The sequence below is a fragment of the Hyperolius riggenbachi genome, chromosome 10 (genome assembly GCF_040937935.1).
Source record: "Hyperolius riggenbachi isolate aHypRig1 chromosome 10, aHypRig1.pri, whole genome shotgun sequence".
NCBI lineage: Eukaryota > Metazoa > Chordata > Amphibia > Anura > Hyperoliidae > Hyperolius > Hyperolius riggenbachi.
The window spans coordinates 289104639-289176727 of NC_090655.1; the positions used below are offsets into that span (position 1 = coordinate 289104639).

Here is a 72089-nt window from a genome sequence, read left to right on the forward strand (position 1 = left end):
CATACCATCAGAGACACTGTTATTGCCTGTTTCTGAGCCCCGCCCCCAGTGGTAGCTCTTCCAGCACAGCATAGCCCATACCATCAGAGACTGACATTGTCTGCTTCTGAGCCCCGTCCCCAGTGACACAGAAGTACCTCCTCCAGCACAGCTTGGCGCATACCATCAGAGACACTGTTATTGCCTGCTTCTGAGCCCCGCCCCCAGTGACACAGAGGTACCTCCTCCAGCACAGCTTGGCGCATACCATCAGAGACACTGTTATTGCCTGCTTCTGAGCCCCGCCCCCAGTGACACAGAGGTACCTCCTCCAGCACAGCTTGGCGCATACCATCAGAGACTGACATTGTCTGCTTCTGAGCCCCGCCCCCAGTGACACAGAGGTACCTCCTCCAGCACAGCTTGGCGCATACCATCAGAGACACTGTTATTGCCTGCTTCTGAGCCCCGCCCCCAGTGACACAGAGGTACCTCCTCCAGCACAGCTTGGCGCATACCATCAGAGACACTGTTATTGCCTGCTTCTGAGCCCCGCCCCCAGTGACACAGAGGTACCTCCTCCAGCACAGCTTGGCGCATACCATCAGAGACACTGTTATTGCCTGCTTCTGAGCCCCGCCCCCAGTGACACAGAGGAACCTCCTCCAGCACAGCTTGGCGCATACCATCAGAGACACTGTTATTGCCTGCTTCTGAGCCCCGCCCCCAGTGACACAGAGGTACCTCCTCCAGCACAGCTTGGCGCATACCATCAGAGACACTGTTATTGCCTGCTTCTGAGCCCCGCCCCCAGTGACACAGAGGTACCTCCTCCAGCACAGCTTGGCGCATACCATCAGAGACTGACATTGTCTGCTTCTGAGCCCCGCCCCCAGTGACACAGAGGTACCTCCTCCAGCACAGCTTGGCGCATACCATCAGAGACACTGTTATTGCCTGCTTCTGAGCCCCGCCCCCAGTGACACAGAGGAACCTCCTCCAGCACAGCTTGGCGCATACCATCAGAGACACTGTTATTGCCTGCTTCTGAGCCCCGCCACTAGTGACACAGAGGTACCTCCTCCAGCACAGCTTGGCGCATACCATCAGAGACTGACATTGTCTGCTTCTGAGCCCCACCCCCAGTAAAAAAAACATTTTTGAATTTGCTGCTGGCCGCCCCCCATTGGTCCTTTGATTGGACCTATGAGAATCCTCCTCGAGGCAGCTTCCCATTGGTCCAATCACAAGACCAGTAGAGAGGAGAACATATATAAAAAGCTGTTATTTGCAGGAAACACAAAAAACAGCTAGTTGGGACTTTGTACACTTTGGAAAGTGGGGTGGGGGCTACGTCGTAAAGTATATCCCAGGAATAGGAGGCTGTTCACTTCCATAAGCTAGTATCAATATCATTATTCTCATTTCATGCAGACTACAGGAAAAGATGCAGGAAAAGACACAGCAGTCATACTCGCCAACATTTACAAAGTTTATTATTTATTAGTTGAAAAGTTTAAAGGGTGTCAAAAAAGTAGAAAAAAAGAAGTTATGGTAAAAGTTATAAGTAGCTATTAACAATTCCCAACAACCCTCTTCCAATCTTTGTTGTCGTATTGTAGCAGCTGCCATTGTTGTCACACACACACCCGGCACAGCATGACGCCGTGGGCTCAATTCACAAAGACTGTTCTGTAAAAATAACAGGATGGTAAAATAACACTTTCTGCATTTCAGAATTCATTAAGATTTTCACACATGCGGGAATAGTTCATGGGAATAGTTTGGTCATTTTCCGCAAAACTTTATGATGCTTCACTAAGATGTGTTCAGTAAGGAGTGGAAGTCTAACCAGCTGTGGAGGAGGACTCAAGCTGTGTTCTGCTATGTGATGTCCTCCGACTTCTGGCCAGAGCTGTGATGAGTTCTCAGGTGCTCTGCCTATAACATGAGCTGTGCCCTTTCTAGTTTTCTGCTTCTGTCCTGTGACAGCGCATACAAGAGTAAAAAATTCCTGGCATCCCTTTAGACTGCGTGCCTTCCCTAGTCTCTCTGAATATCAGCTTTTCCCCTGCGCCCCTAAAGGGATTCGAGGAAAAGTTTTTGAATGTGTTCTGCTCCTGCCTCTGTATTTTGTTACTTTCTGATGTCCCGCCCGTCAGTGCATCGGGTCAGATGGAGTGAGTGCTACAACATGGTGGCTCTTTCAAATCCAAAGAAGCTTTATTGGCAGGACAAAATACATTTAGCATTGCCAAAGAATATTAGCATAGGAGGGGTGGTTGTGGGAAAAAGGGAAGGGTATGGGGGTTGGGGTATACAGTCCCTAAGTGTAAGGAGGATATAGGGAGCTGGGGTATATAGGGGTCCTATTGGCTGTATCCTTTGTCTGTCAGTGGCTGTTCATTACTGACATCTCCAGGCTGGTCTTAAAATACCGAACATCTCACTTCTGTTACCGCATGCTCTAATCTTTGTGAATTTACATGTATTGAGGTATTTGCCACACACGTTGGTAAGTTACCTCATGAGCAGGCCCGGGTTTGCCTCACAGGAACCTATAAGCACAGGTGTCCTGGCACCCTAGACTTCACCCTACAGACATGAACTTACAAACCCTCCGCTGAACTGCACTGCAAGTGTGCTGGCTGTCTCAGCTGTCACTTCTCCCTTACTTCCCCCGCCTGTCATAGGTAGCTACAGGTGCCCCTTAGTATTAGGCAGCCAGAAGAACCCTGAATATTACATAGCTAGAGTACTAGGTAGTCAGAGGAACCTCACTATTACGTAGCTAGGGTATTAGGTAGTCAGAGGAGCCTCAGTATTACGTAGCTAGAGTATTAGGCAGCCAGAAGAACCCTGAATATTACATAGCTAGAGTATTAGGTAGTCAGAGGAACCTCAGTATTACGTAGCTAGAGTATTAGGTAGTCAGAGGAGCCTCAGTATTACGTAGCTAGAGTATTAGGCAGCCAGAAGAACCCTCAATATTACATAGCTAGAGTATTAGGTAGTCAGAGGAACCTCAGTATTACGTAGCTAGAGTATTAGGTAGTCAGAGGAACCTCAGTATTACGTAGCTAGAGTATTAGGCAGCCAGAAGAACCCTCAATATTACATAGCTAGAGTATTAGGTAGTCAGAGGAACCTCAGTATTACGTAGCTAGAGTATTAGGCAGCCAGAGGAGCCTCACTATTACGTAGCTAGAGTATTAGGTAGTCAGAGGAGCCTCAGTATTACGTAGCTAGAGTATTAGGCAGCCAGAGGAGCCTCAGTATTACGTAGCTAGAGTATTCGGTAGTCAGAGGAACCTCAGTATTGCGTAGCTAGAGTATTAGGTAGTCAGAGGAGCCTCAGTATTACGTAGCTAGAGTATTAGGTAGTCAGAGGAACCTCAGTATTACGTAGCTAGGGTATTAGGTAGTCAGAGGAGCCTCAGTATTACGTAGCTAGAGTATTAGGCAGCCAGAAGAACCCTGAATATTACATAGCTAGAGTATTAGGTAGTCAGAGGAACCTCAGTATTACGTAGCTAGAGTATTAGGTAGTCAGAGGAGCCTCAGTATTACGTAGCTAGAGTATTAGGCAGCCAGAAGAACCCTCAATATTACATAGCTAGAGTATTAGGTAGTCAGAGGAACCTCAGTATTACGTAGCTAGAGTATTAGGCAGCCAGAAGAACCCTCAATATTACATAGCTAGAGTATTAGGTAGTCAGAGGAACCTCAGTATTACGTAGCTAGAGTATTAGGCAGCCAGAGGAGCCTCACTATTACATAGCTAGAGTATTAGGTAGTCAGAGGAGCCTCAGTATTACGTAGCTAGAGTATTAGGCAGCCAGAAGAACCCTCAATATTACATAGCTAGAGTATTAGGTAGTCAGGAGCCTCAGTATTACGTAGCTAGAGTATTAGGCAGCCAGAAGAACCCTCAATATTACATAGCTAGAGTATTAGGTAGTCAGAGGAACCTCAGTATTACGTAGCTAGAGTATTAGGCAGCCAGAGGAGCCTCACTATTACGTAGCTAGAGTATTAGGTAGTCAGAGGAGCCTCAGTATTACGTAGCTAGAGTATTAGGCAGCCAGAGGAGCCTCAGTATTACGTAGCTAGAGTATTAGGCAGCCAGAGGAGCCTCACTATTACGTAGCTAGAGTATTAGGTAGTCAGAGGAGCCTCAGTATTACGTAGCTAGAGTATTAGGCAGCCAGAGGAGCCTCAGTATTACGTAGCTAGAGTATTAGGTAGTCAGAGGAGCCTCAGTATTACGTAGCTAGAGTATTAGGTAGTCAGAGGAACCTCAGTATTACGTAGCTAGAGTATTAGGTAGTCAGAGGAACCTCAGTATTAAACAGCTGGATGAGCCCCTGACTGAAAGATCTCATCAGTGGAAAGAGCATGGTGAGTAACCTCTCATTTACACTCTCATTAAAACTCTGCATAGGGAAGGAGGGAGGGAGGCACTCCGGGAGGGAAGTAAGCCGCCTTTCCATCATCAGCCTGTAGGCAGGTGTCTGCAATGCCTTATGGTAAATCTGGCCCTGCTCATGAGTCGGTCATTTTCCTTTTTCAATACAGTACTGAAATGGCTTCTGACCAGATGTTTTGTAGAATCAGCTGTTTTCTGCATTACTGAGTGCGCTTAGTGAATTGAGCCTACTGTAACCTGCGTTTGCTCCATAAATTGCTAGCTTGTCTCTAGAAAGGTGACCTACGGCATGGTGTGACACCACATGGATGTTTGGCTGCCTCTAGAAGGGTCGTTCTTGTGACACTATGACTTGTAGTCCTGGGTGACACCGTACTTGGAGGTGGTGGCTTCTTGGAACCTCTTCCCCGGATGGTCTGTAAACATCGGATTTGGCACTTGTCATGGTGGAGGGTGGAGGTGATGGCAGGAAATTGGTGGTCAGGTTTGGTCTTCATGGAGGAAACAGAAGTCTGGTCCAGTGTTAGTCGTGGAGCAGATAAGCCCACATCCAACCAACAAACGTTGATTCTGGTGATACCTTTAATGACTATCTGTACATGGTTTATTGCAATCTTTCCAAACCTTAAAGGGAACTTAAACTGATGTAAAAAAAAAAAAGACTTGAACTTAACTTGGGCTTCTACCAGCATCCGCCCTGTGCCGTCACAAAGCGCTCCTCCAATCCCCCGCAGCGACCCTCTGTCATTTGGATGCGTGGCCCCAGTCTGCGAGCCTCTTGATTGCACTACCATGGACGGGAGCACTCTATGCATGCACAGTACCAAAAAAACCTCTACTGCACATGCGCGGGAGCGTGATCGAGAGCGCAGTGGTTATCGATTCACCAGTCAGCTGGCTGGAAGTGGGTCGCTGCGGGCACAGGGTGGCTGCATGGGGCTGCTAGAAGCCCCAGGTAAGTTTTTGCTTTTTTTTAATTCAGTTTATGTACCCTTTACGTTAAAGCCTCAAAAGATGGCAACGTTTGTTTGTTTGGTGTGGGCAGGAAACAGAAGGAGATTGTGTTGTGGTGGAAGAGTGACCTCTGCAGGTGGATCATGATCTGCAGTCCTGGGCTGTGCTCTATCATCCGTGTGACCTGCAAAATAAATACTCAGGATAAGAATTTCATTGGAGGGTTTGACCCATGCAAGTTTGGGGGGAGATGAAGCAGCAATCGATGCCTCTACATCCCAGTTCCCTCTCAGGACATGTGAGGGGCATGTGCTGTACATACCTGTGGCATGACTGTGCAATGATTAATCAGATGACTGTGCTGTGAATGGCCAGATGACCGTGTGGTGATTGCCCAGATGACCGTGTGGTGATTGGTCAGATGACAGTGCCATGATTGCCTGGATGGCTGTATAGTGATTGGTCAGATGATGTGTGGTGATGGACCTAATGACTGTGCTGAGATTGGTTGGATGGCCGTGTGGTGATTCAATTACTGTATAGTGATTGGTCAGGTGATCGTGTGGTGATGGAGCTGATGACTGTGCTGTGATTGGGCGGATGACTGTGTGGTGATTGGATGGCTGTATAGTGATTGGTCAGGTGATCGTGTAGTGATTGGATGATCATGTAGTGATTGGTCAGGTGACCGTGTGGTGATGGAGCTGATGACTGTGCTGTGATTGGTCGGATGGCCATGTGGTGATTGGATGGCTGTATAGTGATTGGTCAGGTGATCGTGTGGTGATTGGATGGCTCTATAGTGATTGGTCAGGTGATCGTGTGGTGATGGAGCTGATGACTGTGCTGTGATTGGTCGGATGGCCATGTGGTGATTGGATGGTTGTATAGTGATTGGTCAGGTGATCGTGTGGTGATTGGATGATCATGTAGTGATTGGTCAGGTGACCGTGTGGTGATGGAGCTGATGACTGTGCTGTGATTGGTCGGATGGCCATGTGGTGATTGGATGGCTGTATAGTGATTGGTCAGGTGATCGTGTGGTAATTGGATGGCTCTATAGTGATTGGTCAGGTGATCGTGTGGTGATTGGATGATCATGTAGTGATTGGTCAGGTGACCATGTGGTGATTGGATGGCTCTATAGTGATTGGTCAGGTGATAGTGTGGTGATGGAGCTGATGACTGTGCTGTGATTGGTCGGATGGCCGTGTGGTGATTGGATGGCTGTATAGTGATTGGTCAGGTGATCATGTGGTGATTGGATGGTCATGTAGTGATTGGTCAGGTGACCGTGTGGTGATGGAGCGGATGACTGTGCTGAGATTGGTCGGATGGCCGTGTGGTGATTGGATGGTTGTATAGTGATTGGTCAGGTGACCGTGTGGTGATGGAGCTGATGACTGTGCTGTGATTGGTCGATTGGCCGTGCAGTGTTGCTGGGTTACACACCTTCATTGTCTCCTCTTCTGTAGGGTTCCGTTCCTCCTCCACTACCTCCTCCTGTGCTTGTTACTCCACAACATGTGAGTCTTTATCTGCGATTGGACGGGACACGAAACACAGAAGAACGGTTTTAGTATAATTTGTAATCACATCTTAAAGCGGACCTGAACTCAGAACTTCCTCTCTTCTCTAAAAGATAAGCAACAGCATAATAACCTTTACAGAAAAACATTTCTTTCTTACAGCTGATACAAATCCTGCAATAAATTTGCAGTGTGTCTACTTCCTGCTTTCATGGAAGCAGACATTGCTAACAGCCTGTGCTTTCACATAAGTTTATCTGTCATGGTAGTCATGTGACACAGCTGAGGGATCAAATTACAACTTGTGATTAGTTACACACAAATGAGGGGGAATTAAACAGGCTAAACTCTCTAAATACATACAGGGAGCATTTCTCTGTTTTACTTCTGTCCTGTGCAAAAGTTCAGATCCACTTTAAAAATTCAAAATCAGTTGAAATTACTGAATGGAAGATCTCACTCAGAAGTGAGGAATCCGAGGAGGAACCGCACACCACTGTGGAGGTGCTGGACCTGAGTAACAGTCAATGATAAATCCAGAAGGTCCGCACACTCATATGTAGTAACCTTACCATTCTGTGTGTTTACCTTGACAAAGGGGATCCCTTGGGGCCACGAAACGAATCGTTTGTTATGGAATGGAATTGTGTCACGTTTTTTGAATAAAACAGCAGACTTGGTCTACATATGAGTGTGCGGACCTTCTGGATTTATCTCACTCAAAAGTGGGTGGGGCTGGCAGCTGTAGATCTCTGGCCTTCCATGGGGCAAAACTGGGCATTCACCCAAAGCCAACACACTCCCCCGTGTCCTTGCTGGACACTCCCAAACTCCCCTCCACACCCACATCTGGTGTCCATCCATGAGTGTACAGTACAGAGACTGAGTGTTTATCCAGTCACCAGCCCCCCCCTGCCCCGCTGCCACATCCTGGGGGGTCAGACATGCCGGACACTCCCGGACTCCCCTCCACACTGGTGTCCATCCATGAGTGTACAGTACAGAGACTGAGTGTTTATCCAGTCACCAGCCCCCCCCTGCCCCGCTGCCACATCCTGGGGGGTCAGACATGCCGGACACTCCCAGACTCCCCTCCACACCCACATCTGGAAATAGCTGGAATTTCATTCTCCACCGTGTACAGTCACACATCTCCAGCTTTATCATAGCGTTTATATAACTTGCCATTGTTCTTTACCCTTCTGCACTGCATAGCTCCCAACTGTCCCTCTTTCGGAGGGACAGTCCCTCTTTGGGAGCCCTGTCCCTCTGTTCCTCTTTCCTCCTCATTTGTCCCTCTTTCAGGACTGTGTCCCTCTTTCTATGTAAATATATATATTTCTCTACTAAAAAATGTGTTTGTTTGACTCTAAACTTTATTCCCATCCTTTAAATTGATATATTACTAATTTTAAAATGTTACTATGAAGGAAAATGAACCAGGATAGAAAGGACCAGTGTGGTTTGACTTATAAAACAACATATTTTTCTTATGAAATCTTTATGGTATGCGTGACTAGGGGTGTGAAGGGGGCATGATCAGGGGTGTGGCAGGGCGTGGCTTAAGTGTCCCTCTTTCTCACCTCAAAAAGTTGGAAAGTATGGCACTGGCCTCACATTCTCAGTTTATGGAGCCAAAGCTATAGAACAGCCAGATCAGCCATGGGAGAAAGTAACTGCCCTGCCAATAATAATGAGGAAATAATAATAACTGGATAATAGCAGGGTCATTCTGGTATCTGTGAAGTGCTGTAATGGGATGCGTGTTGGACGCATGTAAAATCCTTCTGGCATTGAGGAACTCCAGGGAAAATGAGAGCCATGATGAACCCATAATTAGGTAAATGAAGATGTTGTAAGTGGGTTTGTGTTCTGAATTCTGATTGTTTAGGTATTGCACTGAACACTGCACTGCTGGTAGGCATGGCTTCTCATAGGGTTATGAATTCTAAGTGGCTATGGGTCTTCACAAGAGCCCCCCCCCCCCCCCCGCCAGGGATGATGGGCGGTTACCACTAGTGGGCAATGGCTACTTTGCTGTCTAGTAGCCTCCGGGTCATAACCCCTGGGGTTGCCCCACCAGTGATGGCTGGATTATCCAATAATAAACTGATGGCTGGAAACAGGCACAAGCAAGCTGAGGTCAAGGGCAGGTAGCTATCAATCATAGTCACCACAGACTGAGGTCAAAGCAGGTGGAGTTCAGTCATTAGGGGGGGGGTAGGAGACAAAAGTCAGGGCAGGTCAGTCATTAGGGAGGTACAAGACAAAGGTCAGGGCAGGAGTAGTTCAGTCAATAGGTGGGTACAAGACAAAAGTCAAGGCAGGTGGGGTTCAGTCATTAGGGAGGTACGAGACAAAGATCAGGGTAGGTGGGGTTCAGTCATTAGGGAGGTACAAGACAAAGGTCAGGGCAGGTGGGGTTCAGTCATTAGGGAGGTACAAGACAAAGGTCAGGGCAGGCAGGGTTCAGTCATTAGGGAGGTACAAGACAAAGGTCAGGGCAGGTGGGGTTCAGTCATTAGGGAGGTACAAGACAAAGGTCGGGAAGGCAGAGTTCAATCATAAGGGAGGTACAAGAAAAAGGTCAGGGCAGGTGGGGTTCAGTCATTAGGGAGGTACAAGACAAAGGCCAGGGCAGGAGGAGTTCAGTCATTAGGGAGGTACAAGACAAAGGTTGGGGCAGGCAGAGTTCAGTCATTAGGTAGGTACAAGACAAAGGTCAGGGCAGGCAGGGTTCAGTCATTAGGGAGGTACAAGACAAAGGTTGGGGCAGGTGGAGTTTAGTCATTAGGGAGGTACAAGACAAAGGTCAGGGCAGGTGGGGTTCCATCATTAGGGAGGTACAAGACAAAGGTCAGGGCAGGTGGGGTTCAGTCATTAGGGAGGTACGAGACAAAGGTCAGGGCAGGTGGGGTTCAGTCATTAGGGAGGTATAAGACAAAGGTCGGGCAGGCAGAGTTCAGTCATTAGGGAGGTACAAGAAAAAGGTCAGGGTAGGTGGGGTTCAGTCATTAGGGAGGTACAAGACAAAGGTCAGGGCAGGCAGAGTTCAGTCATTAGGGAGGTACAAGACAAAGGTCAGGGCAGGCAGGGTTCAGTCATTAGGGAGGTACAAGACAAAGGTTGGGGCAGGTAGAGTTCAGTCATTAGGGAGGTACAAGACAAAGGTCAGGGCAGGTGGGGTTCCATCATTAGGGAGGTACAAGACAAAGATCAGGGCAGGTGGGGTTCAGTCATTAGGGAGGTACAAGACAAAGGTCAGGGCAGGCAGAGTTCAGTCATTAGGGAGGTACAAGACAAAGGTCAGGGCAGGCAGAGTTCAGTCATTAGGGAGGTACAAGACAAAGGTCGGGGCAGGTGGAGTTTAGTCATTAGGGAGGTACAAGACAAAGGTCGGGGCAGGCGGATAACTAGTGGGGTAGAGTACATGGCAGGTCACAGCAGGAATCTGGTTACAACATTTTGAGCTGCAGAAGTCACAGCAATTACATTTTGCTCCCAAGGTTTTCCTGATAGGGGGCCCACCTCCCACTGCTGCAGCTGTACATGCGCACTTCTGCCAGAGGCATGCATGCGCTCAGGACGGCGGGTATGACAGCTCGGCTGCTCCCCCTAGCTGAGAAATGACTATGCTGCCACCTCCTGTGTTTGGATAAAGAGGGAAAGTGGTCAGTATGGTTCTGTTTCTACTGTTGTCTCTTGATGACCAGCACAGCTACCAGCTGACCCCAACTAATCAAGATTCAGTATTGTCACCCAAAGACCCCACCCCTGTGATCCACCCAGCTCTACCGTTCACCCAACCACCTCCTGGAGTGCGAGTTACTAACAGTCACTGCTAGGGATCATGGGAGATGTAGTCCTGTGCCAGCAGCAGCCAGTACAGCAGTGAGTTTGGTGATGTGATCAGGATAATAAAAACTACTTCAAGTTATCTGCAAGCCTATTATTATTATTAATAATAATATTTTGTGAAGTGAACCCAATCAGTGGAAGGTGATGAATGTGTAAGGGGGAGGAGCTCGGAGCTCCCCTATAAGTATATCCAGCGATCTGGTCAGTGATTATAGGTAGTCTGAAGAGTAAATCAAACAAAAAAACATACCTAAGGAGAGGGAAGGGATACTCACCTAGGTCCTATAGAGCGTCCCCGTTCCTCCTACGGGCCCGCGTTCCAGCGCTGGATCCCCCGTTAGCAGTATCCGGGCCGATGGGTCAGAGACTGCTCACTTCCGCCGTAAGGCAATCTTCAGGAGCCCGCTTGCTCTTGAAGACGGGTCACTCTGTACTGCGCATGCGCAAGAATGCATGCTGGTGCATGTGCAGTACGAAGCGGCCCATCTTCAGGAACACTTGGGCTCCTGAAGACTTCCGAAGCAGCAGAAGTGAGCAGTCGGTTGGAGAGTGCCAACAGGGAATCCAGCGCTGGAGCGCGGGGAGAGTAGGAGCAGTGGTCCTCATCTGGATTCCGGATATCCGGGTAACCCGGTTATCCAAACTTTTTTCAGCTATCCGATTCGGATTCCGGATTCCTGTGCAAATCCGGATAGCAAACCTCGGATATTTGGCCGCATACCCGGATATCCGAATACCTTAACTAAGGAGATGACGTTATTGAGCCAATCAGAGGGCTCCCAGCAGAAGCCCTAGCAACCAATCACAGAGGGGAACTCTGGCCAGCCCCCCCCCCCTGTATATAAAGAGGCGGCCATGTTGAGGGAACTCGTCCTTGCTTTGTGACTGCACACTGAGAGACACTCCAGTGCTGTTTGGTTAAAGCAAGTGCTTTCTACTGTGTTAAACTCAGCGTTTTTGTACATTAGCACCTGTACTATACCACTCTTTTATTGTTGTTTAGCTAGTTTGTTGCATTGTGATTTTAGTTAGTGTGTGTGTCTGTGACAGTCTCTGCTGCAGCCTGCAGCAGCTCTGCTAGTTAGGTGTCTGTGTCTGTGTTGTTTGTGCACACAGGCCAGGCCTGTGCTATATTGCCTTAGCTACAGTATAGTTTAGGGCATAGGGATTACTGTGTTATTTTGTAGTTATTACTGCAGTGCTTAGTTGTTAGAGACTAGTACTGTGTCTGTGTTAGGTACAGATCACTGCATTCCAGCAGCTCTGCCGCACCAGTGTCCATTCTGCCGCTAGCCACTGGCCGTGGATGCACTGGGCGCCCAGCTGATAGGGGGAGTCACACTGCAGAGGCGCAGCAGCGTGAGGCGGCCATTTTTCAGCAGGGTCAGCGCCGCAAATTGGAGGAGAAAGACGCCGAGCCTGTGATGCAGCTGATGGTGGATGAGCAGGCCACCACTAGCTCTACAACAGACACCCCCACCACCACCACCACTCCTGTTCGCAGGAGCAGCAGCAGCCGCCCAGCAGTGCATGGGGACTCGTCGGTCATCATGTTGACCTCAGCGGACATCCTACCCTCAGTCAGCACGCTCGGTTGTCCAGACACCGCGAGCGCAATGAGGGCTGTTACCACGGACTTTGAGAAGGACATTCTTGGCCACACTGTGGTTTGCGGAGGAGTCAAAGATGGTGACGGTGATTGTTGGGGGGATTCCTTGCCTGAGGTGTCAGCAGAAGATGAGTTTGGGGGGTCATCAATGGAGTACGAGAGATAATGGCGCGGGAGACTTGGGCGCAGGATACAGCCGGTATATGGCTGATCCTGCTGCCGCACAAGTCCCGGCCGTATTAAATACTATTCCCCCTCCAGGCCGCCATGGATGGTGGGGAATGAAATAATTTGGCTTCCAGCAATTGCTGGAAACTGAATTATTATGTTTTAACAGTAACTTCAGCTCCATCTTCTGATGGCACTGAAGTTACTCCCTGTGCCTGCTATCTCTCGTACACAATTCCTATTTCGGCCTATGGTGGCACTGGCTGCGCCCAAATCTCCTGCACTGCGCCCAAATCTCCTGCGCTGGTTTCAGCGTGTTCGCATCAACATCCCAGCAATTGTTTGAGGAGGGGGAGTATGATGCTGATAATGATGATGAGATGAAGGACCGTGACTACCAACCACAGAAGGGGAATGTTAGCTCTGAGTCTGAGGAGGAGGATGCGTCCATGGGTTTGGCACGGAGGATCAGCATCGCTGACATTGGCAGGAGCAGCAGTGGGCGTGGAATGCGGGACCCACAACCTGCTGCTTCATCTTCTGCCGCTATTACCAGCCGCACCACTCAACCCCAGGCCCCAACCACCACAGGGGAAAAAAATAAAATGTTTCCCCAATCTGGCAGTTTTTCACTCTGCCCTCATTGGACAGCAAGTTTGTCACTTGTAACGTGTGCCAGGTGAAGAAGATGAGCAGAGGTTGCAACCCCTCCAACTACAGCACCTCCAGCTTCATCAACCACCTGGCCAATAAACACTATCATGAGCATGAGGAGTTCAATAGGCTGAAGGAAGCTGGCGCTGGCAGTGTTCCAACCAAAAGCACCACCAGAACCCCCTTTGCCAGTGCCACTCCTGCCGACACTGAGGCCCGTTCAGGCAGCCAGTCCTCCTCAGTGGTCTCCTCTGCTCCCTCCTCCTCTTCAGGTGCAAGTAAAAAAATGCCACCAGACCCTGCTGAGCGAGTCCTTCCTAGTCAGGGCTCAGCCTCCTGGCAGCCGTCGCATACGCCAGCTGAACGGCTTACTTTCACGGGATATGTCCTCCCAGCTCCTCCCGTACTCGTTTGTGCAGGAGGGGAGCCAGATGCGTGCGCTCCTGCAGTGCGCAGTGCCGGATTGGCCAATCTCCAGCCGGCACTACTTCTCACGCATGGCCATCCCAGCATTGCACCGCTTTGCGATGGCCAACGTGGAGTGTGGGCTGGATCATGCGGTGGGTGACCATGTCCTGGACAAACTCCAAGAGCAGGAGAGGAGTTGGCTGCCCCCAGAGGGCTCAGAGTCGGAGAGGTGGTGTCTGACAATGGGGCCAACCTGGTTACTGCCATCCACTGGGAAGACCTCACCCACATCCCCTGTCTGGCCCACGTCCTGAACCTGGTGGTGCAGAAATTCCTCAGCGGCCCTGAAAGCCGTGCAGCTGGAGCTGAACCTCCCATGGCACCGGCTCATTATTGATGTTGCAACACGATGGAACTCCACCCTGGCCATGTTAGAGCGTCTGGTGGAACAGAGGCAGACTGTCAACCGATACCTGGCCAGAGCCACCGCGGACGCCACCGTGTTCGGGAGCGGCACCACGCACCTCCCGAACATCATCCTGAATGCAGAGTGGGAAAAAATGCAGCTGGTGTGCTTGGTGCTGGCACCCTTCCTGGAGGCCACCAACATGGTCAGCCGGGACCGTGCGTCGCTGTGTGAGTGGGTGACCATGATGTGCATGCTGGACAAGGCCCTCGATGCTCTGCTGAAAGTGGGAGAGGCAGCCTTGATCTAGCAGGAGCAGCAGCAGCAACCTTCACAGTCCATCTCTGTGAAGCAGGAGTAGGAGGTTGAAGACTTGGAGGACTTGGAGGTCCCTGACCTTGAAGAGGAGGGGGCACAGCGGAGTGCAGCTGAGGGGGTGGAGAGAGCAGGAGGAGGATCAGGAATCAGAGGAGGAGGACAGCACTGGGGGTGATGAAAATGAGTATGTGTCAGCAGAGATGGCAGCCCTCTTTCCCATGGCAGCGCACATCCTGCAGTGCCTGCGCAGTGACCCAAGGGTCAAGCAGATGCGTGCTCGGGAGGACATCTGGATCACCCTGATGCTGGACCCACGGCTGAAGGGGAAGCTGCATCAGTTCCTGCCTGCAGGAGGAGACCCTGTGCACTGAATGAGGGACTTGCAGTGGTCCCTGGTTCGGTGCTTGGAGGAAGCCTTCCCCCAGACTTCCCACCCCCCTGCTGTCAAAGTCCAGCCAGCACAGCAGCAAGTGCCTACGTCCATCAGCAGCAGGCGCTCATCAAACCTGCTGTCTCTCTTAAAGGCTCATACAGATGCTGACTGAGGAGGTGCCTGCAGCAGCATGTGGCTATCAAAGCCAGAACCAGCACCTGACCCGGATGGTGGCAGACTACATGGGGTTCTACAGTGGGCTTGACAGAGACACCCCTGTGGACCTCTTGGATTAGTGTGTCAAGCACCTGGATATTTGGAGCGAGCTGGCACAGTACGCCCTGGAAGTCCTTGCTTGCCCCCCTTCCAGCATGCTGTCCGAAAGGTGCTTCAGTGCGGCCGGAGGCGTGGTCACTGAGAAGCGCTCTCGTCTGTCCACCCAGTCTGTGCACAGACTGACGTTTCTCAAAATAAACTAGGCTTGGGTGGTTGGTGAATTCCTGGCCCCTGTTGTTGGCAAGATAGAGGAAATGAAGTGGCTGGAAATCTCTATGCCTGCCTTACCACCCTTTACCACCACAACCTCCAGGCTCCGTCTTGAGTCATAAGCCTGTTTTTTTTACTGAGCGATGGTACCAACACACTAGGTGCCATGGTGAACTATGTAAACACAATTGCTGTGTAATTTTTTGGGAGGTGTCTGTGCTGTCCAAGTGGTGGGGAGGCCCCAACTGCGGCAGTACGACCGCTTCCTGGAACCTCTCCTAATGTTTTACTGAGCCGTGGTACCAACACACTAGGTGCCATGGTGAACTATGTAAACACAATTGCTGTGTAATTTTTTGGAGGTGTCTGGGCTGTGAAAACTGCCATGTCCTAGTTGTGCGGTTGTACTTTGGACACAATGTGGGCTGCACGACCGCTGTCTGGAACCTAGTCCTGATGTTAATTTACAGCCATTTTTTTTGTATTTTTAACTCCCCACATAATACATTAGTGTTTCCCTTTAAAAAAAACATGATGCTACATGCATCATTTACCTCAAAAAACGTTTTGGAAGCTACTTATAGGCCACTTCCGGCTTTTCTATCCGGATATCCGAATTAGCCCGGATAATGCGTTCGGATATCCGCATGTACGCGGATATCAGAGCGTTCAGATCCGGATATCTGGGTATCCGGATCAATTTGGATTTTGAAAAGGGGTATCCGAGCACCCCTGTGTAGGAGGAATGGGAAGGTTCCATAGGACCCAGAGCCCTCCCTCTCCTTAGGTAAGTATCTGTTTTTTTTTGTTTGATTTACGTTTCAGACTCACTTTAAGCTGAAGGGGAGCATTTATTTTTTTCACAATAGGTAATGAATAATCATATAACCAACCTTCATCTTCTTGTCACCTCTGCTGTGTGCCGGCTGCCGGGGCGTCTTTCTCTGGAAGATACAAAACAGATTTTTGCCTTCTTAAAACAGAAGGTATTTGCAATAATTCAGATTGGAGTGGGCTTATAAGGTCTCCCACAATGCATTGCTGCTGAATATGCAAATAATCCTCTGTTGTCCCTGCAAGCTAACCACACCTCCAGATCTGCTGGAATGCAACGATGTGTCAGCTTGTATTACATTTATATTACAGAGCCACACAAATCCAACATGCACAGAGACTGTTTCAGACTGGTAGGTCCTCATCAGTGCATGGCATGGATTAATGTGGCTCTATGTGGTAGTACTTGAAACACCCAAAGTTACAGATTACCCAGCAGGCTCATGGTGAACCAGAACTCCCAGGAGTGTGTAAGGAGCTACAATTGTCCAAAAAGCCCCCTTACTAAAATGCTATGCAAAACAAAAGTTTGCTTTCTTAAGCGCTGGTTCACACGGACGCTTGGCGGCGATTACCACCAAGTGTTCGGCACTCGTCGGCTAAACGCTCACATTCAAGTGAATGGGAGCATTTAGCATCGCGCGGTTCCTGTAGATTACTGGCAATTGCCCAAACGCGGCGTTCCGATCCCGTTTTACCGCGTCGTTTCAGCCGGGCCTAGCCATGTGGCTTCTAAGGTCACCTAGCCTCCGTGGTTTCATATCCCCTTGCGGGGACAAAAAACTGCCGACCGGGCCGGGAAGCCGACGTTCGCCGTACCGCCACCCCCCGAGCGATACGTCATAGGACGACGCGGCAGCCGTCTGCCGTCCGTGTGAACCGGCCCTAAAACAGATCACCTTCTTTGTGATTATTGAGCTTGATAGAGGGATTCCGATGAGTTCAGGTTCACCAGCAGCTTTCTGGGTAATCTGTAACTCTGGCAGATACGGAGAGGGAGACGCGTGTGTGGGAAATGGGAGCCGTGCCAGGAGCTTGCTGGGTAATCTGTAACTCTGGCAGATACGGAGAGGGAGACGCGTGTTGGGGAAGTGGGAGCTGTGCCAGGAGCTTGCTGGGTAATCTGTAACTCTGGCAGATACGGAGAAAGAGACGCGTGCTGGGGAAGTGGGAGCTGTGCCAGGAGCTTGCTGGGTAATCTGTAACTCTGGCAGATACGGAGAGGGAGACGCGTGTTGGGGAAGTGGGAGCTGTGCTAGGAGCTTGCTGGGTAATCTGTACCTTTGGCAGATACGGAGAGGGAGACGCGTGTTGGGGAAGTGGGAGCCGTGCCAGGAGCTTGCTGGGTAATCTGTAACTCTGGCAGATACGGAGAGGGAGACACGTATTGGGGAAGTGGGAGCTGTGCTAGGAGCTTGCTGGGTAATCTGTAACTCTGGCAGATACGGAGAGGGAAACGCGTGTTGGGGAAGTGGGAGCTGTGCCAGGAGCTTGCTGGGTAATCTGTAACTCTGGCAGATACGGAGAGGGAGACGCGTGTTGGGGAAGTGGGAGCTGTGCCAGGAGCTTGCTGGGTAATCTGTAACTCTGGCAGATACGGAGAGGGAGACGCGTGTTGGGGAAGTGGGAGCCGTGCCAGGAGCTTGCTGGGTAATCTGTAACTCTGGCAGATACAGAGAGGGAGACGCGTGTTGGGGAAGTGGGAGCTGTGCTAGGAGCTTGCTGGGTAATCTGTAACTCTGGCAGATACGGAGAGGGAGACGCGTGTTGGGGAAGTGGGAGCTGTGCTAGGAGCTTGCTGGGTAATCTGTAACTCTGGCAGATACGGAGAGGGAGACGCGTGTTGGGGAAGTGGGAGCTGTGCCAGGAGCTTGCTGGGTAATCTGTAACTCTGGCAGATACGGAGAGGGAGACACGTGTTGGGGAAGTGGGAGCCGTGCCAGGAGCTTGCTGGGTAATCTGTAACTCTGGCAGATACGGAGAGGGAGACGCGTGTTGGGGAAGTGGGTGTGGTGCCAGGAGCTTGCTGGGTAATCTGTAACTCTGGCAGATACGGAGAGGGAGACGCGTGTTGGGGAAGTGGGAGCTGTGCCAGGAGCTTGCTGGGTAATCTGTAACTCTGGCAGATACGGAGAGGGAGATGCGTGTTTGGGAAGTGGGAGCTGTGCCAGGGGCTGGCTGGGTAATCTGTAACTCTAGCATAAACAAACCGAATGGGAGTACAGGTAATATTTATTCACAAACTATGTCCAAACAAGGACCTAACCTATATGTACAAAATAAGTGACATGAGGAGTCACTGGTCAATCAGCTGGATTGTAGTCTTGTAAACCAGTGATCAACAGGTCTCCTGGAGACCTGTTGATCACTGGTTTACAAGACTACAATCCAGCTGATTGACCAGTGACTCCTCATGTCACTTATTTTGTACATATAGGTTAGGTCCTTGTTTGGACATAATCTGTAACTCTGGCAGATACGGAGAGGGAGACGCGTGTTGGGGAAGTTGGAGCTGTGCCAGGAGCTTGCTGGGTAATCTGTAACTCTGGCAGATACGGAGAGGGAGATGCGTGTTTGGGAAGTGGGAGCTGTGCCAGGGGCTGGCTGGGTAATCTGTAACTCTGGCAGATACGGAGAGGGGACGCGTGTTGGGGAAGTGGGAGCCGTGCCAGGAGCTTGCTGGGTAATCTGTAACTCTGGCAGATACGGAGAGGGAGACGCGTGTTGGGGAAGTGGGAGCCGTGCCAGGAGCTTGCTGGGTAATCTGTAGCTTTGGCAGATACGGAGCGGGAGACGCGTGTTGGGGAAGTGGGAGCTGTGCCAGGAGCTTGCTGGGTAATCTGTAACTCTGGCAGATACGGAGAGGGAGACGCGTGTTGGGGAAGTGGGAGCTGTGCCAGGAGCTTGCTGGGTAATCTGTAACTCTGGCAGATACGGAGAGGGAGACGCGTGTTGGGGAAGTGGGAGCTGTGCTAGGAGCTTGCTGGGTAATCTGTAACTCTGGCAGATACGGAGAGGGAGACGCGTGTTGGGGAAGTGGGAGCTGTGCTAGGAGCTTGCTGGGTAATCTGTAACTCTGGCAGATACGGAGAGGGAGACGCGTGTTGGGGAAGTGGGAGCCGTGCCAGGAGCTTGCTGGGTAATCTGTAACTCTGGCAGATACAGAGAGGGAGACGCGTGTTGGGGAAGTGGGAGCTGTGCTAGGAGCTTGCTGGGTAATCTGTAACTCTGGCAGATACGGAGAGGGAGACGCGTGTTGGGGAAGTGGGAGCTGTGCTAGGAGCTTGCTGGGTAATCTGTAACTCTGGCAGATACGGAGAGGGAGACGCGTGTTGGGGAAGTGGGAGCTGTGCCAGGAGCTTGCTGGGTAATCTGTAACTCTGGCAGATACGGAGAGGGAGACACGTGTTGGGGAAGTGGGAGCCGTGCCAGGAGCTTGCTGGGTAATCTGTAACTCTGGCAGATACGGAGAGGGAGACGCGTGTTGGGGAAGTGGGTGTGGTGCCAGGAGCTTGCTGGGTAATCTGTAACTCTGGCAGATACGGAGAGGGAGACGCGTGTTGGGGAAGTGGGAGCTGTGCCAGGAGCTTGCTGGGTAATCTGTAACTCTGGCAGATACGGAGAGGGAGATGCGTGTTTGGGAAGTGGGAGCTGTGCCAGGGGCTGGCTGGGTAATCTGTAACTCTAGCATAAACAAACCGAATGGGAGTACAGGTAATATTTATTCACAAACTATGTCCAAACAAGGACCTAACCTATATGTACAAAATAAGTGACATGAGGAGTCACTGGTCAATCAGCTGGATTGTAGTCTTGTAAACCAGTGATCAACAGGTCTCCTGGAGACCTGTTGATCACTGGTTTACAAGACTACAATCCAGCTGATTGACCAGTGACTCCTCATGTCACTTATTTTGTACATATAGGTTAGGTCCTTGTTTGGACATAATCTGTAACTCTGGCAGATACGGAGAGGGAGACGCGTGTTGGGGAAGTTGGAGCTGTGCCAGGAGCTTGCTGGGTAATCTGTAACTCTGGCAGATACGGAGAGGGAGATGCGTGTTTGGGAAGTGGGAGCTGTGCCAGGGGCTGGCTGGGTAATCTGTAACTCTGGCAGATACGGAGAGGGGACGCGTGTTGGGGAAGTGGGAGCCGTGCCAGGAGCTTGCTGGGTAATCTGTAACTCTGGCAGATACGGAGAGGGAGACGCGTGTTGGGGAAGTGGGAGCCGTGCCAGGAGCTTGCTGGGTAATCTGTAGCTTTGGCAGATACGGAGCGGGAGACGCGTGTTGGGGAAGTGGGAGCTGTGCCAGGAGCTTGCTGGGTAATCTGTAACTCTGGCAGATACGGAGAGGGAGACGCGTGTTAGGGAAGTGGGAGCCTTGCCATTGTCTCCATGATGTCATCTGACTTATTTCAGGAGTAAATTTCATAACACAGGAAGCGAGATGAATCAGCCTTGGACAATAATAACACCAGTAGTGACAGACACACGAGATCACATCCTGTGTTTTGTGTCTCCCCCCCCCCCCCTACAAGGTCTGAGTTATATTTAGTCAGCCAGAAAGAGATTGAAGGACGCGTGAAAGTCATGTGACCACAAAGGACCGCATTGCTTCATTTCATCACGTCCCAGCAAAGGGGAAGCATGCCAGACAAGCATGAAGCCATTGTCACCTCTCGTCACATGACACTGGTCACCACATGTCTGGGGGCAGCCAGGCATAGGTGCCCCTAGTATAAGTAGCTAGGCATAGGTGCCCCCAGTATAGATAGCCAGGTAATTGTGCCCCCAGTATAGATAGCCGGGTGCCTCCAGCCTAGATAGCCAGGTATAGATAGCAAGGTGCTTCCAGCATTGATAGCCAGGTATAGGTACCCCCAGTATAGGTAGCCAGGTATAGGTGCCCTAGTATAGGTGGCCAGGTATAAGTGCTCCCAGTATAAGTTAGCCAGGTATAGGTGCCCCCAGTATACATAGCCAGGTATAGGTGACCCCTGTATAGGTAGCCAGGTATAGGTGCCCCTAGTATAGATCGACAGGTATAGGTGCCCCTAGTATAGGTAGCTAGGCATAGGTGCCCCCTGTAGATAGCCAGGTATAGGTAGCTAAGCATAGGTGCCCCCAGTATAGATAGCCAGGTATAGGTACCCCTAGTATAGGTAGCTGGGCATAGGTGCCCCCAGTATAGGTAGTGATGTATAAGTGCCCCCCAGTAAAGGTAGCGAGGTATAGGTGCTCCTAGTATAGGTAGATAGTAATAAGTGCCCCCAGTATAGGGAGCCAGGTATAGGTGCCCCTAGTATAGGTAGCTAGGCATAGGTGCCCCCAGTATAGGTAGCTAGGCATAGGTGCCCCCAGTATCGATAGCCAGGTATAGGTGACCCCAGTATAGGTAGCCAGGTATAGGTGACCCCAGTATAGGTAGCTAGGCATAGGTGCACCCAGTATAGGTAGCCAGGTATAGGTGCCCCCAGTATCGATAGCCAGGTATAGGTGACCCCAGTATAGATAGCTAGGTATAGGTGACCCCAGTATAGATAGCCAGGTATAGGTGACCCCAGTATAGATATCCAGGTATAGGTGACCCCAGTATATATAGCCAGATATAGGTGACCCCAGTATAGATAGCCAGATGTAGGTGACCCCAGTATAGATAGCCAGGTATAGGTGACCCCAGTATAGATAGCCAGATATAGGTGACCCCAGTTTAGATATCCAGGTATAGGTGACCCCAGTATAGGTAGCCAGGCATAGGTGCCCCAAGTATAGGTAGCCAGGTATAGGTGCCCCCAGTATAGGTAGCTAGGCATAGGTGCCCCAAGTATAGGTAGCCAGGTATAGGTCACCCCAGTATAGATAGCCAGGTATAGGTGACCCCAGTATAGAAAGCCAGATATAGGTGCACCCAGTATATGTAGCCAGGTATAGGTGCCCCTAGTATAGGTAGCCAGATATAGGTAACCCCATTATAGATAGCCAGCTATAGGTGACCCCAGTATAGATAGCCAGATGTAGGTAACCCCAGTATAGATAGTCAGGTTTAGATGAGCCCAGTATAGATAGCCAGGTATAGGTGCCCCCAGTATACATAGCCAGGTATAGGTACCCCCAGTATAGGTAGCGAGGTATAGGTGCCCCTAGTATAGGTAGATAAGTATAGGTGACCCCAGTATAGGTAGCCACATATATGTGTCCCCAGTATATATAGCCAGGTATAGGTGACCCCAGTATAGATAGCCAGGTATAGGTGCCCGCAGTATAGCCAGGTATAGGCGACCCCAGTATAGATAGCCAGGTATAGGTGACCCCTGTATAGGTAGCCAGGTATAGGTGCCCCTAGTATAGATCGACAGGTATAGGTGCCCCTAGTATAGGTAGCTAGGCATAGGTGCCCCCTGTAGATAGCCAGGTATAGGTAGCTAAGCATAGGTGCCCCCAGTATAGATAGCCAGGTATAGGTACCCCTAGTATAGGTAGCTGGGCATAGGTGCCCCCAGTATAGGTAGTGATGTATAAGTGCCCCCCAGTAAAGGTAGCGAGGTATAGGTGCTCCTAGTATAGGTAGATAGTAATAAGTGCCCCCAGTATAGGGAGCCAGGTATAGGTGCCCCTAGTATAGGTAGCTAGGCATAGGTGCCCCCAGTATAGGTAGCTAGGCATAGGTGCCCCCAGTATCGATAGCCAGGTATAGGTGACCCCAGTATAGGTAGCCAGGTATAGGTGACCCCAGTATAGGTAGCTAGGCATAGGTGCACCCAGTATAGGTAGCCAGGTATAGGTGCCCCCAGTATCGATAGCCAGGTATAGGTGACCCCAGTATAGATAGCTAGGTATAGGTGACCCCAGTATAGATAGCCAGGTATAGGTGACCCCAGTATAGATATCCAGGTATAGGTGACCCCAGTATATATAGCCAGATATAGGTGACCCCAGTATAGATAGCCAGATGTAGGTGACCCCAGTATAGATAGCCAGGTATAGGTGACCCCAGTATAGATAGCCAGATATAGGTGACCCCAGTTTAGATATCCAGGTATAGGTGACCCCAGTATAGGTAGCCAGGCATAGGTGCCCCAAGTATAGGTAGCCAGGTATAGGTGCCCCCAGTATAGGTAGCTAGGCATAGGTGCCCCAAGTATAGGTAGCCAGGTATAGGTCACCCCAGTATAGATAGCCAGGTATAGGTGACCCCAGTATAGAAAGCCAGATATAGGTGCACCCAGTATATGTAGCCAGGTATAGGTGCCCCTAGTATAGGTAGCCAGATATAGGTAACCCCATTATAGATAGCCAGCTATAGGTGACCCCAGTATAGATAGCCAGATGTAGGTAACCCCAGTATAGATAGTCAGGTTTAGATGAGCCCAGTATAGATAGCCAGGTATAGGTGCCCCCAGTATACATAGCCAGGTATAGGTACCCCCAGTATAGGTAGCGAGGTATAGGTGCCCCTAGTATAGGTAGATAAGTATAGGTGACCCCAGTATAGGTAGCCACATATATGTGTCCCCAGTATATATAGCCAGGTATAGGTGACCCCAGTATAGATAGCCAGGTATAGGTGCCCGCAGTATAGCCAGGTATAGGCGACCCCAGTATAGATAGCCAGATATAGGTGACCCCAGTATAGATAGCCAGGTATAGGTGCCCCCAGTATAGGGAGCCAGGTATAGGTGCCCCTAGTATAGGTAGCTAGGCATAGGTGCCCCCAGTATAGGTAGCCAGGTATAGGTGCCCCCAGTATCAATAGCCAGGTATAGGTGACCCCAGTATAGGTAGCCAGGTATAGGTGACCCCAGTATAGGTAGCTAGGCATAGGTGCACCCAGTATAGGTAGCCAGGTATAGGTGCCGCCAGTATCGATAGCCAGGTATAGGTGACCCCAGTATAGATAGCTAGGTATAGGTGACCCCAGTTTAGATAGCCAGGTATAGGTGACCCCAGTATAGATAGCCAGGTATAGGTGACCCCAGTATAGATAGCCAGATATAGGTGACCCCAGTATAGATATCCAGGTATAGGTGACCCCAGTATATATAGCCAGATATAGGTGACCCCAGTATAGATAGCCAGATGTAGGTGACCCCAGTATAGATAGCCAGGTATAGGTGACCCCAGTATAGATAGCCAGATATAGGTGACCCCAGTATAGATATCCAGGTATAGGTGACCCCAGTATAGGTAGCCAGGCATAGGTGCCCCAAGTATAGGTAGCCAGGTATAGGTGCCCCCAGTATAGGTAGCTAGGCATAGGTGCCCCAAGTATAGGTAGCCAGGTATAGGTCACCCCAGTATAGATAGCCAGGTATAGGTGACCCCAGTATAGAAAGCCAGATATAGGTGCACCCAGTATATGTAGCCAGGTATAGGTGCCCCTAGTATAGGTAGCCAGATATAGGTAACCCCATTATAGATAGCCAGCTATAGGTGACCCCAGTATAGATAGCCAGATGTAGGTGACCCCAGTATAGATAGCCAGGTTTAGATGAGCCCAGTATAGATAGCCAGGTATAGGTGCCCCCAGTATACATAGCCAGGTATAGGTACCCCCAGTATAGGTAGCGAGGTATAGGTGCCCCTAGTATAGGTAGATAAGTATAGGTGACCCCAGTATAGATAGCCAGATGTAGGTGACCCCAGTATAGATAGCCAGGTTTAGATGAGCCCAGTATAGATAGCCAGATATAGGTGCCCCCAGTATACATAGCCAGGTATAGGTACCCCCAGTATAGGTAGCGAGGTATAGGTGTCCCTAGTATAGGTAGATAAGTATAGGTGACCCCAGTATAGGTAGCCACATATATGTGTCCCCAGTATATATAGCCAGGTATAGGTGACCCCAGTATAGATAGCCAGGTATAGGTGCCCGCAGTATAGCCAGGTATAGGTGACCCCAGTATAGATAGCCAGATATAGGTGACCCCAGTATAGATAGCCAGGTATAGGTGCCCGCAGTATAGCCAGGTATAGGTGACCCCAGTATAGGTAGCGAGGTATAGGTTCCCCTAGTATAGGTAGATAAGTATAGGCGACCCCAGTATAGGTAGCCACATATATGTGTCCCCAGTATATATAGCCAGGTATAGGTGACCCCAGTATAGGTAGCTAGGCATAGGTGCCCCCAGTATAGGTAGCCAGGTATAGGTGACCCCAGTATAAATAGCCAGGTATAGGTGACCCCAGTATATATAGCCAGATGTAGGTGCACCCACTATATGTAGCCTGCAATAGGTTCCTTAAATAGGTAAGGGAAAGGGGAGCAGCAGGCACACAGGGACTCAGCAGCAGGGAGGGGGCTGACTCCTCCCTCCCTCTCTTGGAATTCCCTCCTGAACCCTCTCTGTGCTCCCCCCTCCATTGGAAAGATTTCTGGCTGCCTCGTACTGCAGACTCACCTTTTGTACAGAGTGTGTGTGTGTGTGTTCAGTTTGTATAGTGTGTGTCTGTATAGTGTGTGTGTACAGTTTGTATAGGGTGTGTTTGTATAGTGTGTGTGTGTGTACAGTTTGTATAGTGTGTGTGTGTGTGCAGAGCCGGGACAAGGTCCTCCAGCACCCAAGGCTGAGACAGCAAAGTGCGCCCCTCCATCCCTCATCCCCAGCCGTCACACACTGATTGCTATTAGACTAAGAGGCGCCACAGGGCCCACAACCTCCCTAACACCTTAATATCTAGTTATCTGGCTTGCAGTCACTGCTATGTATCCCCTTTTCTTATTTCTTTATGCTTCAAACACCATTAGGAATGACAGCTGAATGAATTCTGCGTCCCCTCCTACACTGCGCCCTGAGGCTGGAGCCTCTCCAGCCTCTGCCTCGGCCCGGCCCTGTGTGTGTGTACAGTTTGTATTGTCTGTGTTTGTACAGTTTGTATAGTGTGTGTACAGTGTGTGTGTGTGTACAGTTTGTATAGTGTGTGTGTGTGTGTGTGTGTGTGTGTGTGTGTGTGTGTGTGTACAGTGTGTGTGTGTGTACAGTTTGTATAGGGTGTGTTTGTATAGTGTGTGTGTGTGTGTGTGTGTGTGTGTGTGTGTGTGTGTGTACAGTTTGTATAGTGTGTTTGTACAGTGTGCGAGTGTGTACATTTTTTATAGTGTATGTTTGTACAGTTTGTATAGTGTGTTTGTACAGTGTGTGTGTGTGTGTGTGCGTGTGTGTGTGTGTGTGTATAGTGTGTGTACAGCTTGTATAGTGTGTGTTTGTACAATGTGTGTGTGTGTGTGTTGTGTATGTGTACAGTGTGTATGTGTGTGTACAGTTTGTATAGTGTGTGTTTGTACAGTTTATATGTGTGTGTGTATAGTGTGTGTACAGTTTGTATAGTGTGTGCTTGTACTGTGTGTGTGTGTGTGTGTGTGTGTGTGTGTGTACAGTGTGTATGTATGTGTGTGTGCAGTGTGTATAGTGTGTTTGTACAGTGTGTGCATGTGTGTACAGTTTGTATAATGTGTGTTTGTACAGTGTATATGTGTGTGCATATAGTGTGTGTGTGTGTGTGTGTGTACAGTGTGTACAGTGTGTATAGTGTGTGTTTGTACAGTTTGTATAGTGTGTATAGTATGTGTTTGTACAGTGTACATGCGTATATATGTGTGTGTGTGTACAGTTTGTATAGTGTGTTTGTATAGTGTATATATGTGTGTGTGTACAGTTTGTATAATGTGTGTTTGTACAGTGTGTACAGCTTGTACAGTGTGTATGTGAGCGTGTGTACAGTTTGTACTGTGTGTGTGTGTGCACAGTTTGTATAGTGTGTGTGTGTGTATACAGTTTGTATAGTGTGTGTGTGTGTACAGTTTATATAGTGTGTGTTTGTACAGTGTGTGTGTGTGTGTATATACAGTTTGTATAGGGTGTGTTTGTATAGTGTGTGTGTGTGTGTGTATACACAGTTTGTATAGTGTGTTTGTACAGTGTGCAAGTGTGTACAGTTTGTATAGTGTATATTTGTACAGTGTGTGTGTGTGTACAGTGTGTGTGTACAGTTTGTATAGTGTGTGTTTGTACAGTGTATAATTGTGTGTGTGTGTATGTGTGTTTGTACAGTGTGTGTGTGTGTGTGTGTGTGTGTGTGTGTGTGTGTGTGTGTGTGTGTATAAAGTGTATGTGTACAGTGTGTATAGTGTGTGGTTGTGCAGTGTGTGTATGTGTACAGTGTGTATGTGTGTGTACAGTTTGTATAGTGTGTTTGTACAGTTTATATGTGTGTGTGTACAGTTTGTATAGTGTGTGTTTGTACAGTGTGTATGTGTGTGTGTGTGTGTGTACAGTGTGTATGTATGTGTGTGTGTGTGCAGTGTGTGTGTTTGTACAGTGTGTGCACAGTGTGTATGTATGTGTACAGTTTATATAATGTGTGTTTGTACAGTGTATATGTGTGTGTGCATATAGTGTGTGTGTGTGTGTGTGTGTGTGTACAGTGTGTATAGTGTGTGTTTGTACAGTTTGTATAGTGTGTGTTTGTACAGTGTACATGTGTGTATGTGTGTGTGTATACAGTTTGTATAGTGTTTGTTTGTATAGTGTATATATATATGTGTGTGTGTATAGTTTGTATAGTGTGTGTTTGTACTGCGTGTATGTGTGTACAGTTTGTATAGTGTGTATGTGTACAGCTTGTACAGTGTGTGTGTGTACAGTTTGTATAGTGTGTATGTGAGCGTGTGTACAGTTTGTACCGTGTGTGTGTGAACAGTTTATATAGTGTGTGTGTGTACAGTTTGTACAGTGTGTGTGTGTATGTGTGTGTACAGTTTGTATAGTGTGTGTGTGTGTACAGTTTGTATAGTGTGTGCTTGTACAGTGTGTATGTGTGTGTGTGTGTACAGTGTGTATGTGCGTGTGTGTACAGTGTGTATGTATGTGTGTGTGTGCAGTGTGTATAGTGTGTGTGGTGTACAGTGTGTGTGTGTAGAGTGTGTATAGTATGTGTTTGTACAGTGTATATGTGTGTGTGTATGTGTGTACAGTTTGTATAGTGTGTGTGTGTACATTTCGTATAGTGTGTGTGTGTACAGTTTGTATAGTGTGTGTGTACAGTTTGTATAGTGTGTGTGTACAGTTTGTATAGTGTGTGTGTGTGTGTGTGTGTGTGTGTGTGTGTGCGCGTGTGTGTGTGTGTACAGTTTGTATAGTGTATGTGTACAGTTTGTATAGTATGTGCGTGTGTGTACAGGTTGTACAGTGTGTGTGTACAGTTTGTATAGCAGTTTGTATAGTGTGTGTGTGTGTGTACAGTTTGTATAGTGTGTGTGTACAGTTAGTATAGTGTGTGTGTGTACAGTTTGTATAATGTGTGTGTACAGTTTGTGTGTACAGTTTGTATAGCAGTTTGTATAGTGTGTGTGTGTACAGTTTGTATAGTATGTGTGTGTGTGTGTACAGTTTGTATAGCAGTTTGTATAGTGTGTGTGTGTACAGTTTGTATAGTGTGTGTGTACAGTTAGTATAGTGTGTGTGTGTACAGTTTGTATGTGTGTGTACAGTTTGTATAGCAGTTTGTATAGTGTGTGTGTGTACAGTTTGTATAGTGTGTGTGTGTGTGTACAGTTTGTATAGTGTGTGTGTGTGTGTACAGTTTGTATAGTGTGTGTGTACAGTTAGTATAGTGTGTGTGTGTACAGTTTGTATGTGTGTGTACAGTTTGTACAGTGTGTGTGTACAGTTTGTATAGCAATTTGTATAGTGTGTGTGTGTACAGTTTGTATAGTGTGTGTGTGTGTACAGTTTGTATAGTGTGTGTGTGTGTACAGTTTGTATAGTGTGTGTGTACAGTTTGTATAGTGTGTGTGTACAGTTTGTATAGTGTGTGTGTGTGTACAGTTTGTATAGTGTGTGTGTGTGTGTACAGTTTGTATAGTGTGTGTGTGTACAGTTTGTATAGTGTGTGTGTACAGTTTGTATAGTGTGTGTGTACAGTTTGTATAGTGTGTGTGTGTGTACAGTTTGTATAGTGTGTGTGTACAGTTTGTATAGTGTGTGTGTACAGTTTGTATAGTGTGTGTGTGTGTACAGTTTGTATAGTGTGTGTGTGTATGTACAGTTTGTATAGTGTGTGTGTACAGTTTGTATAGCAGTTTGTATAGTGTGTGTGTGTACAGTTTGTATAGTGTGTGTGTGTGTGTACAGTTTGTATAGTGTGTGTGTGTGTGTACAGTTTGTATAGTGTGTGTGTACAGTTTGTATAGTGTGTGTGTACAGTTTGTATAGTGTGTGTGTGTGTGTACAGTTTGTATAGTGTGTGTGTGTGTACAGTTTGTATAGTGTGTGTGTACAGTTTGTATAGTGTGTGTGTACAGTTTGTATAGTGTGTGTGTACAGTTTTTATAGTGTGTGTGTACAGTTTGTATAGTGTGTGTGTGTGTACAGTTTGTATAGTGTGTGTGTGTGTACAGTTTGTATAGTGTGTGTGTACAGTTTGTATAGCAGTTTGTATAGTGTGTGTGTGTACAGTTTGTATAGTGTGTGTGTGTGTACAGTTTGTATAGTGTGTGTGTGTGTACAGTTTGTATAGTGTGTGTGTGTGTACAGTTTGTATAGTGTGTGTGTAAAGTTTGTATAGTGTGTGTGTGTGTACAGTTTGTATAGTGTGTGTGTGTGTGTGTACAGTTTGTATAGTGTGTGTGTACAGTTTGTATGTGTGTGTACAGTTTGTATGTGTGTGTACAGTTTGTACAGTGTGTGTGTACAGTTTGTATAGCAGTTTGTATAGTGTGTGTGTGTACAGTTTGTATAGTGTGTGTGTACAGTTTGTATAGTGTGTGTGTACAGTTTGTATAGTGTGTGTGTGTACAGTTTGTATAGTGTGTGTGTACAGTTTGTATAGTGTGTGTGTACAGCTTGTATAGTGTGTGTGTGTACAGTTAGTATAGTGTGTGTGTGTACAGTTTGTATGTGTGTGTACAGTTTGTACAGTGTGTGTGTACAGTTTGTATAGCAGTTTGTATAGTGTGTGTGTGTGTACAGTTTGTATAGTGTGTGTGTGTGTGTACAGTATGTATAGTGTGTGTGTACAGTTTGTATAGTGTGTGTGTACAGTTTGTATAGTGTGTGTTTGTACAGCTTGTATAGTGTGTGTGTGTGTACAGTTTGTATAGTGTGTGTGTGTGTACAGTTTGTATAGTGTGTGTGTGTGTACAGTTTGTATAGTGTGTGTTTGTACAGTCAGTGTATACGTGTGTTGGGGGGGGGGGTGCAGTGAGACTCCCAGTCTCAGGACTGCATGTGAGAGACAAACGTGCAGGGATTCATTCAGGCCCATATAAGGCTTTGTGTGTACAGTTTGTATAGTGTGTGTGTACAGCTTGTATAGTGTGTGTGTACAGTTTGTATAGTGTGTGTGTACAGTTTGTATAGTGTGTGTGTGTGTACAGTTTGTATAGTGTGTGTGTACAGTTTGTATAGTGTGTGTGTGTGTGTGTGTGTGTGTGTGTGTGTGTACAGTTTGTATAGTGTGTGTGTGTACAGTTTGTATAGTGTGTGTGTGTACAGTTTGTATAGTGTGTGTGTACAGTTTGTATAGTGTGTGTGTACAGTTTGTATAGTGTGTGTGTGTGTACAGTTTGTATAGTGTGTGTTTGTACAGTTTGTATAGTGTGTGTGTGTACAGTTTGTATAGTGTGTGTGTACAGTTTGTATAGTGTGTGTGTACAGTTTGTATAGTGTGTGTTTGTACAGCTTGTATAGTGTGTGTGTACAGTTTGTATAGTGTGTGTGTACAGTTTGTATAGTGTGTGTTTGTACAGCTTGTATAGTGTGTGTGTACAGTTTGTATAGTGTGTGTGTACAGTTTGTATAATGTGTGTGTGTACAGTTTGTATAGTGTGTGTGTACAGTTTGTATAGTGTGTGTGTACAGTTTGTATAGTGTGTGTTTGTACAGCTTGTATAGTGTGTGTGTACAGTTTGTATAGTGTGTGTGTACAGTTTGTATAGTGTGTGTGTACAGTTTGTATAGTGTGTGTTTGTACAGTCAGTGTATACGTGTGTTGGGGGGGGGGGGGGGTGCAGTGAGACTCCCAGTCTCAGGACTGCATGTGAGAGACAAACGTGCAGGGATTCATTCAGGCCCATATAAGGCTTTGTGTGTACAGTTTGTATAGTGTGTGTGTACAGCTTGTATAGTGTGTGTGTACAGTTTGTATAGTGTGTGTGTACAGTTTGTATAGTGTGTGTGTGTGTACAGTTTGTATAGTGTGTGTGTACAGTTTGTATAGTGTGTGTGTGTGTGTGTGTGTACAGTTTGTATAGTGTGTGTTTGTACAGTTTGTATAGTGTGTGTGTACAGTTTGTATAGTGTGTGTTTGTACAGTTTGTATAGTGTGTGTGTGTACAGTTTGTATAGTGTGTGTTTGTACAGTTTGTATAGTGTGTGTGTGTGTGTGTGTACAGTTTGTATAGTGTGTGTGTACAGTTTGTATAGTGTGTGTGTACAGTTTGTATAGTGTGTGTTTGTACAGCTTGTATAGTGTGTGTGTACAGTTTGTATAGTGTGTGTGTACAGTTTGTATAGTGTGTGTGTGTACAGTTTGTATAGTGTGTGTGTACAGTTTGTATAGTGTGTGTGTACAGTTTGTATAGTGTGTGTGTACAGTTTGTATAGTGTGTGTGTACAGTTTGTATGGTGTGTGTGTGTACAGTTTGTATAGTGTGTGTGTACAGTTTGTATAATGTGTGTGTGTGTACAGTTTGTATAGTGTGTGTGTACAGTTTGTATAGTGTGTGTGTACAGTTTGTATAGTGTGTGTGTACAGTTTGTATAGTGTGTGTTTGTACAGCTTGTATAGTGTGTGTGTGTACAGTTTGTATAGTGTGTGTTTGTACAGCTTGTATAGTGTGTGTGTACAGTTTGTATAGTGTGTGTGTACAGTTTGTATAGTGTGTGTGTGTACAGTTTGTATAGTGTGTGTGTACAGTTTGTATAGTGTGTGTGTACAGTTTGTATAATGTGTGTGTGTACAGTTTGTATAGTGTGTGTGTGTACAGTTTGTATAGTGTGTGTGTACAGTTTGTATAATGTGTGTGTGTACAGTTTGTATAGTGTGTGTGTACAGTTTGTATAGTGTGTGTTTGTACAGCTTGTATAGTGTGTGTGTACAGTTTGTATAGTGTGTGTGTGTACAGTTTGTATAGTGTGTGTGTACAGTTTGTATAGTGTGTGTGTGTACAGTTTGTATAGTGTGTGTGTACAGTTTGTATAGTGTGCGTGTGTACAGTTTGTATAGTGTGTGTGTGTACAGTTTGTATAGTGTGTGTACAGTTTGTATAGCAGTTTGTATAGTGTGTGTGTGTACAGTTTGTATAGTGTGTGTGTACAGTTTGTATAGTGTGTGTGTGTGTGTGTACACAGTTTGTATAGTGTGTGTGTGTGTACAGTTTGTATAGTGTGTGTTTGTACAGTCAGTGTATATGTGTGTTTGGGGGGGGGGGGGGGGGGCGGGTGCAGTGAGACTCCCAGCCCCAGGACTGCATTTGAGAGACAAACGTGCAGGGATTCATTCTGGCCCATATAAGGCTTTGTGTGTATCCAGCAGTGATGAGAATAATAGTTCAGTGCATTTATTTCCTGTGCTGCAGGGAGGGGAGGCAGAATTGGGATAGTGTGAGATGTGTTACAGCTGAGGGCTGGAAGAGAGGGGATGAGGGGGCAAAGGTGGAGGTGTGTGTGTGTGTACAGTTTGTATAGTGTGTGTGTGTGTGTGTGTGTGTATACAGTGTGTAGAGTTTGTATAGTGTGTGTGTGTGTATAGTGTATGGTGTAGTGTGTATAGTGTGGTGTCTACAGTGTGTGGTGTAGTGTATGTTGTGTGTGTGGTGTAGTGTGTATAGTGTATGGTGTGGTGTAGTGTGTATGGTGTGGTGTAGTGTGTATAGTGTGGTGTAGTGTGTATAGTGTATAGTGTAGTGTGTATGGTGTGTGTAGTGTATGGTGTAGTGTGTGTAGTGTATGTTGTGTGTATAATGTGTGGTGTAGTGTGTATAGTGTATGGTGTGGTGTCTATAGTGTATGGTGTAGTGTGTATAGTGTGGTGTAGTGTGTATAGTGTATGGTGTAGTGTGTATGGTGTGTGTAGTGTATGGTGTAGTGTGTGTAGTGTATGTTGTGTGTATAATGTGTGGTGTAGTGTGTATAGTGTATGGTGTGGTGTCTATAGTGTATGGTGTAGTGTGTATAGTGTATGGTGTAGTGTGTATAGTGTATGGTGTGGTGTCTAAAGTGTATGGTGTAGTGTGTATAGTGTATGGTGTGGTGTCTATAGTGTGTGGTGTAGTGTGTATAGTGTGTGTGGTGTAGTGTGTATAGTGTATGGTGTGGTGTAGTGTGTATAGTGTGGTGTAGTGTGTATAGTGTATGGTGTAGTGTGTATGGTGTGTGTAGTGTATGGTGTAGTGTGTGTAGTGTATGTTGTGTGTATAATGTGTGGTGTAGTGTGTATAGTGTATGGTGTGGTGTGTGTATAGTGTATGGTGTAGTGTGTATAGTGTATGGTGTAGTGTGTATGGTGTGGTGTGTGTAGTGTATGGTGTGGTGTGTGTAGTGTATGTTGTGTGTATAATGTGTGGTGTAGTGTGTATAGTGTATGGTGTGGTGTCTATAGTGTGTGGTGTAGTGTGTATAGTGTATGGTGTGGTGTCTATAGTGTGTGGTGTAGTGTGTATAGTGTGTGGTGTAGTGCATGTTGTGTGTGTGGTGTAGTGTGTATAGTGTATGGTGTGGTGTAGTGTGTATAGTGTATGGTGTGGTGTGTGTATAGTGTATGGTGTAGTGTGTATGGTGTGTGTAGTGTATGGTGTGGTGTGTGTAGTGTATGTAGTGTGTGTAGTGTATGGTGTAGTGTGTGTAGTGTATGGTGTGGTGTGTGTAGTGTATGTTGTGTGTATAGTGTGTGGTGTAGTGTGTATAGTGTGTGGTGTATAGTGTGTGGTGTAGTGTATGTTGTGTGTGTGGTGTAGTGTGTATAGTGTATGGTGTGGTGTGTGTATAGTGTATGGTGTAGTGTGTATGGTGTGGTGTGTGTAGTGTATGGTGTGTGTATAGTGTGTGGTGTAGTGTGTATAGTGTATGGTGTGGTGTGTGTAGTGTATGGTGTGGTGTGTGTATAGTGTATGGTGTAGTGTGTATGGTGTGGTGTGTGTAGTGTATGGTGTGGTGTGTGTAGTGTATGGTGTGGTGTGTGTAGTGTATGTTGTGTGGTGTGTGTAGTGTATGTTGTGTGTATAGTGTGTGGTGTAGTGTATATAGTGTATGGTGTGGTGTGTGTATAGTGTATGGTGTAGTGTGTATAGTGTGGTGTGTGTAGTGTATGGTGTGGTGTGTGTAGTGTATGGTGTGTGTATAGTGTGTGGTGTAGTGTGTATAGTGTATGGTGTGGTGTGTGTAGTGTATGGTGTGGTGTGTGTGTATAGTGTATGGTGTAGTGTGTATGGTGTGGTGTTTGTAGTGTATGGTGTGGTGTGTGTAGTGTATGTTGTGTGTATAGTGTGTGGTGTAGTGTGTATAGTGTATGGTGTGGTGTGTGTATAGTGTATGGTGTAGTGTGTATAGTGTATGGTGTAGTGTGTATGGTGTGGTGTGTGTAGTGTATGGTGTGGTGTGTGTAGTGTATGTTGTGTGTATAGTGTGTGGTGTAGTGTGTATAGTGTATGGTGTGGTGTGTGTATAGTGTATGGTGTAGTGTGTATAGTGTATGGTGTAGTGTGTATGGTGTGGTGTGTGTAGTGTATGGTGTGGTGTGTGTAGTGTATGTTGTGTGTATAGTGTGTGATGTAGTGTGTATGGTGTGGTGTGTGTATAGTGCATGGTGTGTGTACATGGATAGCAGGACAGCAGACAGCTGTGAAGTGCACTGGGAACTCTCTCTATATATAACTGCCAGTTAATGATTGATATAATGTGAGCGCAGTGTGTGTGACATGTGTCAGTGATACACAGGGCAGGACAACCCCCCATTACTTACCGGATTCCGGATGTTGGAGACCCTCTGCTCCGGCTCCCTCTGATAGGGCAAACACATCCCCATCACAAGTACCAATCCTCCAACACCCCTCACTGACTCCCCTCACTGACTCCCCTCACTGATTCCTAACTAACTCTCCACACTCTCCCCACTGACTCCACTCACTAACACTGTTCACTGACTCCTAACAAACCCCCCCCCCCCCCCCCACTCACTGATTCCTCACTGACTCCCCACACACACCACTCACTGACTCCCCCCCCCCCACTCCTCAGTCACAGGCTCTCTGCTGGACAAGAGGAGGGCTGGCAGTGATGGGAATAGGAGGAGACACAAATGACATTACTGCTCATCTGCTGCTGGGAGAGAATGCAGTGCAGCACGTGGGAGTGAGACTCCAGTGTGTGAATACAAGTCTGGAGACATGTCATGTGACTCCTGTAACTCCGACTCTGTGGAAGATTTACCAGAATATAAACCCACTATGGACTCTCATCAGCCGTATGATTTTTATTTAATCAGGATAATACCATTTGTTGTCCGCTTCTACATCAGCCTAATCATGAATCAGCTGAAATCATGAAGGTGACACGACCAGAGCAGGTCCCATACGAGACAACCTTACCTTACTACTACAAATGATGCTGTGGCACCCAATTTGAGTTTAAAGGCCACAGCTTTATTACAACATTATCCATACGGCAATAAACAATCATTAAGATCATGCGCTCTGCAAGTCCTTGGAGTGGACAATGCCTCAGTTTTCTTCTCTTCATAGTAGTAGAAGCAGTAGAGTTATGTAGTGACCAGATTTTTGTGGGTCCAACCTGGGATGGGGAGGGGGGGGGGGGGGGAAGTGGGGAGGACTGAGGAGCGCGCAGCGACGAAGGCTGGGGGGGGGCTGCGCAGCGCGCCGCGGCTAAAAATGGCTGTGGCCATGACATTGTATGGGCGGAGCAGTGTTTACGCCATGATGTGGACAAACGAGACTTTGCATCATGGGTGTGCAGAAACTGTGTGATGCTAATAGTATACCGTAACCACAAAGCAGCAAACATAGCCATCTATGACCATTAAATAATAAATGCAGTAACAGTTACCCCGCACACCAGAAAATAAACGCAATGGGCAGGGCAACATGTCAGCACAAAATAAATGCAATGCGGGCAACATGTCAGTATAAAATAAATGCAATGCGGGCAACATGTCAGTACAAAATAAACGCAATGCAGGCAAAAATGTCAGTACAAAATAAACGCAATGCGGGCAAAAATGTCAGTACAAAATAAATGCAATGCGGCCAACATGTCAGTACAAAATAAACGCAATGCGGGCAAACATTTCACCAGAAAATTAACGCAATGCGGGCAAACATTTCACCAGAAAATAAACGCAATGCGGGCAAACATTTTACCAGAAAAGAAACGCAATGCGGGCAAACATTTCACCAGAAAAGAAATGCAATGCGGGCAAACATTTCACCTGGAAAAGAAACGCAATGCGGGCAAACATTTCACCTGGAAAAGAAACGCAATGCGGGCAAACATTTCACCTGGAAAAAAAAACGCAATGCGGACAAACATTTCACCTGGAAAAGAAACGCAATGCGGGCAAACATTTCACCTGGAAAAAAAACGCAATGCGGGCAAACATTTCACCTGGAAAAGAAACGCATTGCGGGCAAAAATTTCACCAGAAAAGAAACGCAATGCGGGCAAACATTTCACCTGGAAAAAAAAACGCAATGCGGGCAAACATTTCACCAGAAAAGAAACGCAATGCGGGCAAACATTTCACCTGGAAAAGAAACGCAATGCGGGCAAACATTTCACCTGGAAAAAAAACCGCAATGCGGGCAAACATTTCACCTGGAAAAGAAACGCAATGCGGGCAAACATTTCACCTGAAAAAAAACCGCAATGCGGGCAAACATTTCACCTGGAAAAAAAACGCAATGCGGGCAAACATTTCACCAGAAAAGAAACGCAATGCGGGCAAAAATTTCACCTGGAAAAGAAACGCAATGCGGGCAAACATTTCACCTGGAAAAAAAACGCAATGTGGGCAAACATTTCACCTGGAAAAGAAACGCATTGCGGGCAAAAATTTCACCAGAAAAGAAACGCAATGCGGGCAAACATTTCACCTGGAAAAAAAAACCGCAATGCGGGCAAACATTTCACCAGAAAAGAAACGCAATGCGGGCAAACATTTTACCTGGAAAAGAAACGCAATGCGGGCAAACATTTCACCTGGAAAAGAAAGCATTTACTCACCTGGCAGAAGTCTCCAGCCTCTGGCGCGCTGCTCCCGGGACCATCTTGCTGCTGATCTTCTCTCCCGCGCTGATAGGGCTACGGCAAGATGGCGCCCTAAGCCCTGTACTGGAGACACAAATAGTCTCCAGTACAGGGCTCCGGCAGCCATCTTGCCGTAGCCCTGCTCGCCTGCCGGTGTCGGAACAGACACCGGAAGAAGGAGGCTGGAGCGGGGCTGCGGGCAATGAACTGGCACAGCGTCTATAGACGCCGCTGCCAGTTCATGAGTATAGAGTGGCCAGAGTCCCGAGGCCGGGACGTCCCGCTGCTGAAAGCGGGACATTTCCCGGGACCTCATGCTGCCTGGGACAGCGGACCCCGAATCCGGGACGCGTCCCGGGCAATCCGGGACGTCTGGTCACTCTAGTGTGGTCACTCTAGTGTTATACAGTGTTAGCCATCAGTACAAGCAAAGAGTTTTAGATCAGGATGATACAATTTATTGGCTAACTTAGAGATGAATAAACAGTAAGCTTTCGGCTAATAATAAGCCTTTGTCCGACTTGGTTCCTGACAAACTATGAAAAACGCAGCTTATATATATACTGACATACAGAGGAGAAACTTTCTCTAGCAAACATAAATAAATGTGGCGAGTGTGGAAGCAGTGATAAGCTCACCTATCCTCCGGCACTCTCCTCCTGTGTCTTCTCTCTCTCCCTATGTCTGGCAGACCCCCAGCTGGTCTCCCCCATGTGTAATGTGTGCCCCCTGGGCCTGTGGTGAGTGTGGAAGTGGTGCTAAGCTCATCTATCCTCCGGCACTCTCCTCCTGTGTCTTCTCTCTCTCTCCCTATGACTGGCAGACTCCTGGCTGGTCTCCCCATGTGTAATGTGTTCCCCCTGGGCCTGTGGTGAGTGTGGAAGTGGTGATAAGCTCACCTATCCTCCGGCACACTCCTCCTGTGTCTTCTCTCTCTCCCTATGACTGACAGACCCCCGGCTGGTCTCCCCCATGTGTAATGTGTATTCCCTGGGCCTGTGGTGAGTGTGGAAGTGGTGATAAGCTCACCTATCCTCTGGCACACTCCTCCTGTGTCTTCTCTCTCTCCCTATGACTGGCAGACTCCCGGCTGGTCTCCCCCATGTGTAATGTGTACCCCCTGGGCCTGTGGTGAGTGTGGAAGCAGTGATAAGCTCACCTATCCTCCGGCACTCTCCTCCTGTGTCTTCTCTCTCTCCCTATGACTGGCAGACCCCCGGCTGGTCTCCCCCATGTGTAATGTGTACCCCCTGGGCCTGTGGTGAGTGTGGAAGCAGTGATAAGCTCACCTATCCTCCGGCACACTCCTTCTGTGTCTTCTCTCTCTCCCTATGACTGGCAGACCCCCGGCTGGTCTCCCCCATGTGTAATGTGTGCCCCCTGGGCCTGTGGTGAGTGTGGAAGCAGTGATAAGCTCACCTATCCTATGGCACTCTCCTCCTGTGTCTTCTCTCTCTCCCTATGACTGGCAGACCCCCGGCTGGTCTCCCCCATGTGTAATGTGTGCCCCCTGGGCCTGTGGTGAGTGTGGAAGCAGTGATAAGCTCACCTATCCTCCGGCACACTCCTCCTGTGTCTTCTCTCTCTCCCTATGACTGGCAGACCCCCGGCTGGTCTCCCTCATGTGTAATGTGTGCCCCCTGGGCCTGTGGTGAGTGTGGAAGCAGTGATAAGCTCACCTATCCTCCGGCACTCTCCTCCTGTGTCTTCTCTCTCTCCCTATGACTGGCAGACCCCTGGCTTGTCTCCCCCATGTGTAATGTGTGCCCCCTGGGCCTGTGGTGAGTGTGGAAGCAGTGATAAGCTCACCTATCCTCCGGCACTCTCCTCCTGTGTCTTCTCACTCTCCCTGTGACTGGCAGACCCCCGGCTGGTCTCCCCCATGTGTAATGTGTCCCCCTGGACCTGTGGTGAGTGTGGAAGCAGTGATAAGCTCACCTATCCTCCGGCACTCTCCTCCTGTGTCTTCTCTCTCTCCCTATGACTGGCAGACCCCTGGCTGGTCTCCCCCATGTGTAATGTGTGCCCCCTGGGCCTGTGGTGAGTGTGGAAGCGGTGATAAGCTCACCTATCCTCCGGCACACTCCTTCTGTGTCTTCTCTCTCTCCCTATGACTGGCAGACCCCCGGCTGGTCTCCCCCATGTGTAATGTGTGCCCCCTGGGCCTGTGGTGAGTGTGGAAGCAGTGATAAGCTCACCTATCCTCCGGCACTCTCCTCCTGTGTCTTCTCTCTCTCCCTATGACTGGCAGACCCCCGGCTGGTCTCCCCCATGTGTAATGTGTACCCCCTGGGCCTGTGGTGAGTGTGGAAGCAGTGATAAGCTCACCTATCCTCCGGCACACTCCTCCTGTGTCTTCTCTCTCTCCCTATGACTGGCAGACCCCCGGCTGGTCTCCCCCATGTGTAATGTGTGCCCCCTGGGCCTGTGGTGAGTGTGGAAGCAGTGATAAGCTCACCTATCCTCCGGCACTCTCCTCCTGTGTCTTCTCTCTCTCCCTATAACTGGCAGACCCCTGGCTGGTCTCCCCCATGTGTAATGTGTGCCCCCTGGGCCTGTGGTGAGTGTGGAAGCAGTGATAAGCTCACCTATCCTCCGGCACACTCCTCCTGTGTCTTCTCTCTCTCCCTATGACTGGCAGACCCCCGGCTGGTCTCCCCCATGTGTAATGTGTGCCCCCTGGGCCTGTGGTGAGTGTGGAAGCAGTGATAAGCTCACCTATCCTCCGGCACTCTCCTCCTGTGTCTTCTCACTCTCCCTGTGACTGGCAGACCCCTGGCTGGTCTCCCCCATGTGTAATGTGTCCCCCTGGGCCCATGGTGAGTGTGGAAGCAGTGATAAGCTCACCTATCCTCCGGCACACTCCTCATGTGTCTTCTCTCTCTCCCTATGACTGGCAGACCCCCGGCTGGTCTCCCCCATGTGTAATGTGTCCCCCTGGGCCTGTGGTGAGTGTGGAAGCAGTGATAAGCTCATCTATCCTCCGGCACTCTCCTCCTGTGTCTTCTCTCTCTCCCTATGACTGGCAGACTCCCGGATGGTCTCCCCCATGTGTAATGTGTGCCACCTTGGCCAGTAGTGAGTGTGGAAGCAGTGATAAGCTCACCTATCCTCCGGCACACTCCTCCTGTGTCTTCTCTCTCTCCCTATGTCTGGCAGACCCCCGGCTGGTCTCCCCCATGTGTAATGTGTGCCCCCTGGGCCTGTTGTGAGTGTGCAAGCAGGGATAAGCTCACCTATCCTCCGGCACTCTCCTCCTCTGTCTTCTCTCTCTCTCTATGACTGGCAGACTACCGGCTGGTCTCCCCCATGTGTAATGTGTCCCCCCTGGGCCTGTGGTGAGTGTGGGAGCAGGGATAAGCTCACCTATCCTCCGGCACTCTCCTCCTGTGTCTTCTCTCTCTCTCTATGACTGGCAGACCCCCGGCTGGCCTCCCCCATGTGTAATGTGTGCCCCCATGGCCTGTGGTGAGTGTGGAAGCAGTGATAAGCTCACCTATCCTCCGGCACTCTCCTCCTGTGTCTTCTCTCTCTCCCTATGACTGGCAGACCCCCGGCTGGCCTCCCCCATGTGTAATGTGTGCCCCCTGGGCCTGTGGTGAGTGTGGAAGTGGTGATAAGCTCACCAATCCTCCAGCACACTCCTCCCGTGTCTTCTCTCTCTCCCTATGACTGGCAGACCCCCGGCTGGCCTCCCCCATGTGTAATGTGTGCCCCCAGGGCCTGTGGTGAGTGTGGAAGCAGTGATAAGCTCACCTATCCTCCAGCACACTCCTCCTGTGTCTTCTCTATCTCCCTATGACTGGAAGACCCCCGGCTGGTCTCCCCCATGTGTAATGTGTGCCCCCTGGGCCTGTGGTAAATGTGTAGAAGCGGTGATAAGCTCACCTATCCTCCGGCACTCTCCTCCTGTGTCTTATCTCTCTCCCTATGACTGGCAGACCCCCAGCTGGCCTCCCCCATGTGTAATGTGTGCCCCCTAGGCCTGTGGTGAGTGTGGAAGCGGTGATAAGCTCACCTATCCTCCGGCACTCTCCTCCCGTGTCTTCTCTCTCTCCCTATGACTGGCAGACCCCCGGCTGGTCTCCCCCATGTGTAATGTGTGCCCTCTGGGCCTGTAGTGAGTGTGGAAGCAGTGATAAGCTCACCTATCCTCCAGCACACTCCTCCTGTGTCTTCTCTCTCTCCCTATGACTGGCAGACCCCCGGCTGGTCTCCCCCATATGTAATGTGTACCCCCTGGGCCTGTGGTGAGTGTGGAAGCAGTGATAAGCTCACCTATCCACCGGCACTCTCCTCCTGTGTCTTCTCTCTCTCCCTATGACTGGCAGACCCCCGGCTGGTCTCTCCCATGTGTAATGTGCACCACCTGGGCCTGTGGTGAGTGTGGAAGCAGTGATAAGCTCACCTATCCTCCGGCACACTCCTCCTGTGTCTTCTCTCTCTCCCTATGACTGGCAGACTCCCGGCTGGTCTCCCCATGTGTAATGTGTGCCCCATGTGCCTGTGGTGAGTGTGGAAGCAGTGATAAGCTCACCTATCCTCCAGCACACTCCTCCTGTGTCTTCTCTCTCTCTCCCTATGACTGGCAGACCCCCGGCTGGTCTCCCCCATGTGTAATGTGTGCCCCCAGGGCCAGTGGTGAGTGTGGAAGCAGTGATAAACTCACCTATCCTCCAGCACACTCCTCCTGTGTCTTCTCTATCTCCCTATGACTGGAAGACCCCCGGCTGGTCTCCCCCATGTGTAATGTGTGCCCCCTGGGCCTGTGGTAAATGTGTAGAAGCGGTGATAAGCTCACCTATCCTCCGGCACTCTCCTCCTGTGTCTTATCTCTCTCCCTATGACTGGCAGACCCCCAGCTGGCCTCCCCCATGTGTAATGTGTGCCCCCTAGGCCTGTGGTGAGTGTGGAAGCGGTGATAAGCTCACCTATCCTCCGGCACTCTCCTCCCGTGTCTTCTCTCTCTCCCTATGACTGGCAGACCCCCGGCTGGTCTCCCCCATGTGTAATGTGTGCCCTCTGGGCCTGTAGTGAGTGTGGAAGCAGTGATAAGCTCACCTATCCTCCAGCACACTCCTCCTGTGTCTTCTCTCTCTCCCTATGACTGGCAGACCCCCGGCTGGTCTCCCCCATATGTAATGTGTACCCCCTGGGCCTGTGGTGAGTGTGGAAGCAGTGATAAGCTCACCTATCCACCGGCACTCTCCTCCTGTGTCTTCTCTCTCTCCCTATGACTGGCAGACCCACGGCTGGTCTCTCCCATGTGTAATGTGCACCACCTGGGCCTTTGGTGAGTGTGGAAGCAGTGATAAGCTCACCTATCCTCCGGCACACTCCTCCTGTGTCTTCTCTCTCTCCCTATGACTGGCAGACTCCCGGCTGGTCTCCCCATGTGTAATGTGTGCCCCATGTGCCTGTGGTGAGTGTGGAAGCAGTGATAAGCTCACCTATCCTCCAGCACACTCCTCCTGTGTCTTCTCTCTCTCTCCCTATGACTGGCAGACCCCCGGCTGGTCTCCCCATGTGTAATGTGTCCCCCTGGGCCTGTGGTGAGTGTGGAAGCAGTGATAAGCTCACCTATCCTCCGGCACTCTCCTCTTGTGTTTTCTCTCTCTCCCTATGACTGGCAGACCCCCGGCTGGTCTCCCCCATGTGTAATGTGTGCCTCCTGGGCCCATGGTGAGTGTGGAAGTGGTGATAAGCTCACCTATCCTCTGGCACTCTCCTCCTGTGTCTTCTCTCTCTCCCTATGACTGGCAGACCCCCGGCTGGTATCCCCCATGTGTAATGTGTGCCGCTGGGCCTGTGGTGAGTGTGGAAGTAGTAATAAGCTCACCTATCCTCCGGCACTCTCCTCCTGTGTCTTCTCTCTCTCAATATGACTGGTAGACCCCCAGCTGGTCTCCCTCATGTGTAATGTGTACCCCCTGGGCCTGTGGTGAGTGTGGAAGCAGTGATAAGCTCACCTATCCTCCGGCACACTCCTCCTGTGTCTTCTCTCTCTCCCTATGACTGGCAGACCCCCGGCTGGTCTCCCCCATGTGTAATGTGTGCCCCCTGGGCCTGTGGTGAGTGTGGAAGCAGTGATAAGCTCACCTATCCTCCGGCACTCTCCTCCTGTGTCTTCTCTCTCTCCCTATGACTGGCAGACCCCTGGCTTGTCTCCCCCATGTGTAATGTGTGCCCCCTGGGCCTGTGGTGAGTGTGGAAGTAGTAATAAGCTCACCTATCCTCCGGCACTCTCCTCCTGTGTCTTCTCTCTCTCAATATGACTGGCAGACCCCCGGCTGGTCTCCCTCATGTGTAATGTGTACCCCCTGGGCCTGTGGTGAGTGTGGAAGCAGTGATAAGCTCACCTATCCTCCGGCACACTCCTCCTGTGTCTTCTCTCTCTCCCTATGACTGGCAGACCCCCGGCTGGTCTCCCCCATGTGTAATGTGTGCCCCCTGGGCCTGTGGTGAGTGTGGAAGCAGTGATAAGCTCACCTATCCTCCGGCACTCTCCTCCTGTGTCTTCTCTCTCTCCCTATGACTGGCAGACCCCTGGCTTGTCTCCCCCATGTGTAATGTGTGCCCCCTGGGCCTGTGGTGAGTGTGGAAGCAGTGATAAGCTCACCTATCCTCCGGCACACTCCTCCTGTGTCTTCTCTCTCTCCCTATGACTGGCAGACCCCCGGCTGGTCTCCCCCATGTGTAATGTGTGCCCCCTAGGCCTGTGGTGAGTGTGGAAGCAGTGATAAGCTCACCTATCCTCCGGCACTCTCCTCCTGTGTCTTCTCACTCTCCCTGTGACTGGCAGACCCCCGGCTGGTCTCCCCCATGTGTAATGTGTCCCCCTGGACCTGTGGTGAGTGTGGAAGCAGTGATAAGCTCACCTATCCTCCGGCACTCTCCTCCTGTGTCTTCTCTCTCTCCCTATGACTGGCAGACCCCTGGCTGGTCTCCCCCATGTGTAATGTGTGCCCCCTGGGCCTGTGGTGAGTGTGGAAGCGGTGATAAGCTCACCTATCCTCCGGCACACTCCTTCTGTGTCTTCTCTCTCTCCCTATGACTGGCAGACCCCCGGCTGGTCTCCCCCATGTGTAATGTGTGCCCCCTGGGCCTGTGGTGAGTGTGGAAGCAGTGATAAGCTCACCTATCCTCCGGCACTCTCCTCCTGTGTCTTCTCTCTCTCCCTATGACTGGCAGACCCCCGGCTGGTCTCCCCCATGTGTAATGTGTACCCCCTGGGCCTGTGGTGAGTGTGGAAGCAGTGATAAGCTCACCTATCCTCCGGCACACTCCTCCTGTGTCTTCTCTCTCTCCCTATGACTGGCAGACCCCCGGCTGGTCTCCCCCATGTGTAATGTGTGCCCCCTGGGCCTGTGGTGAGTGTGGAAGCAGTGATAAGCTCACCTATCCTCCGGCACTCTCCTCCTGTGTCTTCTCTCTCTCCCTATAACTGGCAGACCCCTGGCTGGTCTCCCCCATGTGTAATGTGTGCCCCCTGGGCCTGTGGTGAGTGTGGAAGCAGTGATAAGCTCACCTATCCTCCGGCACACTCCTCCTGTGTCTTCTCTCTCTCCCTATGACTGGCAGACCCCCGGCTGGTCTCCCCCATGTGTAATGTGTGCCCCCTAGGCCTGTGGTGAGTGTGGAAGCAGTGATAAGCTCACCTATCCTCCGGCACTCTCCTCCTGTGTCTTCTCACTCTCCCTGTGACTGGCAGACCCCTGGCTGGTCTCCCCCATGTGTAATGTGTCCCCCTGGGCCCATGGTGAGTGTGGAAGCAGTGATAAGCTCACCTATCCTCCGGCACACTCCTCATGTGTCTTCTCTCTCTCCCTATGACTGGCAGACCCCCGGCTGGTCTCCCCCATGTGTAATGTGTCCCCCTGGGCCTGTGGTGAGTGTGGAAGCAGTGATAAGCTCATCTATCCTCCGGCACTCTCCTCCTGTGTCTTCTCTCTCTCCCTATGACTGGCAGACTCCCGGATGGTCTCCCCCATGTGTAATGTGTGCCACCTTGGCCAGTAGTGAGTGTGGAAGCAGTGATAAGCTCACCTATCCTCCGGCACACTCCTCCTGTGTCTTCTCTCTCTCCCTATGTCTGGCAGACCCCCGGCTGGTCTCCCCCATGTGTAATGTGTGCCCCCTGGGCCTGTTGTGAGTGTGCAAGCAGGGATAAGCTCACCTATCCTCCGGCACTCTCCTCCTCTGTCTTCTCTCTCTCTCTATGACTGGCAGACTACCGGCTGGTCTCCCCCATGTGTAATGTGTCCCCCCTGGGCCTGTGGTGAGTGTGGGAGCAGGGATAAGCTCACCTATCCTCCGGCACTCTCCTCCTGTGTCTTCTCTCTCTCTCTATGACTGGCAGACCCCCGGCTGGCCTCCCCCATGTGTAATGTGTGCCCCCATGGCCTGTGGTGAGTGTGGAAGCAGTGATAAGCTCACCTATCCTCCGGCACTCTCCTCCTGTGTCTTCTCTCTCTCCCTATGACTGGCAGACCCCCGGCTGGCCTCCCCCATGTGTAATGTGTGCCCCCTGGGCCTGTGTTGAGTGTGGAAGTGGTGATAAGCTCACCAATCCTCCAGCACACTCCTCCCGTGTCTTCTCTCTCTCCCTATGACTGGCAGACCCCCGGCTGGCCTCCCCAATGTGTAATGTGTGCCCCCAGGGCCTGTGGTGAGTGTGGAAGCAGTGATAAGCTCACCTATCCTCCAGCACACTCCTCCTGTGTCTTCTCTATCTCCCTATGACTGGAAGACCCCCGGCTGGTCTCCCCCATGTGTAATGTGTGCCCCCTGGGCCTGTGGTAAATGTGTAGAAGCGGTGATAAGCTCACCTATCCTCCGGCACTCTCCTCCTGTGTCTTATCTCTCTCCCTATGACTGGCAGACCCCCAGCTGGCCTCCCCCATGTGTAATGTGTGCCCCCTAGGCCTGTGGTGAGTGTGGAAGCGGTGATAAGCTCACCTATCCTCCGGCACTCTCCTCCCGTGTCTTCTCTCTCTCCCTATGACTGGCAGACCCCCGGCTGGTCTCCCCCATGTGTAATGTGTGCCCTCTGGGCCTGTAGTGAGTGTGGAAGCAGTGATAAGCTCACCTATCCTCCAGCACACTCCTCCTGTGTCTTCTCTCTCTCCCTATGACTGGCAGACCCCCAGCTGGTCTCCCCCATATGTAATGTGTACCCCCTGGGCCTGTGGTGAGTGTGGAAGCAGTGATAAGCTCACCTATCCACCGGCACTCTCCTCCTGTGTCTTCTCTCTCTCCCTATGACTGGCAGACCCCCGGCTGGTCTCTCCCATGTGTAATGTGCACCACCTGGGCCTGTGGTGAGTGTGGAAGCAGTGATAAGCTCACCTATCCTCCGGCACACTCCTCCTGTGTCTTCTCTCTCTCCCTATGACTGGCAGACTCCCGGCTGGTCTCCCCATGTGTAATGTGTGCCCCATGTGCCTGTGGTGAGTGTGGAAGCAGTGATAAGCTCACCTATCCTCCAGCACACTCCTCCTGTGTCTTCTCTCTCTCTCCCTATGACTGGCAGACCCCCGGCTGGTCTCCCCCATGTGTAATGTGTGCCCCCAGGGCCTGTGGTGATTGTGGAAGCAGTGATAAGCTCACCTATCCTCCAGCACACTCCTCCTGTGTCTTCTCTATCTCCCTATGACTGGAAGACCCCCGGCTGGTCTCCCCCATGTGTAATGTGTGCCCCCTGGGCCTGTGGTAAATGTGTAGAAGCGGTGATAAGCTCACCTATCCTCCGGCACTCTCCTCCTGTGTCTTATCTCTCTCCCTATGACTGGCAGACCCCCAGCTGGCCTCCCCCATGTGTAATGTGTGCCCCCTAGGCCTGTGGTGAGTGTGGAAGCGGTGATAAGCTCACCTATCCTCCGGCACTCTCCTCCCGTGTCTTCTCTCTCTCCCTATGACTGGCAGACCCCCGGCTGGTCTCCCCCATGTGTAATGTGTGCCCTCTGGGCCTGTAGTGAGTGTGGAAGCAGTGATAAGCTCACCTATCCTCCAGCACACTCCTCCTGTGTCTTCTCTCTCTCCCTATGACTGGCAGACCCCCGGCTGGTCTCCCCCATATGTAATGTGTACCCCCTGGGCCTGTGGTGAGTGTGGAAGCAGTGATAAGCTCACCTATCCACCGGCACTCTCCTCCTGTGTCTTCTCTCTCTCCCTATGACTGGCAGACCCACGGCTGGTCTCTCCCATGTGTAATGTGCACCACCTGGGCCTTTGGTGAGTGTGGAAGCAGTGATAAGCTCACCTATCCTCCGGCACACTCCTCCTGTGTCTTCTCTCTCTCCCTATGACTGGCAGACTCCCGGCTGGTCTCCCCATGTGTAATGTGTGCCCCATGTGCCTGTGGTGAGTGTGGAAGCAGTGATAAGCTCACCTATCCTCCAGCACACTCCTCCTGTGTCTTCTCTCTCTCTCCCTATGACTGGCAGACCCCCGGCTGGTCTCCCCATGTGTAATGTGTCCCCCTGGGCCTGTGGTGAGTGTGGAAGCAGTGATAAGCTCACCTATCCTCCGGCACTCTCCTCTTGTGTCTTCTCTCTCTCCCTATGACTGGCAGACCCCCGGCTGGTCTCCCCCATGTGTAATGTGTGCCTCCTGGGCCCATGGTGAGTGTGGAAGTGGTGATAAGCTCACCTATCCTCTGGCACTCTCCTCCTGTGTCTTCTCTCTCTCCCTATGACTGGCAGACCCCCGGCTGGTATCCCCCATGTGTAATGTGTGCCGCTGGGCCTGTGGTGAGTGTGGAAGTAGTAATAAGCTCACCTATCCTCCGGCACTCTCCTCCTGTGTCTTCTCTCTCTCAATATGACTGGTAGACCCCTGGCTGGTCTCCCCCATGTGTAATGTGTGCCCCCTGGGCCTGTGGTGAGTGTGGAAGCAGTGATAAGCTCCCCTATCCTCCGGCACTCTCCTCCTGTGTCTTCTCTCTCTCCCTATGACTGGCAGACCCCCGGCTGGTCTCCCCCATGTGTAATGTGTGCCTCCTGGGCCCATGGTGAGTGTGGAAGCAGTGATAAGCTCACCTATCCTCCGGCACTCTCCTCCTGTGTCTTCTGCCTCTCCCTATGACTGGCAGACCCCCGGCTGGTCTCCCCATGTGTAATGTGTGCCTCCTGGGCCCATGGTGAGTGTGGAAGCAGTGATAAGCTCACCTAACCTCCGGCACTCTCCTCCTGTGTCTTCTCTCTCTCCCTATGACTAGGAGACCCCCGGCTGGTCTCCCCCATGTGTAATGTGTGCCCCCTGGGCCTGTGGTGAGTGTGGAAGCAGTGATAAGCTCACCTATCCTCCGGCACACTCCTCCTGTGTCTTCTCTCTCTCCCTATGACTGGCAGGCCCCCGGCTGGTCTCTCCCATGTGTAATGTGTGCCCCCTGGGCCTGTGGTGAGTGTGGAAGTGGTGATAAGCTCACCTATCCTCTGGCACCCTCCTCCTGTGTCTTCTCTCTCTCCCTATGAAGCCTAGGAACAAAAAGTTAATCTGCCAAGCTTTTGTATAGCCCTCTGATATAGTTATGTGTCAAGGCAGCGGTCAAGATGGCGCCACCGACAGCTGCATTGGCACATGGCTCCTGCAAATTTCTTCTTTTCCAATAGGTTATGGTTAGTGTTTTTAGCTTTTCTCTGTAGTTTCTAGTTTAGTTTAGTTTTTAGTTTAGTTGGAAATGTGTCCTCCTACCTCTGCAATCAGACAGATAGAATCCTGTGCTCCCAGATGTGCCGTATCCCGATAAGCTCCATGAACAAACAGGGCTCGATGCTCTCCCACTGCTGCCTGCTCAGACTTCACTGAATGAAGCCTCTTCTGAATGGACCCCATCTAATCTCCTGCATGAGCCGTGACGCTGCTGTTGCTGGGGCACCTCGGACATCAAACGGCTTTCCATGATTGCCCACAGAAGAGGAATTCTGCTGCCTACAACTTCAGCTCCCTCCTGCAACATGACATCACTCTGCTGTGACCCTTCTCCACTCCTCCTTGTCCACTCACACTGTGCACTACTTACAGCCTGAGAGCTGCTGCCCCCTCCTCGCTTACCTCGGCCACCTACGTGGAGGGCTGCCCACTGCCTGACAGCCACAACAGGGACCTCAAAGGAGGGGACTTGCTTCCTACCAGCCTGAACTAGGGATCCAGAGGCTACCATCTAGACTACATCCGTGGACTATGCCATCTGCACAGCCCATCTGCCTGCTCCTGCAGCAGGTGGATTCATGGTGCCACCACGACCATCTGATGTGTTGCCTGCCAGCATCTCTTCCAGGAGCATGTAAGACACCCTTTCTGTGACTGCCCTCTCTTGCCATAGTTCTCTGCTTGCCATTCTCCCTGCTGGCTGAATGTTATGTTCCTTCTCCCTGCTGGTGAATGTTATGGACTTATGTCTTTATTTATTTTTCAAACAACTACGTGACCATGTGACTGTTCTCTACGCTTCATCGCACATCTTCCTGTGCAAGCTGCACGTCTGCAACAGGAACATAGGGGTCGCACAGTTGCGGTCGGCCCTCTCTCACAGCCACGCCCCTGCTGCAGGGTTGGTGCTTACTCCAGGCCTCTAGGACACTTACACACTTCTCGCGTCCAGATATGCTCCAGCAATTCATGCTAGGGCATCAGAGGATGCTCCCCACCACACCAGTCTGGCTGTTCAATACCTTTGTTGCCACCTCATACTCCTCGCACTTCTTACACCAGGTTGCAGCTCACCTGCTGGGAATCATGCGGTACTTCCCTTCCTGAGGGTAGGCTCCTTTATGACTCCATCTGGAGCCATGTACAAAAAAATCACCAGCTCTCCCCCACTGGCCCTATCAGGTCAGCGGCGTAGGGGCTGCCGTGCGGGGGCCCTTGTACGACTGAGGAAAAGGGGTCTGTGCTCAGCTATTCCCTCAACCCTCCTGGCAAATGTCCGCTCCCTACCTAACAAACTGGATGAACTTCGCCTTCTCAGTAACAAGAGGGAGCTCGTTGGAAATACCCCAGTCCTCTGCTTCACAGAAACGTGGCTGCATGAGGACATCCCAGACAACGCTTTACTTCTCCCAGGCTTCAACATTATACGTGCGGAACGTGATCCCACCCACTTGGGGAAGAAGAAAGGCGGGGAAATCTGTTTCTATGTCAGCTCCACATGGTGCCCAAGCACGTCATTACTAACCAAAAAAGTGCACCCCGGACCTTGAACTACTACTCAAACTGCAGGCCCACATACTCGCCTAGAGAGTTCTCCTCCTACGTCCTTGCAGGTGTGTACATCCCCCCTGATGCTGATGTTAAAACTGCCCAGCATGACCTTAGTGACATCATCACGCAGTGGGAGATGTCTCTTCCAGACTCACTGGGCCAGATTTATCAAGAGTGTCTGAGACAAAATGCTGGTAGGTTTGTAGAACTCTGTGTATACCTGTCTCAGGCACCTTAAGAAGCCACTAGATGGTGCCGTTTCCTTCCTAAACTGTTCTAAGTGAGGAGGAGCTAGTGCAGTGTCTCAGAGGAAGAACACAACAGTGTATGACTTGTTTGTTTATCCATCTGGGACACAAGCAGCCCAGGCTGTAATTACTCTCCTAAACTTCCATTCTCAAATAATCCCAATGTCTCCTCTGTCTTTTACACACATTTTTAACATGCTCTAAACAGTCAATTCTCCACATACTCGTCCACAATTCCCCTCCTTCACTTAAACAAATAAACATCACCAGGGTGAAGGGGAGTTCACCTCAGTAACAAATGAGGGTGAGCAGACGGCAGTAAACTAAAAAGGAAGCTATGAGGTGTCAGCGTTAACCTGCTCTGCTGGGTTAAGAAGTGTTATTAGCCACTTCTTATTCAGGGACAGTTCTGCGCTGTTCTTAACCTAAGGAAAACTCTCAGAACTGCTGCAATCTCCCTTTACTTAAGAAAGCATTGGGAAGCTTCTTACAAACGTGCAGAACACTCCCCCCTGCTGGTAAGGACAGTTTAAGAAGAAAAAACTCGGTAATGCTTTGATAAATCTGGCACACTGTTCATTGTTATGGGGGGGACTTCAATAAAGCCAATCTCTACCAAGAACTGCCACGCTACCACCAGCATGTAACCAGAAACGCAAGCATTCTCGACCACTGTTACACTCCCCTAAAGGATGCTTACAAGTCCACTTCATGGGCAGCACTGGGTTCCTCCGACCACTGCCGCATCCATCTGGTTCCCAGCTACAGAAGGCGCTTGGAATCTGCGAAACCTGCCCTGAGGACTACTAAAGTGTGGACAAACGAGGCCAAGCTTCAACTCTAGGCCTGCTTCGACTGCACAGACTGCCGTTGTCTCATCCTATATCAGCTTTTGTGAGGATTCCTGTGTACCCTCCAAGTCCTTCAAAATTTACCCTAATGATAAACCATGGTTTTCCAACAAGCTGCGACAGCTGCGGAAGCACAAAGGAAGCCGCTCACAAGTGTGGCTTACTGGAGGACTTCAGAATGGCAAGGAAGTCCCTCAATCAGGAACTGCGTGCTGCAAAACGGTCATATGTTGAAAGGATGCAGCTCAACCTTCGCTCCCATTACCCTCGGGCAGTCTGAAAGGGCCTCAAGGCTGCCACCAATTACAAGCCTCCCCCTTTACAGGTTACTCCAAGCTCTGAGCTAGCAGAAGAACTCAGTAACTTTTACTGCAGGTTTGAGGATCTGGTAGCCTTGAAGGAGCAGCCATCATCTCCTGCCCCCCCCCCCCTGTAAGTACTGAGCTTATCCCACGCACATGCCCCCCGCCAGTAACCGAGGTTGATGGTCAGCATCTTCTGTCCACTCTAAATGCCAGAAAGGCCTCTGGCCCTGTCAGAATCTCATATTAATGCAGAGAAATGATCATCTCCCTAGCCATACTGTGTCCAAATATTTGAAATGGTTTGCAGATAAATTGAGTGAATTTCAAGATCCGTGAGTACGGGCAAAATCAAAATTAGATTGTGTACTTTTCAATGTTATTATTGGAAGTGAGCTGTTTATTCCTACAAGGTTAAAAATGAGATAGTATTGAAGAAATGTTCACATGTTATGCAGTATTGTTGTGTTAGTAAATTTAACCATCTAGGTCAAGATATACACTGCTTAGCTAAGCCTATTTTATACGCAAGATGTTAATCACATAGTGTTCACACTTATCTAATAAGCTGATCAATAATATACACTTATGACAGATTGTATTAAAACAGGCCATAAGCCTTGTGTCGGCCATTACCACTTATAACCACAGGGTGCATCTCTTGTGCCTGCTACTACCACATATAACCACAAGGAGCATCTAGATATCCCTATCTAAAAATAAAGAGTGAGGTAATGTTATAAAAAGAACATGACTTCATGTAAAATCCCCTACTCCGACACCATATTGGAAAAATTACAATAAAAAGGCCTGGCAGGCTAGCACATTGGAGCATCAAGCCTGAAACTCTACTGAGATCGATTGAGGCCTAGCAAGAGACTGCCTTCCATTGTCATTCTGAAACCCAAGAGAGGTAATATGCAATTATTCTTGGTGAATTTATTGACAATAGCTATACAAAAGTTAAAGACTTGTCATTTTCATACTTCAGCAGTTTTTTGAGTTTTTTGAGAACTTTTTTCTATGTTATTTTTCATATACAATCAGTAAGCATTACTATTCAAATGCAAATGCAAGCTTAGAGATAATTACCAAGCTTTGAGTGATTAAGAGATATCTGCTTTAAGTTCTTTATACAAGAATAGAACTTCATATATCATTTTTTTAAGGATAAAGCTATATTGTGTGTAACATATACTGTACAATCTCGAGACAATCATTATCGATGAAGGATAAAAGCTACAGCAGAATATTTGCTATATTGAAATGCACTGGTTTCACTAAAGGAACTTTGAAAATGTATTTTTGGATGAAAATGTATTTCTTGGATGATTGACAACAACTGGAGAGATGTATATTCCTGTATATATAAATGCTTTATCTATTTTTCTTAACAAGATAATTTTATAAAATTCAACAGCTGAGTGTTGCGTATTTCTTTCAGAGGTAAAACTGTTAACCTATAAATATTCTGTTTATAGTGAGCACGCGCCCACTACTGTCTAATCTTGGTTATGACGACCTCAAGGCTGGCCCTTTGAGGTAGTTGGTAATCATTTTAAGCAGATATCGATCAGATATTTGACAGCCCTGATGGCGTGTCACCAGCATGTCTGAAGGCCTGCTCACGTCAGCTGGCTCCTATCCTCACCTCTGTCTTTGCCAAGTCTCTGAATGAAGCAAAAGTCCCTACTTACTTCAAGAACTCCACCATTATCCCTGTACCAAAAAAGCAAGGGGTCTCTGAACTAAACAATTTCAGGCCTGTGGCCCTTACATCTGTGGTAATGAAAACCTTTGAAAGAGTGGTCCTGTCCCTCCGCAAGCACACCACTATGGGCCGACTAGATCCACTCCAGTTTGTGTACAGAGAAAACAGGTCTACTGACAATGCCATTAATATGTGCCTGGAGTTTATCACTGATCACCTGGACTGGCCGGACTCGTATGCTAGGATCCTTCTCCTGGACTTCAGTTCGGCCTTTAATACCATCTGTCCCCACATTCTGCATGACAATCTTATGGAGCTCAATGTCCATCCAGCTCTGCTTCTCTGGATCACAGACTTTCTCTCGAACAGGTCCCAGGTTGTTAAACTCCCTGGCGTTAAATTTCCCCAGGATTTCTGTGCAAAAAGCGATACAATTAATTTTTATAACCTTTTTTTTCCTGTAACTTGCCAAAATGTGTCAAGCCAGGGTCTAGTATACACGTTTATACTGTTCACAGCATGCGTTGTATGGACGTGTATATCCGTCAATACCTCTAGGGAGGTTAAGCTGGGCAACATATCCTCCAGACCTAGGGTGACCAACATTGGAGCCCCTCAGGGCTGTGTCTTGTCACCATTCCTGTTCTCTCTATACACGAACAACTGTACATCCACAGATAACTCTGTCAAAATCATCAAATTTGCAGACGATACCACAATTGTTGGCCTTGTCAGTAAGGGTAACGAGCAGGCCTACCACCAGCAGGTAGACAGAATCTGCAATTGGTGTAGAGAGAACAGGCTAGTCCTAAACACAGCAAAAACCATTGACTTCAGAAAGCAGGCCCCCAACCCACCCCCAATCCATATTGACGGGACCGAACTCATAAGGGTACCTAACGTCCGCCTCCTGGGCACTACCATCTCCGAGAATCTAACATGGAGCACTAACACCATCTTAACTCAGAAGAAGGCGCAGCAAAGTCTCCTCTTCCTTCGCCAACTAAAGAAGTTTGGTATGGCCCAGGAACTTCTAAAGTCCTTCTATTCCGCCACCATTGAGTCGGTACTCTGCTCATCCATCCTGGTCTGGTACGCTAGCTCTTCCGCTGGCGAGAGATACAGAATCCAGAGGGTCATCAGCACGGCAGAGAATCATTGGGAAACCTCTTCCCTCTCTAGACTTTACCTATAACACCAGACTGCGTGCTAGAACATTGAAAATTGCTGGTGACCACTTCCACCCAGGCCACAACTTTTTCAGTCAACTAAAATCGGGACAGAGGTTCCGGTCCATCCCTCCCAGGACCACAAGGCGCATGAACACTTTTTTCCCCACGGCAGTCAGACTCTTGAACTCTGCCCTCTCCACAAACACCCCCTCTGCAGCCGCCTGCTATCTGACCATGGCTGCTGCTGCTCTGCTCTCTGTACACTGTCCCGCTAGAGCAGGCATGGGCAAACTTGGCCCTACAGCTGTTAAAGGGAAGGTTCAGGGAACTCTTGAAAAAAATAAAAATCCCTATCCACTTACCTGGGGCTTCCTCCAGCCCGTGGCAGGCAGGAGGTGCCCTCGCCGCCGCTCCAGAGGCTTCCGGTCGTCTTCGGTGGCCGACCCGACCTGGCCAGGCCGGCTGCCAGGTCGGGCTCTTCTGCGCTCCATGGCCGGGCTCTTCTGCGTCCCACGCGGGCGCGCTGACGTCATCGGACGTCCTCCGGGCTGTACTGCGCAGGCGCAGAACTACTGCGCCTGCGCAGTACAGCCCGGAGGACGTCCGATGACGTCAGCGCGCCGGCGTGGGACGCAGAAGAGCCCGGCCATGGAGCGCAGAAGAGCCCGACCTGGCAGCGGGCCTGGCCAGGTCGGGTCGGCCACCGAAGACGACCGGAAGCCTCTGGAGCGGCGGCGAGGGCACCTCCTGCCTACCACGGGCTGGAGGAAGCCCCAGGTAAGTGGATAGGGATTTTTATTTTTTTCAAGAGTTCCCTGAACCTTCCCTTTAAGGAACTACAAGTCCCACAATGCATTGCAGGAGTCTGACAGCACAGTCATGACTCATAAAGGCAAATGCATTGTGGGACTTGTAGTTCCGTAACAGCTGGAGGGCCGAGTTTGCCCATGCCTGCACTAGAGGTTTTACTTGTTCTTTACTGGTTTTTTATCTTCTGTGACTCGCTGCTGTCTCTGTTAATTTGCGTTGTCTCACTTCCATTGTTGTATTATTTTTACTGGGCTAAGTCTCTGTGCCAAAACCAATCCCAGGCACGGCCCAGCTGTGCTTGGCGAAAATAAATGATTCTGATTATACATGTTAATCAGATCACCCCTTAAAGGGAACCTGAAGTGAGAAATATATGGAGGCTACCATATTTATTTTAACATTATCAGTTTCCTGGCAGCCCTGCTGATCTATTTGGCTGCAGTAGTTTCTGAATCACACCACAAGTTAATTTAGTCAGATCTGACAATAATGTCAGAAAACCTGATCTGCTGCATGCTTGTTACATTTGGCTATGGCTAAAAATATTAGAGACAGTCAGATGATTAGCAGGGCAGCCAGGTAACAGGTATTGCTTAAAAGGTAATAAATGTGCCAGCTTCCCTATTCCTCTCACTTTAGCTGTCCTTTAACCTTCTTTTTTACAAGATAAATAAGCACAGTTTATCCAACCTTTCTTGGTAAGTGAGACACTCCACCTCCTTGTACCCATTCTAGTGTGTCAACCTCCCTGGCGGTAAGCCCAAGCTGAGCTCGGGCTATGCCGCGCAGGGGGAGATCTCAGCCCCTGGTGGGGCGATTTTCATTCTGTAAATTGCTGTGCGCGCAGCCAGCACTTTGCTAGCCGCGCGCACAGCTTGATCGCCGCCGCTCTGCGGCGATCGGCCGCACGCAGCGGCTGAAGAGGGCCCCCCCCCCCACCAGAGCCCTGCACTGCCCGGATCAATGAGTTCCGGGCAGCGCTATGGGCTGGATCGGGTGTGCCTGACGTCAGGACGTCGGCTGACGTCCATGACGTCATCCCGATCGTCGCCATGGCGACAGGAGAAGCCAAACAGGAGAACGCGTTATATACGCGTTCCCCTGTTTGCTATAGATGCCGGCGACGATCGGACTAGAGGGCCACATGCGCCCTCTAGTGGTGTTTCATGTAGCTACCACTCTGGTAGCTTTACATGAAACATTAAAAAAAAAAAATTGGAATTCTGCAATTTTTGCAGAAAAAATTAACCGCCAAAGAGGTTAATGTCCTTCCTATAGTGTGGTGCCCAAAACTGTATCTCATCCTCCAGATGTGGCCTCACAAGTGATTTATACAGAGGGCGTAGTGTGTGCCCCTCCCTCGGCATCATGACCCCTCCCCCTCCATCATGTCCCCTCCCCCAGCATTATCCCATACTCCAGATGTGGCCTCACAAGTGATTTATACAGAGGGCGTAGTGTGTGCCCCTCCCCCTGCATCATGACCCCTCCCCCTCCATCATGTCCCCTCCCCCAGCATTATCCCATACTCCATATGTGGCCTCACAAGTGATTTATACAGAGGGCGTAGTGTGTGCCCCTCCCCCTGCATCATGACCCCTCCCCCTCCATCATGTCCCCTCCCCCAGCATTATCCCATACTCCATATGTGGCCTCACAAGTGATTTATACAGAGGGAGTAGTGTGCCCCTCCCCCTGCAGCATGACCCCTCCCCCCACATTATTCCATACTCCAGATGTGGCCTCACAAGTGATTTATACAGAGGGAGTATTGTGTGCCCCTCCCCCTGCATCATGACCCCTCCCCCCGCATTATCCCATACTCCAGATGTGGCCTCACAAGTGATTTATACAGAGGGAGTAGTGTGCCCCTCCCCCTGCAGCATGACCCCTCCCCCCGCATTATCCCATACTCCAGATGTGGCCTCACAAGTGATTTATACAGAGGGAGTAGTGTGCCCCTCCCCCTGCATCATGCCCCCTCCCTCTGCATTATCCCATGCTCCAGATGTGGCCACACAAGTGATTTATACAGAGGGAGTAGTGTGTGCCCCTCCCCCTGCATCATGTCCCCTCCCCCCGCATTATCCCATGCTCCAGATGTGGCCACACGAGTGATTTATACAGTGGGAGTAGTGTGTGCCCCTCCCCCTGCATCATGTCCCCTCCCTCTGCATTATCCCATGCTTCAGATGTGGCCACACAAGTGATTTATACAGTGGGAGTAGTGTGCCCCTCCCCCTGCATCATGTCCCCTCCCCCTGCATTACCCCATACTCCAGATACAGCCTCACAAGTGATTTATACAGAGGGAGTAGTGTGCCCATCCCCCTGCATCATGTCCCCTCCTCCGGCATCATGACCCCTCCCCCAGCATTCTGCCATACTCCAGATGTGGCCTCACAAGTGATGTATTCAGAGTGAGTAGTGTGTGCCCCTCCCCCTACATCATGACCCCTCCCCCTCCATCATGTCCCCTCCCCCAGCATTATCCCATGCTCCATATGTGGCCTCACAAGTGATTTATACAGAGGGAGTAGTGTGTGCCCCTCCCCCTGCATCATGTCCCCTCCCCCTGCATTATCCCATACTCCAGATGTGGCCTCACAAGTGATTTATACAGAGGGCGTAGTGTGTGCCCCTCCCCCTGCATCATGACCCCTCCCCCTCCATCATGTCCCCTCCCCCAGCATTATCCCATACTCCAGCTGTGGCCTCACAAGTGATTTATACAGAGGGAGTAGTGTGTGCCCCTCCCCCTGCATCATGTCCCCTCCCCCTGCATTATCCCATACTCCAGATGTGGCCTCACAAGTGATTTATACAGAGGGCGTAGTGTGTGCCCCTCCCCCTGCATCATGACCCCTCCCCCTCCATCATGTCCCCTCCCCCAGCATTATCCCATACTCCAGATGTGGCCTCACAAGTGATTTATACAGAGGGAGTATTGTGTGCCCCTCCCCCTGCATCATGTCCCCTCCCACCGCATTATCCCATACTCCAGATGTGGCCTCATAAGTGATTTATACAGAGGAAGTAGTGTGCCCCTCCCCCTGCAGCATGACCCCTCCCCCCGCATTATCCCATACTCCAGATGTGGCCTCACAAGTGATTTATACAGAGGGAGTAGTGTGCCTCTCCCCCTGCATCATGTCCCCGCCCCCTGCATTATCCCATGCTCCAGATGTGGCCACACAAGTGATTTATACAGAGGGAGTAGTGTGCCCCTCCCCCTGCATCATGTCCCCGCCCCCTGCATCATGTCCCCGCCCCCTGCATTATCCCATGCTCCAGATGTGGCCTCACAGGTGATTTATACAGAGGGAGTAGTGTGCCCCTCCCCCTGCATCATGCCCCCTCCCTCTGCATTATCCCATGCTTCAGATGTGGCCACACAAGTGATTTATACAGTGGGAGTAGTGTGCCCCTCCCCCTGCATCATGTCCCCTCCCCCAGCATCATGCCCCTCCCCCAGCATTATCCCATACTCCATATGTGGCCTCACAAGTGATTTATACAGAGGGAGTAGTGTGCCCTCCCCCTGCATCATGTCCCCTCCCCCTGCATCATGTCCCCTCCTCCGGCATCATGACCCCTCCCCCAGCATTCTGCCATACTCCAGATGTGGCCTCACAAGTGATGTATTCAGAGTGAGTAGTGTGTGCCCCTCCCCCTACATCATGTCCCTCCCCCCGCATTATCCCATGCTCCATATGTGGCCTCACAAGTGATTTATACAGAGGGAGTAGTGTGCCCCTCCCCCTGCATCATGTCCCCTCCCCCAGCATTATCCCATACTCCATATGTGGCCTCACAAGTGATTTATACAGAGGGAGTAGTGTGTGCCCCTCCCCCTGCATCATGTCCCCTCCCACTGCATTATCCCATACTCCATATGTGGCCTCACAAGTGATTTATACAGAGGGAGTAGTGTGCCCCTCCCCCTGCATCATGTCCCCTCCCCCTGCATTTCCCCATACTCCAGATACAGCCTCACAAGTGATTTATACAGAGGGAGTAGTGTGCCCATCCCGCTGCATCATGTCTCCTCCCCCTGCATTACCCCATACTCCAGATGTGGCCTCACAAGTGATTTATACAGAGGGAGTAGTGTTTGCCCCTCCTCCTGCATCATGTCCCCTCCCCCCACATTATCCCATGCTCCAGATGTGGCCACACAAGTGATTTATACAGAGGGAGTAGTGTGCCCCTCCCCCTGCATCATGTCCCCTCCCCCTGCATTTCTCCATACTCCAGATACAGCCTCACAAGTGATTTATACAGAGGGAGTAGTGTGCCCATCCCGCTGCATCATGTCTCCTCCCCCTGCATTACCCCATACTCCAGATGTGGCCTCACAAGTGATTTATACAGAGGGAGTAGTGTTTGCCCCTCCTCCTGCATCATGTCCCCTCCCCCCACATTATCCCATGCTCCAGATATGGCCACACAAGTGATTTATACAGAGGGAGTAGTGTTTGCCCCTCCTCCTGCATCATGTCCCCTCCCCCACATTATCCCATACTCCAGATATGGCCACACGAGTGATTTATACAGAGGGAGTAGTGTGTGCCCCTGCCCCTGCATCATGTCCCCTCCCCCTGCATCATGTCTCCTTCCCCTGCATCATCCCATACTCCAGATGTGGCCTCACCAGTGATTTATACAGAGGGAGTAGTGTGTGCCCCTCCCCCTGCATCATGCTCCTCCCCCCGCATTATCCCATACTCCAGATGTGGCCTCACAAGTGATTTATACAGAGGGAGTAGTGTGTGCCCCTCCCCCTGCATCATGTCACCTCCCCCTACATCATGTCCCCTCCCCCTGCATCATGTCTCCTCCCCCTGCATTATCCCATACTCCAGATATGGCCTCACAAGTGATTTATACAGAGGGAGTAGTGTGTGCCCCTCCCCTGCATCATGTCCCCTCCCACCGCATTATCCCATACTCCAGATGTGGCCTCACAAGTGATTTATACAGAGAGAGTAGTGTGTGCCCCTCCCCCCGCATTATCCCATGCTCCAGATGTGGCCTCACAAGTGATTTATACAGAAGGAGTAGTGTGTGCCCCTCCCCCTACATCATGTCCCCTCCCCCACCATTATCCCATGCTCCAGATATGGCCTCACAAGTGATTTATACAGAACGAGTAGTGTGTGTCCCTCCCCCTGCATCATGTCCCCTCCCCCCACATTATCCCATACTCCAGATGTGGCCTCACAAGTGATTTATACAGAGGGAGTAGTGTGTGCCCCTCCCCCTGCATCATGTCCCCTCCCCCCGCATTATCCCATGCTCCAGATGTGGCCTCACAAGTGATTTATACAGAGGGTGTAGTGTGTGTCCCTCCCCCTGCATCATGACCCCTCCCCCTCCATCATGTCCCCTCCCCCAGCATTATCCCATACTCCATATGTGGCCTCACAAGTGATTTATACAGAGGGAGTAGTGTGTGCCCCTCCCCTGCATCATGTCCCCTCCCCCACCATTATCCCATGCTCCAGATATGGCCTCACAAGTGATTTATACAGAGGGAGTAGTGTGCCCCTCCCCCTGCATCATGTCCCCTCCCCCTGCATTTCCCCATACTCCAGATACAGCCTCACAAGTGATTTATACAGAGGGAGTAGTGTGCCCATCCCGCTGCATCATGTCTCCTCCCCCTGCATTACCCCATACTCCAGATGTGGCCTCACAAGTGATTTATACAGAGGGAGTAGTGTGTGCCCCTCCCCTGCATCATGTCCCCTCCCCCACCATTATCCCATGCTCCAGATGTGGTCACACAAGTGATTTATACAGAGAGAGTAGTGTGTGCCCCTCCCCCTGCATCATGTCCCCTCCCCCACCATTATCCCATGCTCCAGATATGGCCTCACAAGTGATTTATACAGAGGGTGTAGTGTGTGTCCCTCCCCCTGCATCATGTCCCCTCCCCCACCATTATCCCATGCTCCAGATGTATCCTCACAGGTGATTTATACAGAGGGTGTAGTGTGTGCCCCTCCCCCTGCATCATGTCCCCTCCCCCAACATTATCCCATGCTCCAGATGTGGCCTCACAAGTGATTTATACAGAGGGAGTAGTGTACCCCTCCCCCCACATTATCCCATGCTCCAGATATGGCCTCACAGGTGATTTATACAGAGGGTGTAGTGTGTGCCCCTCCCCCTGCAGCATGACCCCTCCCCCCACATTATCCCATGCTCCAGATATGGCCTCACAAGTGATTTATACAGAGGGTGTAGTGTGTGTCCCTCCCCCTGCATCATGTCCCCTCCCCCACCATTATCCCATGCTCCAGATGTATCCTCACAGGTGATTTATACAGAGGGTGTAGTGTGTGCCCCTCCCCCTGCATCATGTCCCCTCCCCCAACATTATCCCATACTCCAGATGTGGCCTCACAAGTGATTTATACAGAGAGAGTAGTGTGTGCCCCTCCCCCCGCATTATCCCATGCTCCAGATGTGGCCTCACAAGTGATTTATACAGAAGGAGTAGTGTGTGCCCCTCCCCCTACATCATGTCCCCTCCCCCACCATTATCCCATGCTCCAGATATGGCCTCACAAGTGATTTATACAGAACGAGTAGTGTGTGTCCCTCCCCCTGCATCATGTCCCCTCCCCCCACATTATCCCATACTCCAGATGTGGCCTCACAAGTGATTTATACAGAGGGAGTAGTGTGTGCCCCTCCCCCTGCATCATGTCCCCTCCCCCCGCATTATCCCATGCTCCAGATGTGGCCTCACAAGTGATTTATACAGAGGGTGTAGTGTGTGTCCCTCCCCCTGCATCATGACCCCTCCCCCTCCATCATGTCCCCTCCCCCAGCATTATCCCATACTACATATGTGGCCTCACAAGTGATTTATACAGAGGGAGTAGTGTGTTCCCCTCCCCTGCATCATGTCCCCTCCCCCACCATTATCCCATGCTCCAGATATGGCCTCACAAGTGATTTATACAGAGGGAGTAGTGTGCCCCTCCCCCTGCATCATGTCCCCTCCCCCTGCATTTCCCCATACTCCAGATACAGCCTCACAAGTGATTTATTCAGAGGGAGTAGTGTGCCCATCCCGCTGCATCATGTCTCCTCCCCCTGCATTACCCCATACTCCAGATGTGGCCTCACAAGTGATTTATACAGAGGGAGTAGTGTGTGCCCCTCCCCTGCATCATGTCCCCTCCCCCACCATTATCCCATGCTCCAGATGTGGTCACACAAGTGATTTATACAGAGAGAGTAGTGTGTGCCCCTCCCCCTGCATCATGTCCCCTCCCCCACTATTATCCCATGCTCCAGATATGGCCTCACAAGTGATTTATACAGAGGGTGTAGTGTGTGTCCCTCCCCCTGCATCATGTCCCCTCCCCCACCATTATCCCATGCTCCAGATGTATCCTCACAGGTGATTTATACAGAGGGTGTAGTGTGTGCCCCTCCCCCTGCATCATGTCCCCTCCCCCAACATTATCCCATGCTCCAGATGTGGCCTCACAAGTGATTTATACAGAGGGAGTAGTGTACCCCTCCCCCCACATTATCCCATGCTCCAGATATGGCCTCACAGGTGATTTATACAGAGGGTGTAGTGTGTGCCCCTCCCCCTGCAGCATGACCCCTCCCCCCACATTATCCCATGCTCCAGATATGGCCTCACAAGTGATTTATACAGAGGGTGTAGTGTGTGTCCCTCCCCCTGCATCATGTCCCCTCCCCCACCATTATCCCATGCTCCAGATGTATCCTCACAGGTGATTTATACAGAGGGTGTAGTGTGTGCCCCTCCCCCTGCATCATGTCCCCTCCCCCAACATTATCCCATGCTCCAGATGTGGCCTCACAAGTGATTTATACAGAGGGAGTAGTGTGTGCCCCTCCCCTGCATCATGTCCCCTCCCCCACCATTATCCCATGCTCCAGATATGGCCACACAAGTGATTTATACAGAGGGAGTAGTGTGTGTCCCTCCCCCTGCATCATGTCCCCTCCCCCCACATTATCCCATGCTCCAGATATGGCCACACAAGTGATTTATACAGAGGGAGTAGTGTGTGTCCCTCCCCCTGCATCATGTCCCCTCCCCCCACATTATCCCATGCTCCAAATATGGCCACACAAGTGATTTATACACAGGGAGTAGTGTGTTCCCCTCCCCCTGCATCATGTCCCCGCCCCCTGCATCATGTCCCCGCCCCCCACATTATCCCATGCTCCAGATATGGCCACACAAGTGATTGATACAGAGGGAGTAGTGTGTATCCCTCCCCCTCCACCATGTCCCCTCCCCCCACATTATCCCATACTCCATATATGGCCTCACATGTGATTTATACAAAGGGAGTAGTGTGTGTCCCTCCCCCTGCATCATGTCCCCTCCCCCTGCATCATATCCCCGCCCCCACATTACCCCATACTCCAGATGTGGCCTCACATGTGATTTATACAAAGGGAGTAGTATACTAGCATCTCATGGTTATATTTCCTGTTACATGCATGCTAGAATTTTATTTGCTTTAGATATGGTTGTTTACCATGTTTAACCAGTACAAGTTGTCTGTTCACATACACACATGTTCTCCTAGTCCCTGTATCCTAAGACAGGAGCTGTAACTACAGGACACATCATGTAGGATGCGCCTGGCGGTAATGTTAGGTGTCCGGGGGGGAGGGGTTATAAGAAAACCTGAATGGAGAATTAAAAGTCAAAATAAACATACACATGTCATACTTCCCTCCCGTATGGGTCTACTCCTCGTTCTTCTCTCCCATGTCCTGTTTGGCCACTGTGATCAATGGAATTCTCCGTCCTCCATTTTGAAAATGGCCATTACCCCATAACAGCTTCCTGGTCAGCACTCTGTTAAACTGTAACATTGCCCACTTGAGCCATAGGGAAACATGGACATTACCTGGCACATCAGTTGTCCTCTCAGCTATCACCGACAGCAACTGATGTATAACTGACAGCAAGTAGTATATAACTGACAGCAGCTGATATTTCAGTTCTGACAAAATGTTGCCAAAACTGGAAAGGATCATTGTCAGAAGAAAATGGTGAGCTTCTGGGAGGAACTGATGGCAAGGTAACTATGTAATGTTCATTTGAAGTTACCTCATGCGTTTATTTTAAATAAGTTTACTCAGTTCAGGTAGTTAACCATGAGGGGGAGGGGTTCACATAAAGGGGGTTAAAGGAATACTGTAGGGGGGTCAGGGGAAAATGAGTTGAACTTACCCGGGGCTTCTAATAGTCCCCCGCAGACATCCTGTGCCTACACAGCCGCTCACTGATGCTCCATCCCCCGCAGACATCCTGTGCCCGCGCAGCCACTCACTGATGCTCCGGCTCCGCCTCCGGTTCACTTCCGGAATTTCAGACTTTAAAGTGTGAAAACCACTGTGCCTGTGTTGTCGTGTCCTCGCTTCCCCTGAAGTCACCAGGAGCGCACGGCGCAGGCACAGACCATACTGGTCCTGCGCAGTATGCTCCTGGTGACATCAGCGGGAGCGAGGACACGGCAACGCAGGCGCAGTGGTTTTCAGACGTTAAAGTCTGAAATTCCAGAAGTGAGCCGGAGCATCGGCGAGTGGCTGCGTGGGCACAGGATGTCTGCGGGGGAACATTAGAAGCCCCGGTTAAGTTCAACTCATTTTCCTTTGACCCCCTACAGTATACCTTTAAGGTCAGTTTACCACCGGGAGAGGGATATTTACAGTTAGGCACCCACCAGAGGAGGATAGCACTAGGCACCTACTGGAAGGGGGGATTACTGTTAGGCACCCACTGGGGGGGAGAGGGGTGTTACTGCTAAACACAACCAGGGGAAGGTTCTGTGTGGGGGTAGGGAATGGTTAGACCATAGTAAAATATTGGTAAATATTACTAATATTTTACTTTATGAATGAAGTAATAGAATATCAGCAAATTACCGATATTCTGCTACTGCCATTCTGCGCCAATTTAAACAGGTGATTTTATCCAATATACATTTAGATTGAGCACCAGGCTATAGTAGGGATCAATGTCAAAAGGCTTTGCAAAGACCACATCCATGGCTGAGCATGTTGGTGAGACAGGACCTGTCTGTAGAAAACCCATGCTGATAAGCTGAAATGAGATTATTCTGTGCTATAAAACCTTGAATGGTGTCTCTTAGGATATCTTCAATCAGTTACACACAACTGATGTAGCTTACAGGCCTATAGTATCCCGGTTCTGATCTTTTCCCCTTCTTAGCCACTTGAGGACCAGAGGGTTATACCCCCCCCTAGTGACCAGGCCATTCTTTACAACTCAGCACTTCACAATTTTAAAAGCTTTGTCGGGCGTTTAGTCAAACGATTGTATAAATCGTTATCGAAAATATAAAATCAATAGTCCAAAGTTCCTGAAATAGTGGGAGGAGTTTTAGACTAGGATATACACCCAACTTTTGAGTTTGTTTTTCGTGGGTTTCTCACAGTACTGGTTTACACATGCAAACGTAGACCAATTTGTAAGAATATTAATTATATATCAAATAAAGATGACAATATATCAAAACAATATAGAACTGCACTTTTGATGCAAAACAAACCCGTAAGGTTATTCTTATAATGAGCTGGATAACACAACGTCAGTGAATCAAAGTGATATCATATCCATTCACCAGAAAACACAAGGCTAAACCATTCAGCAGTTAACCACTTTACCTCCGCGCGTACGTATTTCTCCGCCCCTTTTTCCATCCTTTAACAACCAGGGACGGAGAAACACGTACTTTCCGCGTTCCCGACGCTGCCCGCGCTCCCGCTTGTAAACACGCCGCCCGCCGCTAGTAAACACGCCGCCGCCCGCTCGCCCAGAGATCAATGAACGGGAAAATCCATTCCCGTTCGTTGATCTAAGCCCCGCAATGATCCGCTGCTCTCCTATGGGCAGCGCGATCATTGTGAGAAAAAACTCACGTGTCCAGCCTCCTTATTCTTCCTCCAAGCTTCCGGAAGGAAGCTTGGAGGTCGCATTAAAACAAAAAGTTACTGTGGCCATCTTGTGGCCAAATAGTAAACTACACCCTACACATTTTTCACATACAAATAAATGACTTTTACACATAAAATTAACTCATTACCTCCCACACTCCCCAATTTTTATTTTTTTTTGTAATTAAAAAAAAAATTAAAAAATTTACAATTAAAAAAAATACATAAATAGTTACCTTAGGGACTGAACTTTTTAAATATTTATGTCAAGAGGGTATAACACTGTTACTTTATAAACTATGGGCTTGTAATTAGGGATGGACGCAAAACTGAAAAAAATGCACCTTTATTTCCAAATAAAATATTGGCGCCAAACATTGTGATAGGGACATAATTTAAATGGTTTTATAACCGGGACAAAAGGGCAAATACATTTCATGGGTTTTAATTACAGTAGCATGCATTATTTAAAAACTATAATGGCCGAAAACTAAAAAATAATTATTTTTTTCCCCACATTTTTCCTATTTTCCCATTAAAACACATTTAGAAAAAAATAATTCTTGGCATAATGTCCCACCTAAAGAAAGCCTAATTGGTGGCGGAAAAAACAAGATATAGTTCATTTCATTGCGATAAGTAATGATAAAGTTATAGACGAATGAATGGAAGGAGCGTTGAAAGGTGAAAATTGCTCTGGTGTAAAACCCCTCAGTGGTGAAGTGGTTAAAGTGGACCCAAATTAAACATACAAGATTTCAGAAATAAAATCTATTTTCTAAATTATAATAATAAATAGCAGCCTTTTTTCAGCTGCATGATGACAAATATAAAATATTTTACATTTATTGGAGTAACCCCTCCCCTTCCTTTCATATTGCCGGGACAGAATCCGGCAGACTGGTGGAGTAGGTGGTGTCCGGCAAAGGAGGAATTGCTAATGGCTGCCACCTGTATAACCCTAGTCATGAAATGAGAAGGGTGAAAAGCATGCACTGAAATGCTCATAGGCTTGAAGGGGTGTTTATTTATCTTTGTATGTGTCAGAGTGGTGCAACTAAATATTTTGAATGAAAAAATGTTTTGGTTTGGGTCCGCTTTAATGTAACCATAGTGCATAGCTATGACTCAGCAAATATGGCCACCGACCGTTGTCCCAATACAATCTTTATGCAATCAATTATACGACAGGAATTTTACCTCTGTCTATGATAACATATGCTAGTTTATCAGAAAATAAAAGACAAATTGGGACTAGTCTGAGCTACTTTAGCAGCAATAAATGACCATAAATGAGCACAAACTGAATTAGGCGTGGCCCTATTTGTGACACAGCAAAATCCCAAAATCCCAAGGCTGATGGGAGGAAGTTTAAAGTCTAGCTTTTATCAAAAACAAGTTATGGGATTCACAGCCAGCGATCACAGAACTATTGATTGTACCAATCTTTCAAAAATAGACCCACTGTAAATGAGTTTTATATCAAAAACAAAAAGGAGTGAAAACTTTCTGTGCACTGAAAGAACTCACTCCCCCTTTGTGGTGGCTGCAGATGACTATAATCTAAGAAAAACAACTGATAAATCAAATGTTCAGATAGCTGCGCTGTGAACAATAATATTAATACATAAAAATCCTTTCATAATTACCAGTAATGGAGTCTTTATGGGCGTGTCCTTTTTAACCTCCCTGGCGTTCTGATAATGTGCAGCCGCACGGCTGCGCATGGTTTTTTACACTCAATTTTTTTTAATCCCCTCCCAGCAGAATCCCACCCACCCTTCCGATCGCCGCCGGCGATTATGGCCTTCAGGAGATCCCATTCTGAACGGGATCTCCGTCAGGGCTTCCCCCGTCGCTATAGCAACGGCCGGAATGACGACATCGACGTCAACGACGTTGTGACATCATAGGGAGTCCCGATCCACCCCTCAGCGCTGCCTGGCACTGATTGGCCAGGCAGCACACGGGGTCTGGGGGGGGCGCTCGTTACGCGTCGGATAGCGGCGCATCGGCGGCGATCGTCTACAACACGCAGCAAGCAAAGTGCTTGCTGCGTGTTTAAAAAAAAAAAATTGAGTGGCACCCTCCGGCGTCTCTGGACGAGCTCAGCTCGTCCAGAACACTCAGGAGGTTAAAATGAGATCCAGGAGTGTGGATTGCTCTTAGATGATTCTGTGTGTTTTGATCTGTGTCCTGATCATGTGTCACCTCTCCATTTTTATTCACCTTATTCTCTACCATATCTGCCCATAGCTTAGTGACCAGCCAATCCACAAAATAATGGGCTGTAACAAGGATTATCCTTCAGCTAATCACAAGGCAGGGGGAGTGTCTAGGTGTTAATGATGGACTGTTCCTTAACTTGTAGTGTTTTGCCATCACCAGTAGGTGTCCTCCTTGGCACATCAATAATGTATGCTGCCATATGGTATTCTTCCAGCAGGTGGCATTATGGCTCCCATTTACAATAAGAATGGCCTTGGCTCATCAATAATGTATGCTGTCATATGGTATTCTTCCAGCAGGTGGCATTATGGCTCCCATTTACAATAAGAATGGCCTTGGCTCATCAATAATGTATGCTGTCATATGGTATTCTTCCAGCAGGTGGCATTATGGCTCCCATTTACAATAAGAATGGCCTTGGCTCATCAATAATGTATGCTGTCATATGGTATTCTTCCAGCAGGTGGCATTATGGCTCCCATTTACAATAAGAATGGCCTTGGCTCATCAATAATCTTTGCTGTCATATGGTATTCTTCCAGCAGGTGGCATTATGGCTCCCATTTACAATAAGAATGGCCTTGGCTCATCAATAATGTATGCTGTCATATGGTATTCTTCCAGCAGGTGGCATTATGGCTCCCATTTACAATAAGAATGGCCTTGGCTCATCAATAATGTATGCTGTCATATGGTATTCTTCCAGCAGGTGGCATTATGGCTCCCATTTACAATAAGAATGGCCTTGGCTCATCAATAATGTATGCTGTCATATGGTATTCTTCCAGCAGGTGGCATTATGGCTCCCATTTACAATAAGAATGGCCTAGCCCAATTGTTACTTTAGAAAAAAAAAAAAAAACATGCTTGTTTGATGGATTAAAGGGAACCAGAGAGGAACGGTAATAAAAAAAATAGAACAAGCTTTTATACATACCTGGGGCTTCTTCCAGCCCCATAAGCCTGGATCGCTCCCACGCCGCCATCCTCCGCTTCCTGTATCGGCGGTACCAGGTCCTGTCACTTCCGACGGACGCGGCCAATTGTCCGCATCACAGCGGCTCCCTCCATACCCGTACGCATGAGGCTGCACAGTAGGCAGCCTCATGCGTACGTATATGGAGGGAGCCCCGTGTGATTCGGACAATTGGCCGCGTCTGCCGGCCGACTGGCCAACTCGCGGCAATGACGGGACCCGGTACCGGCGGATCCAGGCAGCAGAGGACGGCGGCGTGGGAGCGATCCGTGCGTATGGGGCTGGAGGAAGCCCCAGGTATGTATAAAAGCTTCCCCCCCAACGTCTCTGGTTCCCTTTAAGGATAAATTCTTGGGTATACATGAGTTTAGATACTATACTTGTCTGCTCAGAACCAGTTGGTCTTATCAAAAAGTGACAATTACCACACAGAGTAAATGTCTCTGACACAAAACTAGCTCTGCAGCCATTGGTCAATTTTTAAGGTTAAATAATTAACTAGCACAAGAGTTCCAAACCTTCTGGCTATAAGAATTTAACATTTAAACAGTAATTATTTGTCACAATACTAAAAATATATCCTGAATTAATATCACCTGAATTTGATTTTGAGGAATATAATATATATATATATAGTCCATTTTCATTACCAAGTGACCATCATGTACTTGTCTCTATTGCAATATACATATACAGTGGGTTGCAAAAGTATTCGGCCCGTTTGAAGTTTTCCACATTTTGTCACATTACTGCCACAAGCATGCATCAATTTTATTGGAATTCCACGTGAAAGACCAATACAAAGTGGTGTACATGTGAGAAGTGGATCGAAAATCATACATCATTCCAAACATTTTCTTACACATAAATAACTGCAAAGTGGGGTGTGCGTAATTATTCGGCCCCCTGAGGCAATACTTTGTAGAACCACCTTTTGCTGCAATTACAGCTGCCAGTCTTTTAGGGTATGTCTCTACCAGCTTTGCACATCTAGAGACTGAAATCCTTGCCCATTGCTCTTTGCAAAACAGCTCCAGCTCAGTCAGATTAAATGGACAGAGTTTGTGAACAGCAGTTTTCAGATCTTGCCACAGATTCTCGATTGGATTTAGATCTGGACTTTGACTGGGCCATTCTAACACATAGATATGTTTTGTTTTAAACCATTCCATTGTTGCCCTGGCTTTATGTTTAGGGTCATTGTCCTGCTGGAAGGTGAACCTCTGCCCCAGTCTCAAGTCTGTTGCAGTCTCCAAGAGGTTTTCTTCCAAGTTTGCCCTGTATTTGGCTCCATCCATCTTCCCATCAACTCTGACCAGCTTCCCCGCCCCTGCCGAAGAGATGCACCCCCCGAGCACGATGCTGCCACCACCATATTTGACAGTGGGGATGGTGTGTTCAGAGTGATGTGCAGTGTTAGTTTTCTGCCACACATAGCGTTTTGCATTTTGGCCAAAAAGTTTCATTTTGGTCTCATCTGACCAGAGCACCTTCTTCCACATGGTTGCTGTGTCCCCCACATGGCTTGTGGCAAACTGCAAACGGGACTTCTTATGCTTTCTGTTAACAATGCCTTTCTTCTCGCCACTCTTCCATAAAGGACAACTTTGTACAGTGCATGACTAATAGTCGTCCTATGGACAGAGTCTCCCACCTGAGCTGTAGATCTCTGCAGCTCGTCCAGAGTCACCATGGGCCTCTTGACTGCATTTCTGATCAGTGCTCTCCTTGTTTGGCCTGTGAGTTTAGGTGGATGGCCTTGTCTTGGTAGGTTTACAGTTGTGCCATACTCCTTCCATTTCTGAATGATCGCTTGAACAGTGCTCCGTGGGATGTTCAAGGCTTTGGAAATCTTTTTGTAGCCTAAGCCTGCTTTAAATTTCTCAATAACTTGATCCCTGACCTGTCTTGTGTGTTCTTTGGACTTCACGGTGTTGTTGCTCCCAATATTCTCTTAGACAACCTCTGAGGCCCTCACAGAGCAGCTGTATTTGTACTGACATTAGATTACACACAGGTGCACTCTATTTAGTCATTAGCACTCATCAGGCAATGTCTATAGGCAACTGACTGCACTCATATCAAAGGGGGCCGAATAATTACGCACACCCCACTTTGCAGTTATTGATTTGTAAAAAATGTTTGGAATGATGTATGATTTTCGTTCCACTTCTCACATGTACACCACTTTGTATTGGTCTTTCATGTGGAATTCCAATAAAATTGATTAATGTTTGTGGCAGTAATGTGACAAAATGTGGAAAACTTCAAGGGGGCCGAATACTTTTGCAAGACACTGTATGTGCAATGCATATTCATTCACATAATACACACATGTTCAGTACAG

At 49.3% G+C, this 72089-nt stretch overlaps 1 long non-coding RNA gene across 1 annotated transcript; it reads right to left on the reverse strand.

Annotated features, from left to right (window-relative positions):
* Window positions 1-1462: 1462 nt before the first annotated feature.
* Window positions 1463-35135, reverse strand: LOC137535591 (uncharacterized). Its single transcript, XR_011024414.1, has 4 exons — window positions 34964-35135; window positions 16065-16115; window positions 6815-6900; window positions 1463-5546 (listed from the first exon to the last, which is right to left on the reverse strand). It is a non-coding gene; the product is annotated as an uncharacterized lncRNA (long non-coding RNA).
* Between the last annotated feature and the right edge of the window lie 36954 nt (window positions 35136-72089).